Source organism: Eubalaena glacialis, unplaced genomic scaffold (assembly GCF_028564815.1).
Source record: "Eubalaena glacialis isolate mEubGla1 unplaced genomic scaffold, mEubGla1.1.hap2.+ XY H_2, whole genome shotgun sequence".
In the NCBI taxonomy this organism is placed as follows: Eukaryota; Metazoa; Chordata; class Mammalia; order Artiodactyla; family Balaenidae; genus Eubalaena; species Eubalaena glacialis.
In genome coordinates, this window is record NW_026871156.1 from 2,155,879 (window position 1) to 2,227,967 (window position 72,089).

A 72,089-nucleotide genomic window follows, 5' to 3' on the forward strand; every position below is an offset into this window, starting at 1 on the left:
GTTATAATCCTCAGTTTGGCACAAATAAAATTCTCTTTTTTTTCCTTAACTTGATTGTTAGTTGAATTTTCATTGACAGCAAGACATTTTATTCTTTTTGATGCAATTGTAAATTGGATTGTTTTCTTAATTTCTCCTTCTGGTAATTCATTGTCAGTGTATAGAAATGCAACAGATTTATATTAATTTTGTATTCTGCAAATTGATCCAATTTATTGATGAGTTCTAGTGTTTTTTTTGTAGTGTCTTTAAGATTTTCTATGTATAATATTGTCATCTACAAACAGTTTTGTTCTGCCTTTTCTATTTGGATTCCTTTTATTTCCTTTTCTTCTCTGATTGCTGTGGCTAGGACTGCCAAAACTGTGAGTAAAAGTGGTGAGATTCGGTATCAGTGCCTTGCTCCTGATCTTAGAGGAAATGGTTTCAACATTTCACCATTGAGTATCTTGTTAACTGTGTGCTTGTCATATATGGCCTATGTTATGTTGAGATATGTTCCTTCTGTACCCACTTTGTTAGGAGTTGTTTTTTTTTTTTATCCTGAATGGATGTGGAATTTTGTCAAAGGCTTTTCTGCATCTATTGAGATGATCATGTGGTTTTTATTTTTAAATTTGATTTGTTAATATGGTGTATTACATTGGTTGATTGGCAGACATTGAACCATCCTTGCATCTCTTGGATTAATCCCATTTGTTCATGGTGTATAATCCTTTTAATATATTGTTGGATTCAGCTTCCTTATGTTTTGTTGAGAATTTTTGCCTCGATGTTCATCAGTAATTGTCTTTTTGGGGGATATCTTTGTCTGGCTTTAGTATTAGGGTTATCTTGGCCTCAGAGAATGAGTTTGGAAGTGTCCCTTGGTCTGCAATATTTTGGAATACTTTCAGAATGATAGGCATTAAGTCTTCTCTAAATGTTTGATAGAATTCACCTTGAAACCATCTTGTCCTTTTGTTTTTTGGGAGTTTATATACTGATTGAATTTCATTTTATCACTTATCAATTTATCACTCAGATAAATGAGAAATCATGTATCAGTGTGTTTTTTTAAGTGAAGTTCTCTTATTATGAGTGAACTTCCATGACCTTTTCCTATATCATGAATAATGTTAAGGGCCATGTATATATAATGTGCATGCGATGTGCTCTGTTATTATGCTTTCAAATGGCAATTGAGTTATCTCAGTATTATTATTAAAATGTCCATTTTTTATACTGAAATATTTAAAATTTTCACATGTATTTGGGTGGAATTTGTGTTTTTAATTCTGTGCCACTGCTAAGGTTTTATATTATTTCATTTTCTTTTTGTCTATTCATGTGTAACAGCCAAGTGTTCAATTATACAAGCTTTGGATTGGGCTTGAGAAGTAGTAGGACTAATTTCTTTCATCTCCCCACATTTTGTTTGGAGCTTTCCTTTTCCATTTATTTTGTTGTTACTCTTACATGTTTACCTTCTGGTCTCCTCAGAATGCTCTTCAGTGAGGTTTATTTTTTCCTTAGTTGTGTTAGAATATACGTAAGATAAAATTGTCTGTTTCAATCCTTTTTTTTTCTCCTTTTCTCTCTTTTTTTGTTTTTCATGTGATACTTAACAATGATATTATTATTTAGCCATTTTTAAGTGGCAGTAAGAACATTGACAATGTTGTGCAACCATCACCACCACCCATCTCCAAAAATCTTTCATCATCCTAAACAGAAGCCCCGTCCCATGAAATGAGCACACCATGTTACCACCTACTTCCAGCCCATGGTAACCTCTATTGTACTTTCTGTCCGTATGGTTGTTGTAGTTAGGTTATTGAAAGAGTTCTGCACTAAGATATTGCAGAAGTTGTGGTTATTCCTGGCAATTTACTGCAGAGATTGCAGTAAGGCTCCTGTTAACCCAGAATTCCAAGAACAGAGATGTGGTTGAGAAAAAAACAAACAAACAAACAAAAATAAAGATAAAAAACTCCACCTTTTATTTAAGATTTGTACGACCTCAGCCCGAAAAATACAGATTCAAGAAGCACTTTGATTCTATTCTGCCAGACTAAAAAATGGAGGAAAGTCACAGGGGCAAGAAGTTACATAAATTGTTTGTCAAGTATTGTAACTAGAGAAAGCAAGAAGTAAGGGTGTTTGTTAAGCAAATATTTGTTGCGGGTGTGAAATGTTTGCATAATTACAAGGGGGAATCTTGTTACCATCAACTTGCAACTGGCATATGTTATTCCAAATATGGCTGGTGGTGTTCTTGGGGTTATACAGTTCATAGAATGTTCACCTTCTTAGTGGTACAGGAACATAACTGAGGACAGACGCTCAATGGCTGCCCGATTCCATTTGTTATGTCGGAACTGTAATTACTCCATTATGATTTCAATCTTTCATTACTGTGTTGACCAGTTTCTGCAAGGGTTGTGTTTTAACTTCCTTGTCCAATTTCTGCAAATATTGAAATTTTGCTTCTTAGGTAGTTACTGCAGCAGTTGTTTAGTTTACCTCTCTATTCACTACAGAGGCTGTGTTTGTTTCTTGGGCTGATTGTTTCAGAACTGTGTCTTAGACTTCCTGGGCCAATTGCTGCAAAGGTTGTGTTTATCTCTCTAGCTGTTGCTGCAGAGGTTATGGCTTGGCTCTTGTCTACCTGAAGAAGAATTTGTGGTTAGCTTTCCTAAAGATCACTGTAGAGTTTTGTGGGTCAGTTTCTGCAGAGGCTGTGGTTAAACCTTCAAAGTTGGTGGTCAAAGTGATTGTGGTTAGGCTTTCTGGGCTAGTTGCTTCAGAGGTAGTGGCTGGTTTCCTGTGTCAGTTGCTGCAGAGTTGTGGTTATTTTTCCTGGGTGGATTGCCATACATTTGGTTTGCTTTCTTAGGTAGATTGCTATAGAGATTTGGTTAAACTTCTCAGCTTGAAGTTCATGTTCATGTTCAATGGACACAAGCTACAGAAGTTGCAGTTAGACTTCCTATGTGCTTTTTACATCTAGGTTTTAGTATTCAGGTGTGGTTTGGCAAACAGTTCAGGAAACAACTGTCACTGAGGAGATAATGTATTACAATTCCAACGTACTGAAACCATACCATGTTATGGGGAGGAGCCATGCTGGTAAACAGCAGTGTCAGTCAAGAGACAGAAGGAGCAAGTAAAAATGCGTAGAAGAGCCTTTATTGTGCTTTCTGCATGAAGAGTAAGACAAGACAGAGTAAGCAGCCTTAGCATTGACTGGAGTATAGTGGTTTCCTAGAGTTGTCTTAGCCCTGGGATGATTAGGACAGGTGGATAGTGGCCTGAGTATTAGAAACAGATAAAGTGGGTGGTTGGCATATGGGCTTCAAATTGGTTGGTTTGCATTTGGAAGATGTGCCCTGGGCATGCTTTTTGTTATCTCTAGGCAGTAGCTAACTTTGGGAAGGGCAATCCCTTCCAGTGTCAGAAAGACCCCAAGATGTCAAAGCATAAAAGCATAAAAAGAAGTGCTTACAATTATTGGCCCTGTGATAGTCCGCTGTCATATTAAGAACTTTTGGGGTGTTGATGTCATGTTCAATGGTAAGGTCCTGGGCTGGAGGTGATATTGATTATTGTCTGAGGTGATGTCATCTGCAATGATGAGTTCCTGAGCAAAGGTGATGTTGTCTGGGATGAGGGAGTGCATTATCATTGTTAAGTGGATGCCCACTTGAGTTGATATGTCTCTCATATTTCTTTCTCTGTAGTATTATAAAAAGGCTGAGTTTGTTGGAGCCCTGCATAAGTCTGTAGGTAGACACCCTAGATTTGCTCAGTTACTATGGGCCATTTCCTTACTTATTAGTTTGGTGATGAGCAAGCCAGTGAGGTAGTTGGGTCGTACAGCTTATATTACCCAAGTTCAACGGCCTGTGGGTCTAAGCATTAGAGCCCCAGTATTGATTAAGTCCATGGAGTTTTATGGACTTAAAACTTTAAGCAAATTTTCATTTAAGCAAATGTTACAGTATTATTAATTTAGAACCTATGCTACAGAGGCGCAAAATTGCCCTTTTGTTTTCTTATATGAATTACTTTAGTATATAAGAAATTTTTAATATACTTATATATAATTTGTTATATACGTATTTTACTATATAAATTTTGTTATGTAAATTTGGATTTCCAATTTTGTCAAATTATGGATCTTTCTTTTAGTTTAGTTATTGTAACTTAGTGTACATTTATATTATTATATAAGATATATTATATACATGTCAGCATATAATTTATTTATTTACCTTTTTTTTTCTTTAGGGTTGCATCAGGGTTGTTTTGTATCTAGAGTTTGTTTTTCCCTTTTTAAAATATTTATTTTAGGCTTTTAGCCACCTGAAGCCAAGATTTTGAAGTTTTTCTGTCTATGGCTGATTAAAGGAAAAAGGGGATAGGAAAAATTCTGTTTGCCTGTCTCTAGACAGCAGTCTCTCCCTGGAATGGCACAGCCAGCTCCCTGATCTCAATATTAGCAACATCTGCATGAAGCACAATGCTTCCCAGGCTGCCACTGCTGTGTGGCGGAACCAGTTTGTAAGATAAACAGTCTAGTGGCATATCATTTCAATCTGAAACCAAACCACCCTGCTTGCTGCACCAATTGTTTTAATGTGGGTTTTATTATTGTTGAGGCCACAGGTCAGGAGATGAAATCAGTTGAAAAGAGCGTCTTCTCATAGTTACCAGGAGGATGGGCACACCATGCCATGGTGGGCCACATAGAGAGGTAGCAGGGTTCATCAGGAGACAGAAGGAGTGAGGAGAAAACAGGGGGAGATCTTTTATTGAATGGAAATTCCTTTTAAGAAGTGGGTGAGGCAGGGAAAGAAGGCTTAGGATTGGCTAGCTTTAATAATTTCAGTTCACTGTGCTAATTTCTACAGGTGCCTCTGTAGTTAGCAACCTTCTTGTGGTTCACTCAGAGATTGCAGTTTGGCCTCCTAGGCTGCTTGATACATAGGTTTTGGTTAGGTTCCCTGGATTGATGCTGCACAGTATGTGGTTTGCTCGGATGGTTGATCTGGAGGTTTTTTAGGCTCTTTGGGCAGATTTCTGCAGAGGCTTTGGTTAGGCTCCCTTGGATAGTTGACATAACGTTATAGTTTGACTTCTGGATTTGTTGCTGCATAGGCTGTGGTTAGGTTTTGGGGACTAAATGCTGTTTACTGCTATTACACCATTCCCTAAAACAGAGTCTGACACTCTAGTAGATGCTTATAATCAAATCTGAAAAGGATAAAAGAACATAGCATAACTACGTTATGAGTATTCTCTTTTAAAAATTCCTGAAAAGGGGCTAGTTTATAAAATGTATTGGTAAAAAACTCCAAAAAGGCACTAATAATATAAGCAATTCAATTGGACAAAGAACATGATTTGTATTTACAAAAGAAGGAAAACATTCGTGGTCTTTAAATGTAGGGAGATGTCCAACTTCACTCTTCATAGGAAAAATGCAAAATAACACTACTTTAAGATAATAATTTTCGTTTATCAAATTGGCAAAAACTAAAAGCTTAACTATTGACAAGGCTGTCACAAACAGGAATGTACCCTGATGGCACTCCTATAGAGGACAAATTGGCAATATATAGCAAAATTACCTACCTTAGATTTTAAGTGAGAGTAAAGATTTTAAAAATAATAATCACTTCAAATTATTTCTAAAAATATTCACGTTTACTGACACTAATTTTGCTTCTCTATCACTATGTCTTGCACCATCTCTTCCCTCCAGCAGAAATGGCTTCCCACAGAATTACGTTTTTTGAGAGTTCCAAATTGTTCCCTCACATCACTCATACCTTTTCTGTTTCTTCCATGGTTAGTGTGTGCATACACACACAAAAACTTAAATATATGTTAACATTAATACATAAATAACAAATATGAACATACATAATTTTTAAACATAAAAATACATGTAAATAGAAATACATATAAATTTATGTTGTATACAAAAAGTGTATGCTATATATTGTAATAATGTATACATAGGTTTTCCTGCTTAACATTTAATGAAAAAATAATTTATATTTTAATTATGTTTTATTTATTTGTTTTGCTTGTCACCTCATTTAGAATATGGCTACATGAAACAGGGACATTTTTAATTAAAGGCACTGTTGTGATATAATGCGATTGAGAAATCTTTATGCCTGTTTCCCTCTTCACATCTCCTAGGCTCTCCTCTCTTCCAAAACACTTTGAATCCCCCGTCAGATACTTCAGGAGGAGTGTAATACCCAGAAGGGACCACGGCCTATGAAAATGGGTAGGTCTGAAGGGGAACCCAGGTTGAGGTCCCTTTTTGGTGGTAGGCATTATGAGACAATTCAGCCACTGAGGTCCTCTTTGGCTTCATGTTTAGAACTTGGCTGAAACCAAATCCATGTTTTAGAGGGTGACAGCATTAGCTGCTGCTCAGGTGCTCTGTCTTATCACCAACAGAAAGTTCACCTTCTGCTCAGTTCAGGGAGTCAGCAGGAGTTCAGGGTCTCTAAAAGCCTACACATCATTTGTAGAAGGGATCTAAACTTCAGGTATCCCCTGAGGTATGCCTTTGGGTCTATGGACAAGGCGCCATTTAGGGGATGTCTATTTTGGAGGGGACCTAAAGGAGGTAGTGTATAGGGACTGAGGGGAGGGATTTGGAAGTCTCTTTGGGGGCATACCCTTTTGCAATAGGGCTCAGGAATATTTGGGGGGTGGTCTTTGGTGTCCATGTTTCGATAGCACACGGTATTTGCAGTGTTCTCCAAAGGGAGGTGGATTTGGGTAAAATTTGAGATTTCTAATCAAGGCAGGATTTGAGGAAGATTGTTTAAGTAAGGGTCCTAGTAAAAGTGTTGGGAGCTTGCCAAAATGGCCTTTGTGACCCAGGTTCCATTATAGGGTCCTTCAAGCATTTGGGGACCTGGGTCAATAAGATTGGATGCATCGGCGCTCACTTTTTTTGCAAGGATATTCTTCAACTTAGGCTAAGAAGGGATACTGGAGCCTAGTCAACTAGGATCTTGCTGAGAAACAGGGTACCATTAGGACTTCATTTGCTATAGCTTTATTCACCATTCATGAAGATATGGGGCCCTTCTTATCAGGAAAGGAGAAAGGACAATTGTGCTGAAGGGACACAGATATAATCGTACCTAACTATATGAATTGGTTATTCATGAGGGAGAGTATAGTCCCAATATAGAGAGCCTTTTTTTAGGACAGTTGTACATGTGTCATGAAGAGTATGGTCTTTGCTCATTCATGTACATAAACCACGTATAGATTCCCCTAACAGGTTATAGAGTTTGGAGCCTTGCATCTAGTGAAGGAGTAGATACTTCTGTATATGAGGAGGGAAAAGCCTTCCGGTCCAGTATGTCAGTTACCTGCAAAGGTTCTAAATTAAAAATCCAGCATTGTTCTTTGCCAGCTGTGTGATCACAGGCAATATTTTTGCAGCATCCATTGGTGGTATGAAGGTGAGGCTAAGAAGAACAGCAAATACTTACATGAACTTTACAGTGTGGGGAATGTAAGTCTTTATCAGGTGTCATAATACACCAAGCAATTTAATAGTACTCCAACTACTAATGTTAATTAGGTAGTACTTACCGTGTGTCACACTCTTTTTTAAGCACTTTATTCATATTTAGTCATTTAAACTCTACCACTGGGGTAAGTTACAATTATTATCCTCATTTTATAGATGGCCCAGAGAGGTGAGGTGCCTGTCTTCAGGTCACACAGCTAGTAATCATGGAAAGAATTACTGTGAGGGTCCAACACTTCTCTTGGCTCACCTTTGAGCTGAAACACAAAAAAACCTTTGTTTCTTCCTAAGGAAGGACAGCTAATGAGTTATGTCAGAAAATGATAGAGTAAGGCCCTCCAAAAATTCTCTCCATTACAAAACTACAAAGTTGTGACTCAACTTTTTCAGAACTCTGGAAACTGACAAATTTTTAGAGGAACTAGGGGAGTATTTATGTGTTTAAAAATGACTGAATCTTGGTAAGGTCAGCAAACTCTAGACTGAATCTTGGTAAGATCAGCAAGCTCTAGAGACTAAATTGTCCCAATCCCATCCTGCTTTTTCCAACTTAATAATGGTACACTTTGAAATAGCATGCATTCCTTTTGCATCCCAGTAGCCACCAGAAGGAGTAGAACAAAGTGAGAATTCTTTCAGAACCTCACCTCCAAAGATTTGTCGTTATCTGATGTGTCTGAGGTGTTCCTTGGAAGACTCCATTTGCAAGACTGTCTGTATTTGACATAATTTCGAGCTCACCCAGTGCAAATTAACTTTACCCTGGGGAGTTGCCAAAATAATTATAGGAGCAGAAAGAAAATTTGAAGAAGTAATGCCAAGAAACATCCCGAATTTGATGCAAAACATCCACATACAGATTCAACCAGCTAGACAAACTCAAAGCAGGATAAACTCAAAGAGATCCATACCAAGACATATTATAATCAAACTACTGAAAGCCAAAAACCAAGAGAGAATTGTGAAAGCACTGTGAAGCAACCCATCACATGTAAGAGATCCTCAATTAGACCAAAAACAAAGATTTCTCATCAGAAACCATGCAGGGCAGAGGACACTTGGATGACATTCATAGTGCTAAAAGAAAAAAACAAAAACAAAAACTGTCAACCAAGAATTTTATATCCAGCAAAACCATCTTTTGAAAATGAGGACAAAACAAAAAACGGAGAGGATTTATTGCTATCTGCCGTACAAGATGAGATAATTCCTGGAGGGAGTCCAAACTAAAATGAAAGACCCTTTGATGTTAACTCAAATCCAGAGAAAGAAAGAACAACAGTAAAAGTAATTATATAGGTATATACAGAGGATAATTTAAACGAATTTTTTATTTGTATGATTGTAGTCTGAATAATAGTCCCAAAATATGCCCACATGTTAATCCCCAGGACATGTATGTTATTTTATGCAGAAAAGCTTTGCATATATGATTAAATTAGAGTCTTCAGATGGGAAATTGTCTTGGGTTATCTTGGGTGGATCTAATCAAAATGTTTCTTATAAGAGGAATGCAGGAGATGTCAGAGTCAGAGGAGAAGCCAGTGTGATGACAGAAGTAGATAATGAAGTGATGTATTTGAAGATAGTAGAAGGGGTTACTAGCCTAGGAATACTGGCAACCACTAAGCAAAAAAGGGCAAGGAAATGTATTATCCCAGTAGAGCCTCCAGAAGGACCCCGTCCTGCCAACATGTTGACTTTAGCCCAGTAAAACGGATTTGGGACTTCTAACATTTAGGATTGCAAGAGAACAATTTGTAATGTTTTAAACCACTGAATTTCTGGAAATGTGTTACAGCAACAATAGTAAACTAATGCAGTTACTTTTTTTCTCTTACCAGATTTAAAACACAACTCCATAGGAAAAAAAATTATTAATTGGTGCTGATGTATAAAGTGTATAAAGATGTAATTTATGATAAAAACAACACATGAAAAAGGGGGATAAACTACATAAAAGCAAAAATTCTTATTTTGAAATTAAGTTGGTATTAATCTGAGCTAGATTGTTAGAAACTGTCAGTTTAATTTATAACAACCTAACTCCAGAGCAACCACTAATAAAATGACTCTAAAATGTATATAGTAAAAGCAATAACAAATAACCATAAAAATGGTACACTAGAAGATGTCCAATTAAAAAGCAGAATGGCAGTATGGATTTTTTAAAAGCATGACCAACTACATGTTGTCAAAGAGACAAATCTTAGAGTGAAACAAATAGATTTTAAGTAAAAAGTTGCAAAGAAAAGTTTCATGCAAACAATAACCAAAAAAGAGCTATAGTGACTATACTAATGGCAGACAAAACAGATTTTAAATAAAAAATTTTATGAGACAAATGACAGTATATATTACTATATTATTGTATTAGATTAATAATATATTATTGATAAAGGGGTAAATCTGTTGAAATACGTAAGAATTATAAACATATGCTCACCTAACAAAACAGTTCCAGATACCTGAATCAAAAACTGACAGAATTTGAGAGAGAAATAAATAGGTTCAACAGTATATCCAAATAAATGACAGAACATAAGATCACCAAGGGAAGAGAAGGCCTAAACAACACTATAATATAAACCAAGTGGACTTAACAGACATGTACAGAAAATTCCTCCCAAGGACAGAAGAATACACTCTCCTTTCAAGTGAACTAGGAATGTTCTCCAGGATAGACTTTACGTTAGGCCATAAAACAAGTGTCAATAATTTAAATCACACCAAATATGCTCTCTGACCACAAAGGAATGAATAATGGGAAATCAATAATGGGAGGAAATTGTGAAAACTTGTAAATATGTGGAAACTAAACAGCACATTCCTAAGTAATCAATGAGTCAAAGAGTGTCCAAGGGATATTGGAAAATACTCTGAAGTGAATGAAAATGAAAACACAACATACCAAAACATGGGATACGGCAAAAGCAGAACCCAGAGGAATATATGTGTGTGTGTGTGTGTATATGTATATATACACATATATACATATACACACACACACATATATGCAAGCCTACATAAAAAGGAAGAAAGGGTTCAGAAACTGGAAAAAAAATCTAACCCCAAAGCAAAGCGAAAGAGGAAAATAATAAAGGTTAGTATGAAAATAAATAAAATAATATAAATAGAAAAAGAGTAAAGAAAATCAACAAAAACCAAAAGTTGGTTCTTTGACAAGATTATTAAAACTGAAAAACCTTAGGTTGACTGAAAAAACAAAGAGAGAGAGAGAGAGAGATGACTCAATTACCGAAACCTGAATGAATAAGATAAAATTGCTATGAAACCATACAGAAATAAAGAGAATTGTTAGGAATTCGCTTGGACATTACTTTTGACTATATGAAATAGTCAAATTACTAGAAAAACAGAGTGACTAAAACTAAGTAAAAAACTAGAAAATCTGAATAGACCTGTAACAAAGAGGTTGGATTAGTAATCAAAATTTCCACAAATAAAAGCATGGGACCAGATCTTTTTACAGTGTACTCTACCAGATGTTTTTCTGAGCATGCCAGTGGCGGAATGTCAGAGACACAGGTGTACTGTATATTAGCAAACAGTTAATGTCATATCTTATCATTATTCCATAGAAATGCATTGGGTGCTTATTGTGTATCAGGAGGTTTGTTAAATGGTGGTGCCTATGATGACTTGGTACTGTGTTTTTCTTATTTCATGGGCACTGGTAACATTAGCATTATGCTTTCAGGATCACTCTGGAAGGGTGTTTCAAGGCCTCATTATGAAATCATGTCCCCAAATGGAGGTTTCTCTGGTGCCTGGGTATATCCTCACCCATAATCAATTTCATATTAATAGGAAAAACATGTATTAACATATAAATTTTACGTTAATATTTAAACTTAACATTTAGTGTTTAGGGCATAGACAGCATTGCTGTAAACTTTTTACGCAATAGTGATTATTCATTTAATCTTATTTCCATGTACGTAACATTTCAAATTTCATAACATATCGACCATATCAGGTGGCTGCTGTTATCACAGTTGTATAGAAGAGGACAGTGAGGCATTGGTCCCTAGTCACTTATTAAGTTCAAGAGTGGTAATGGAAATCAGAGCGCTCAGGTGGCAGGGTAGAAATTTTAAATGCTTAAAATATGTGCTGTTAAAAAGAACCATAAGCAGTTCCGGGAAACTTTAGCACCCGTTTGGTTTCATATGCCTCTGTTGCAAGTCTCTTTCGGCACGGACTTCCACTCAGGCCGTTAACACCTAGAGTCTTGTATAATTCGAGACCAAAAGTCTTGACTTCTCTAGCTTGCTGTCTTCCCTCAGAGGGATTCAGTGATGTAACTATGCGTGTTTCAGTTTATACCCATTTTACTGAATGCAGCCACTAGATGGAGCTGTTTTCCTTCTGCCGGCAGCACACGTAATGAGTCACACAAGGGCTGCTGACGTCACCAGTGATTCACTACCGGTGCGACGGCGAGTAGGACCAAACTTTTTGTTTGGGCTTCCGGCTCAGCGGCCGCCGCTTTATCTCGGCGGTTGAGGTAAAGGAGACGTGGTCAGTGGAAGAGGGTAAGGCTGCGGCGGCTGCAGCTCTCCTCCAGCCAGTCGGCGGGGGAGGAGGAGTAAAAAGAGGGCGGTGGCCGGGCTTGGCTTCGGCTCCACTTGGAGTTGGCGGCGGAGCGACCCTGGGAACGGGCATTTGTAACAAACGGCCTTTCTCGGCACCTCTCCCCGGGCAGGGTTTTCGGGAGGGTCTTGGAGGTGGCTAACTGGGCTGAAGAGACGGCATAGGGGCGGATGCTGGGGCGGGGCCGACGTTACTCTTTCTTCCTTGTGTTCTGGAATCTGACCTCAGGGCTCCAGAGGCCCAGTTCCTACCTGTAGAGTCTCGGGTCCAACATATCTAGCCAAGAACCTTATTCCCTCACAGATCTAGCATGTTATAGCACCAGATTCAATATTCCCAGTCAATGTATTACATGGAAGACCTTAAACCAAAATTACTATCCTCACAGCTTCCAAGGGGAACCGGAGCCCTGTCAAGGTCTGTTTCCGTCTCATTTCCCTAAAAGAGACCTTTCTCTAACATCTTTACTCACACTTCACTCCCTTTTTTCCTCCTCCTAATCACCTTTCAGAGCTAAAAAAGTACACCACTATGGAATACCACAGACCCTGACTCGTTCTCAGAGACCCCTTCCTCACATCTCACCCTGGTAGCCGCATCTGTCAGAGATCACTCTGTACGCAGCATTTCTACTTAAAAAAAATTTTTTTAGCATTTCCCTTTAAAGACCTTTATTACCTGCCGTTAAAGACCTTCCTTTCTATGGCATCTTCAAGAAATGTCCCTACACCCAGAATTTCTACTTAGTCGTCGACCTTCCCAAACTCCATTTTAGCATTTGCCATCAAAAACACCTCCGAATCCAACTTTGTCCTTCACTAAAATGCTTTACTACTAACCCAATATCTGCTGTTAGAAAATACCCCCCTTTTTCATCGTCTCAGAATTCTTTCCAGATAATCCCAAGTAACTTCCCTCAGAAGCTCCCAAGGGACCAGATACCAGGTAGGAATTCTTCAGATACATAATCTGCCAGACATCGCTTCCCAGTCCCCCGTCACTGCACCAGGTTTTGATAGACCCTTTCAGATTTTGGCTCTAACCACCCTAATCAGAGACTCACCTTCACAGTCTTGCCCAGGGCTCTACCTGTGCATTCAAAAGCAAACAGGTTTTCCTACCTTCTTTTAAGATCCTGTTACTCCACATCTTGCCTTATAGTCTCCCCTAGGGCCTTTCAAGTTGCCAATATCTTCATTCAGAAGCCCTCAACGTCTGCTTTCAGCCTCATAGGCCCCTATATCATTATTATACAACCCCTCCCCCAGCACGCTTCCATCATACTAGATCCCCTTCTCAGCATCTGTTCAGCCTGCATGGTGCTCTGCATCATTAGTCACAGAAGCCCAGCCAGACTCACAATCTAGCCAGTGTCTGCTCACTCAGTCTTTTAGCCTGTTATCTTCCTGAAACTTTTTATCCTCCATTCCTAGGGAATATCAGCTGTCTGAGCTCAGCCTCCTCTTTCCTCCCTCTCAGAGTAGCTCTAGTACCTAGCATGTCTTCATGTTTCTGTTCTTGAAATGAGGATGCTAGTACTTAAGTCCTTCTCTCCACCAGCGTTACCACTAACAAAACAGAAAAGCCTCCCCGTATCTGGCTCACCTCTGACCCTTTTTCTAAAGATGTCCACTTTGCCACGATCGAAGAAACGTTGTATGTCTGGACCTGATCCAAAACCAAGTTCTAATTGCCCTTCTGCATGTTCTGTAATGTTCAAAGTGCCACCAGAACCAACCAACATGAGTGTCTTTTCCCTAAATCTTGGAGGTGGGATGGTATTGTGGTTGGTGGGAAAGTACCTCTTATTTAAGCGTTTTTTTGCTGTCTTGCTGAAGCTTTTTTCCCCTCCATTCCTAGGGAATGCCAAAAACAGGCAGTGCAACGGACGTAGATGAGGGTCTTTACTCCCGGCAGCTGTGAGTTTGGCTGAGCCTGGGAGTGTGAAGGAGGAGAGGGGCACAGAGAGGATAGAGTTGGGTGGGCCAAGCCCTGACCCAGAGTCTCCTTCAAATCTGGCAGGTATGTCCTGGGCCATGAGGCTATGAAGCATCTCCAGACAGCCAGTGTGCTGGTGTCGGGCCTTCGGGGCCTAGGGGTGGAGATTGCGAAGAATATCATCCTTGGTGGGGTCAAAGCTGCCACCCTCCATGACCAGGGCACTGCCCAGTGGGCTGACCTCTCATCCCAGGTACCTCTTCCTGGATCCCTTCCCCTTGCCCAAGCACCAAACCCCCTGGTGTCTGCATTCACTTCACTTCTTTCCTTCTTGTACCTTCTTGTAGTTCTACCTAAGGGAGGAGGACATCGGTAAGAACCGGGCTGAGGCATCACAGCCCCGCCTTGCTGAACTCAACAGCTATGTGCCCGTCACCACCTACACTGGGGCCCTTGTTGATGACGTCCTTAGTGGTTTCCAGGTACTTTGCAGCATCACCCTGCCTCCTGACTTACACTCTTAGATCCTTTTCCTGGTTGGTTTGTTCAGTATTTATTTAATGGACCACCCTGTGGGTGCTTGCGCTGGGGTTTCCCAGAGAACTTGGGCACTGGAACTCCTGATGCAGCAGTAGGAACTTATCCTGGTGAATAAGGAAGGGAATTCAAAGATGCCCTACAAATCATCGCCGAGCAGGCTTTGCTTTGTTCTTTTGTTCTTTTGTTTTATTTGAGAATTGAAGCAAATGAGTGTAGGATTTGGGGATAAACCCAAACTTTAACTGGGAACAGACTGTGACTCATTGTTTGACTCCCAGGACATGCAGGGTTGTAGGCAGGCAGGAATGGGTGTTTTTCAAATAAGTGAATTAGTTGTCTTCAAATTCTGTCCTCCTAATACTGCTTTACTTTTCTTGTCATAGTCTGGGGTTTCATATTGCTCTTCATTGAGTTTTACCCTCACTGAGTATGACACACATACTTTGTAAATATTTGTAGAAAAGGTCTGAACCAGTAAGCGTTAGTCCTGACATTCTGCCAACCCCTGGCCTGCCTTTCTCCTTTATTTTCTTATTTCCCTTCACCCCAGTGCCAGTCCCTTTGCATGAGCTTCCTTCTTGTTACCGGTGGTGGTCCTTACCAACTCTCCTTTGGAGGACCAGCTGCGGGTGGGTGAGTTTTGTCACAGCCATGGAATCAAGCTGGTGGTGGCAGACACTCGGGGTCTGTTTGGGTGAGTGCCTGCTTCTTCCTTTATCCCCAGCTCCTTCCAAGCCCAGGCTAAGACCCCCTGGCTCCCAGTGCCGTAATGCTACTCTCAGCCCACCAGGTTTTCCATTCTCCATGTTCACCTCTCCCCAGTTGGCATGAGCACTGATTGCCAGCAGTGATGGCTAAGCTTTCTTAGGAAGTATTCGCTGTGTCTAAGGGTCTCAGGCAGCATTCCTGTTGTCTCCTTTTACAGGCAGTTGTTCTGTGACTTTGGAGAGGAGATGATCCTGACGGACTCCAATGGGGAACAGCCTCTCAGTGCTATGATTTCTATGGTTACCAAGGTAAGGAGATTGGCCCCAGGGGTTCTGGCAGGCATGTGGGTAGCCATAGTCCTCCTTTATGCTCCTGGTACCCTGATCCTACCTCTGAGGCTTTCTTTACTTCTCTTCCAACCGGGACAACCCTGGTGTTGTAAGCTGCCTGGATGAGGCCCGACACGGGTCTGAGAGCGGTGACTTCGTCTCCTTCACAGAAGTTCAGGGCATGAATGAACTCAATGGCATCAGTCCCCTAGAGATCAAAGTCCTGGGTATGCCAAGACTGGGGGGCAAGAAATGGTTGCCCAGATCAAACAGAGAATTGTCCCTGTGGTGTGGGCTGACCCACAGCCCAAGAGGTGACACATATCTGTAGTCTTGACTTGTACCAAAGTCCAAGAGGAGATGCCTCTCTGAAATCTGACTTGAGACTTAGAAGAGGTGTGTCCAGGTAGCCTTAATAAAGACATGTGAACTGAGCTACAGGCAGAAAAGGTTTATACCACTAGTATTTGATTCCATTATTATTTTTTGGCCCATTGACTATATCTCTTTTTTTTTTTTTTTAAACTGTTTTAGAGTGTATAGTATAACAATCTCTAAGTAATACTTCATCACCGCACATATTAAAGAAAAACTTACAACAAAATATTTCCACTTTCTGGTTCACCATTTGCTGTCATTGTATATTTTATGTCATAAACTTCTCAATACATTATTTTTGACTTCACAGTTATACTGTTGAAAAGATTTAAGAAAGTTTATTTTTACCCACATATCACCATTTCCAGTATACTTTTCTGTGGCTCTAGATTTGCATCTGATGCCATTTTTCTTCTGCCAAAGAAAACCTTTAACATATGTTGTGGATTGGGGTCTGCTGGTGGTGATTCTTTTAGCGTTTTAATGCTTGAAATTTCATTTTGCCTGTGTTTTTGAAAGATGTTTTTACAGAGTGTAGCATTTTAGATTTCATTGCTTTAAAGATATTGCTCTATTGTCTTTCCTGCCTTGTTTTCCACAGGAAGTCTGCTATTCTTATCCTTGTTTTTCTGTATTTAATGTGCTTGTCTCTATCACTGATCTTAATCAATGGAATTATGATACACATTAGTATAGTTTTCTCCGTGTCTCTTTTGCAGTTTATTAAATTTATATTAACTATGGGTTTATAGTTTTATCAAATTGGGAAAATTTCTGGCCATAGTTTTTTTCAAAATATTACTTTCGCAGCTCACTGCCACCCCATTATCTCTTTCCAGAACTCCAATTACATGTATATTAGGCCACTGGACTTTTTTGTCTTTTTCCCCGCCTCTTTGTTGTATTTCGGGTAGTTTCTTCTACTTTGTTAAATCTCCTAATTTTTTCTTGTGTGTTAATTTGTTAATCACATCTGTTATGTAAAATCACTGGTCAAGAACATTAAAACAACTATTATACATATATTTCACATGTCAAAGAAATTCCCAACAAAGGTGTGGGCTGAAAGAGTTTTTGAAGAAATAATGGCCAAAAATTTACAAATTTGATGAAAACTAAAGCCACAGATCCATGTTCTGGTAAGTTTTGATGGATGGAAGGTAATTGTGAATGTTAGCTTTTTGGAGTTGCGTTTTGTGTTCCTTTAACATTTTTGAGTTTGTTCTAGAGAAATTATGTAGTTGCCATTGGATCGTCTCAGGGCTTACTTTTTCTCTAGAGTGGCATTTAGGCATAGCATACCTGTGCTGTCTGAAGAAATCAGCATTGTGTTTTTGTTGGTTTTTTTTTATGATGCACTATACCTTATTTTTATTTCTTAATTGAAGGATAGTTGATTTAATGTTTAATGTTGTGCTACTCTTTGCTTTACAGCAAAGTGACTCAGTTATCTATATACACATTCTTTTTCATATTCTTTTCCATGATGGTTTATCTCAGGATACTGAATAGAGTTCTGCGTGCTCTACAGTAGGACCTTGTTGTTTATCCATTCTATATATAATAGTTTACATCTGTTAACTCCAAACTCCCACTGTATGGGGGAGGGGGTTGGGGGAGGAAGAGAGTGGGAGGTTTTCCCATTCTTGTTTTGATAGTGCTGTTGATCTTGGGAGGGAATGAATTGACAGATAACCCTTCATTCTTTTCATCCCCCAGGTCCCTACGCCTTTAGTATCTGTGATAGCTCCAATTTCTGTGACTATATCTGTGGAGGCGTTGTCAGTCAGGTCAAAGTAACTAAGAAGATAAGCTTTGTGAGTATGAGCAGGAGGGTGTGCTGTAGGGTTCCAGGCATCTCTACGTGTTTTACTTTTTTTGGTTCTGATATCTTGCTCTCCACAGAAATCCTTGCCCACTTCACTGGCAGTGCCAGACTTTGTGATAACAGATTTTGCCTAGTATTCTCGCCCTCCACAGCTGCACATTGGCTTCCAGGCCCTGCACCAGTTCTGTGCTCAGCATGGCCAGCCCCCTCGGCCCCACAATGAGGTAGATGGGTGGGCAAGCCAGCCAGGTCCTTGAACCAAAGCTCCACTATGCCTCTTCATCTATTTAGTTTTTCTACCTCTCCCTCTCCCCACAGTGGTGTGATTGTTCTTTTTCTCCTTCCAGGAGGATGCAACAGAACTGGTGACCCTAGCACAGGCTGTGAATGCTCAAGCTCTGCCAGCAGTGCAGCAAAGCAGTCTGGATGAAGACCTCATCCGGAAGCTGGCTTATGTGGCTGCTGGGGATCTGGCACCCATAAATTCCTTCACTGGGGGCGTGGCTGCCCAGGAGGTTATGAAGGTCAGTGCGAGTGGAGAAGGACAGTGCTGGGAGTGGGCCAGGTTCCTTCCTGGCTCTGCTACTTGCTGTCCAGCTCTGATTAACCAGTGATCATTTCCTCTTTCTTACCCCCTCCTCAGGCCTGCTCTGGAAAGTTTATGCCTGTTATGCAGTGGCTGTACTTTGATGCCGTTTAGTGTCTCCCTGAGGACAAAGAGGCCTTTACAGAGGACAAGTGCCTTCCAGTATGTGATTGGGGGCCCATGGAGAAGGCATTGTTGTGGTTCTTTTTAAGGTTCCTTTTCTCTAACCCTCTCTTCCCTTCACGTGACTCAGTGCCGGAACCGTTACGATGGGCAGGTGGCTGTATTTGGCTCCGGCCTGCAAGAGAAGCTGGGCAAGCAGAGATACTTCTTGGTGAGAGATCCTTTTGGTCAAAAGCTACCTTTATGTCCCCTAGCCTCTGGCCACCTCTTCTGGAGTCTCCTCTTGGCTTACAAGGGAGGGTGTTTGGTTGTACCCTCATCTCATCCCTTTTGCATTTTCTTCATACCAGGTCCTTTATTCCCTGGTCTTGTGCCTCTTTCCTTAGATGACCATGGATTTTTTTGGCCCTGGGACTTAAATATGCAGTAGTAGATCCTCTTACCCTCTCTTGCCGTCTCCAGGGGGAGTGAGGACTGATGAGTGGCTTTGTTACCCCAGTGACTCTAACCATCTTCTGTCTCTCTTCTTGGCCACCTCCCAGGTGGGTGCAGGGGCCATTGGCTGTGAGCTGCTCAAGAACTTTGCCATGATAGGGCTAGGCTGCGGGGAGGGCGGGGCAATCACCATTACAGACATGGACACCATAGAAAAATCCAATCTGAATCGACAGTTTCTGTTCCGGCCTTGGGATGTCAAGGTGAGTGGAATGGACATGGTAAGTGGTTGAGCTTTGTTTCTCACTTTTCTCCTGTCTTTTTCTTGTTATCTGTCTTACTGCCTTAGGACTTTTTTGTTTCTCTCTTTCCTTCAGTTCTTCCCGTATTTCTCTTTCTCTACCATTCAGTCTTTCTTCCAGCAGATATTTATTGAGAACTTATTACATCTTTCATTTGTGAGTTTACACGTGTCCCCACCCATTTTTTTTCCTTTGCTTTTTGGTTACGGCTAATGTGGAACTACAGAAGCTAGGTTATGGAGGGATCTATCTGGGAAGTCTTCTGTAAAGCTCAGTGTTACTTTTGCCTGCTCACTGTTTATCTTTCCTTTCATTTTATGATGCAAATACTAGGTAATACTTAAGTAGTTAGAATATATAAGATAGCAAAAGAAAGGTTTCTGCCTTTGTCTAGTGAGAAGACATAGTAAATGAGAGATTCTCAAATGCGGTGGAGGTTGACAGCACTCTTTCCTCAAGTCCAAAAGATCACAACTGTTTTAAGAATACTAAGACATTATGTCCTTTTTATCCTCATTTTATCAGGTGAAAGGGTAATTTTCCACTCTACTTTAGGAGGCTGTCCCTAACCCAAAGACACAGTATTTTCCAAATGACCAGACCAATTCATGATGGTACAGAATTGTGCATGAAGTAAAGAACCATTCAAAATACAGAGAAAGCCAGTGGGTATTGATGTGGATTCAGAATTTCACCTTGCAACTAAACTTTAAAGTACTATCACTTGTCAAGTTTTGATGTATTTTTTAAAAAATATCAACATTCATCTGAAAATGTTATTGAAACATTTTTCTGTAAGGCTGGATGTCCCTTACATCTTTCAAGCAAAACATGTAATAGATTAAATGCAGTAGATAATGAAAATTCAGCTATCTTCTAAGATATTATATAACTTAAAACAAATTTGCAAAACTGTAAATACAGTTTGACTCCTGTCATTAAAGTTTTGTATTGGAGTTTTTTTTCATAATGTTTGTACTATATAATGGAATTATTCCCATTTTTAAATGGAGTAATAATATTTTAAAATTTTCTGAGTTTAAATGTCTAATGTAGGAAATCTTGATAGCTGTGCATCACATAAAAAAAAAAAAAAACCTCTTTTTAAGATCGTTATTTTGGACAACTGCTACAGCAAATAATAAATACAACAGCACAGTATGTGGTTAGAACATTAGAAGGTGAAAAACACTGTGTAGGGGCAAGAATGAAAAACAAGATAAAGAATTGGAAGTGCCATGAGAGGGTGGTTTGCAGTGTGGTAAAGGAAATCCTCATTGGAAAGGTGGTATTTCCACAGAGAATTAAAGATGATATACGAGAAGAGGAAGAAATCTCAGGGAAGAGTATGTCAGGTGAAGGTAACAGTGTGAGCAAAACCCTGAGGTTGGAATATGCCTGCTGTGTTTAAGGAATAGAGACAGAGACAGACCATGGTAAGAGAGAAGGTTGTAAAAGTAATAGGGACCAGCTCATTTTACCCTTAGTGAAAGTGGGAATCAGGAGAGGGTTTTGAGAAGGAAAGGAATGTGATCTGACTTGGACTTTCAGAGGATCCTTTTTGTTTTTGTAAGTTCAGAGGACCTTGGTTTTCTTTGGGTGAATGCACTCCAACTCTGAGTGCTAGTAACTAAAAAAAACAATGGATGTTCGGTAGACAAAAGAGCAGATATTCAACCCATTGTCTCCTATTGTATCACTGTTTTCCTTTTTTATTCACCCCATTCCCCATTTGTCCCAGCCCAAGCTGTGTGGCATTTGTCATAGACCACAGAGCCTCCTGACCTCAGAGCCTAGGTCTTGTGCATCATTACATAAATCAATTTTCAGAACAGCTCTGTAAAGTTTTGTTGGGTGATTATATGAATGGCCGTTCTGTTTCTCCATCCCCACCCAGAAATTGAAGTCTGATACAGCTGCTGCAGCTGTGAGCCAGGTAAATCCACACATCATGGGTGATGAGCCATCAGAACTGTGTGGGCCCTGACACAGAGCATGTGTATGATGATAACTTCTTCCAAAACCTGGATGGTGTGGCCAATGCCCTGGACAATGTGGATGCCCGTGAGTTTTGGGGGTGGGTGAGGATGAGGGGAGAGTAATGTGTGTGTTTTAGGGAGTGTGTGTCACCGTGTCCTATCCTGATGTTATTTTCCCCACCCTCGCCTGCTGCAGCTTTCTCACAGACACGTATGTGGACTGCTGCTGTGTGTACTGCCGTAAGCCACTTCTGGAGTCAGGCACACTGGGTACCAAGGGTAATGTGCAAGTGGTTATCCCCTTCCTGACAGAGTCATACAGCTCCAGCCAGGACCCTCCTGAGAAGTCCATCCCCATCTGCACACTGAAGAACTTCCCGAATGCCATCGAGCACACTTTGCAGGTGATCAGCCTTGCAGGGAGAAAGGTGGAACAGATAGGTACCTGGACAGTGTCTCAGATACCAAACTCCTGTTATTCAGATGATGAAGCCTCAGTGTATGTAACATCTGCCCTCTCTTTAACTATCCTTCACTCACTTTAAACCTAGCAGCCTAAGCTTTTCAAAATGACGTTTTTTTAACTTGAAATTTTTATTTTGGAAACATACAGGGAAGTATTATTTATACCATGTAAAATACTTTATGTAAGAAGTGTATATCTAAAAAGTGAGGATATGTTTCTTTGTATAGAGGATACTATTTTCTTGTTGAACAAAATTAACTTAATATCATCTCTGCTAGTTATTTAAATATCTCTAATAGTAAGTCCATATTTAGGACTAATTTTCTAATTGTTTCCCAAAATATGTTTGATAGCTTGTCAGCATAGTTGTGTTTATATGGTACACATACATACAAAACAGCATACCCATCATGTAGATTGACAAAGTAAAAGCACCCCATTAACTGGCCCTCAGAACTTAGCCCTAGTTACAGTCCCCTTTCAAACCACAAATAACCATCATTTTATCAAAATGATTCTTAATGCAGTCTTTGAGGCTATGTTTAGGAAGTATGGGCATAGGAAGAAAATGAGCAGTAACAGTTCAGTCTGTCACTTTTCCTTCCAGAATGGATGAGTTTATACTTGTGGACTCAGTTCAGTATGTGTCTTTCTCCCTGTCCATACATCCCATGTTGGTGTGTGGGGGTGTGTGTGGGTGTGTGTGCGTATGTGTGTGTGTGTGTGTGTGTGTGTAGATACAGAGAGATGGAGAGAGAGATGTGTTTGTGTGTGTGTGTTCATTTCTATATATATAAAACCTCTACTAGGTTATGGTTCTATTACTGTGTTTCTCTGTACCCAGCATGCAGAAAGGCCAATAAAAAGGCTTTTAAAACAAATACACTACGTGCCCTTGGACTTAACCTCTTCATGCTTCAGATTCCTTATCTGTAAAATTGGAATGACAGTAGTAACTCTCACAGGACTTCTGTAAAGCATTTACACTTAATATGTCCTTGTGACTTTCAAACTAAGCTTTAAATATACACGTGTGTACTTATTTCATATTAACTCCATGAGGTGTAGTTTTACTGTTACAGTGTATGTTTTTGAAATGAGGATACACGAGTAAAGATATACCTCATGGTCACAAAACTGTGGCAGAGCTGGCATTTGAACCTGGATTTCCAGCATCAAGATGCTCCAGATCACTTCACCAGTGACTATTTATCGACCTCCTAATTCTCAGGGGGCAAACCTCTATCTTACTTTCTGCCCAGTCCCCAGAACCTGCATAGAGATCATTCATGTTTTATACTTGGTGTGAACTTTTTCTTTTATTGAGGCATGACATACCTAGGGTAAGGTGTGCATCTTAATAAATTCTGCATGGATGTACACTTGCGTATTTTTTTTTTAATATTTTTAAATTTTATTTATTTATTTTTCGCTGTGTCAGGTCTTAGTTGCGACATGCTGGATCTTCGTTGTGGGTTCTTTTGTTGTAGCACACGGGCATAGTTGCCCCGCAGCATGTGGGATCTTAGTTCCCCAACCAGGGATCGAACCCATGTCCCCTCATTGGAAGGCAGATTCTTTACCACTGGACCACCAGGGAAGTCCCTACACTTGTGTATTAACCTCTGCCCAGATTAAGATCATTGGTTTTTAAATTGAAGTGGTGGGGGCTTGACAAGTTTGAGGAGTCACATTGGGAGGGCTTCTTTCCTCTGTTCTCCCATAGCAGCCATGCTCTTCCTATTTGCTGTATTTCCTGATGGTCTTCCTAATGCCTACAGAAACTTATTTGTTTCCCATAATCCACGTAGTGTTTATTTGCTCTGTCTGCATTGGGCTCGGGATGAGTTTGAAGGTCTCTTCAAGCAGACAGCAGAAAACGTCAACCAGTACCTAATGTGAGTAATTCTGTCCAAATCCTCAGTCACCCTGTCTCCTGCCTGTCAGTCCAAGCATTGTGTAACCAGTGTAACACTTAGGACCTGGCCTACTTTTCGAATAAACTGATGATTCCTTGGGCCTTATAACTTTGGGAGTCAGGACTGACTTTTCATGGAGTTAAGCTCACTCTGGGATCACTGTGTAATTCGGAGTTTGTGTCCCCTCTAATTCTTGATAGAGATTCAACGTTTGTGGAGAGAACACTGCACCTGGCAGGCACCCAACCCCTGGAGGTGCTGGAGGCTGTGCAGCGCAGCCTGGTGCTTCAGCGGCCATATACATGGGCTGACTGTGTGACCTGGGCTTACTACCACTGGCACACCCAGTACTCCCAACAACATCAGACAGCTGCTGCACAACTTTCCCTCGAGCCTGGTATTACACTCTTGTGGGGTCCATTTGTCAGAATAGGCTTACTGGAAACGGCTTGCTACACGCTTTTGACATGATTCATTGCAGTTAATCCAGTTGTGGCAAGCCCACCAAGTCCCAGAGATCTCATAAAATGATTAAGCGAGTGATTTTTGAAGTCTAAGACCTATTCCTCCCGACCCCTGTCCTCTACCTGCCCGTCCCTAGTCTCTCAAGCAAGATACTTGGTACCTAGTTCCCTTAGATATGAGTTGAGTCATTCCAGATTCCCAGTCAGGGCTATAGAGATTGTAGAAGAGAAATTTTGGTGTTAAGAGCACAGGACCGAGGTGGGTTCAAGTCTCAACTGCATTTGATATTGGGACTAATAATCATGTATTCCCTATCTGTACCTCAGTATCCTCATGTAGGAAGTAGGAATAATGGTGACCTAATAGCATGAGAGTTTTATGAGGGCTAATTGATATTTATTAAGTTAATAAATATTATGTTAGTACATGCCTGGCAATCCATAAAAGTTTCATAAATAGCTCTGCGTCTGGCACAAAGTGAGTGCCCAGCGATACTAAGTTGGGACTTCCGGGCTTGAAAATGAGGAGTCACAATTATCAGAAAGACCTCTCCTCTCAGGTCCCACTGCCCCCAATCTTTCTGTTTTCCTAGCTTACGAGCTCAGGAGCCCCTTTCTGGTCTGGGCCTAAACGCTGCCCACACCCGCTCATCTTTGATGTCAGCAATGTAAGTCTCCTCCCTCGGGTCCCCTACAGTCGGGTAAAATGTGGGTACGTGGATGGGAAGGAGGCTGCGGCTCCTTAGGTGAGTACTGATAGGCTTACCCCTCCATACCTTGCCTTCTCTTAGCCCCTGCATCTGGACTACGTGAGAGCTGCTGCCAACCTGTTTGCCCAGACCTGTGGGCTGAGGGGCTCTCAGGACCGAGCTGCTGTGACCATACTCATTCGGTCTGTGCAGGTCCCTGAGTTCACCCCGAAGTCTGGTGTCAAGATGCATGTTTCTGACCAGGAGCTGCAGACCCCTTCCTGTGTTGGTGAGGGTGTTTAACTAGTTGGCCTAGAGCTAGCATCCTACTTATCACCTATCTATGCAAGCCTCCTCTGTACTTGTGTTTTGCCACTGGCTCTGCTCTGAGATCTCAGGCCTGAGATTTATCCACACTGTCCTTTGGTCCTTGCTTCTTCCAATTTAAAATAAGGTTGGTTGGTTGAGGCAAATTCTCTGATGCGCTACTACTTTGTTCTTCCCACCCTTTCTCTCTCAGGTGCACCAGTTGTCCGTCTCTTTTCTGTGTGTGTGTGTTTGCTTTGTTTTGTTCTTTCCTCTGTTTCTTTTTGTGGTTGTGTGCAGGGACAAATGGATATGATCTTTACCAGTAGTCTCTCTGCCTTGATTTCTTCCCTGGTTCATTTCATTATAGATCTCCTCATCCACCTCCCCACCTTCCTTTGGTATGCATCTTTACCCTGTTTTTAACCTCCATATATCTTTCCTCATCTCCCTCTCAAGATAGCCCTCCTCATCTCTCCATCTATAACTACCCACCAACTCAAATTTCCCTCCCTCTCCCCTATCCTGTCTCATGCTCTGTAAGTCTTCCAGTACGTTTTATCTTCTTTGTATATATCCTTCAATTTCTTCATCTGTATATCTCTCCCCTCCTCATATATCTCCCGCATTTCCCTTCCCAAATACCTACTCTCTCATGTTCCTCTTTGTATATTTTCTTTATATATCTCCCTACCTGTCTCCCTTTCAGGTATTTTGTACTTTCTCATTCTCTGTACATTCTCTTAATCTTCACCTTTATTCCCCTTGGTCTCCCTCTTCAAATTTTCTCAGGTTTATCCCATTTCATATTACTCTCTTCTTTCCTGTCTGTGCATTTTCCCCCAATGCCCCTTTCTGTATCTTTTATCCCTCTGTCTCCTGTTTTCCCTTATATCTTCCTTCATGTCTCCCCTTCTCTCGCTATGTCTTTCTTTTTCAGTATGTTCTCATTGACATCCTTTTTTTAAAAATTGTGGTAAGAAACACAAAAGATTTACCATCTTAACCATCTTTAAATATAGTAGACTTCCATTTTGGAAGGCTTAATATTTCATTGAATGGATTTTAAGGCTTAATATTTTAAGGCTTAATATTTCATTGGATGGATAGATCACGTTTTTCTATCCACTCATTCATCAGTGAACAACTTCTGTTGCTTTCACCGCCTATCTGTTATGATTAGTGCTGCTGTCTACATCCTTTCTTAGTGGCTTTATCTCTTTCCCTCAGTGGCTCTAGATATATCTCCATGTCCCACACACCTGTCTGCCTTTTTCTTTTCTGAGGTGTTTTCTGCCCCATCTTTCCCCCTTCCTTTTACTCTTTCCCACGATGTGTCTCCTTTTCAAATCCTTTATCTGCCTGAACATCTCTGCCCCACCCTGGACTCCTGCTTTCACCTCAGACCCTGGCCTGGGATCTAACATGTATCTAAGGACTAACATGTACTGCCTCCCTTTCTGCAGATGATAACCGCCTGCAGGAGCTCAAGGCCATGCTGCCCAGCCCAGAGAGCCTCCCTGGGTTCAAGATGTACCCCATCAACTTTGAGAAGGTGCTGTGATGGGGAGCTTCTACAGTGTAGGAGGATGGGCTGAGCCATCCTAAGCTTTTGTGGGGATTACAGGCCTGCCACATGGCCCAATTATCTTTTGTGGTCTGGGCCAGTATTTGGCTGGTCTGGCAGGTAATTGAGGTGAATATACCCCAGTCCCCAGTATCCAGGAAACCTTTTGTTCCTTTAACTCTGTCTCTCCTGTTCTTCCTCTGTCTCCACTCACAATAGGATGATGACAGCAACTTTCATATGGATTTCATTGTGGCTGCATCCAATCTCCGGGCGGAGAACTATAACATTCCCCCTGCAGACCGGCATAAGGCAACAATAGACCTAACCTTGCACCCCTTTCCAACTTTGAGTCTGCCACATTTGACCTCTTCTGTAGACCTTGAACGTCTCTAACAACTACCTCTGCTCATCACCTTCTGTGTTACAGAGCAAGTTGATTGCAGGGAAGATCATTCCAGCCATTGCCACAACCACAGCAGCTATGGTTGGCCTTGCATGTCTGGAGCGGTACAAGGTGGTGCAGGGACACCAACAGCTTGAGTCCTATAAGAACAGCTTCATCAGCTTGGCCCTGCCCTTTTTCAGCTTCTCTGAGCCCCTTGCCCCACACCATCACCAGGTAAGGGCTTGCTTTTATAGAAACCTTTGGTGTTACCCATCAGTGAGTGACGCTGTGTGTGGGGGCGGGGTAGAGGTTGTGTGCATCTTATCTCCGTAGAACTGGCTCTAGTTTTCGTCATACCAGGTGAGAGGCTTTCTTTAATTTTGTGTATCCTTTGTTCATTGTTTGAACCTGTGCACAGTAGGAATGGAACTGGCACGTTCGTGAAAGAAAGAGGAGCATGTGATCTGGGCTTGCCCCCTTTTCACTCTTTGTGATTTACTCTGTGCTTTGTCCCACAGTACTATAACCAGCAGTGGACATTGTGGGATCACTTTGAGTTACAGGGGCTGAAGCCTAATGGTGAAGAGATGACCCTCAAGCAGTTCCTTGACTACTTTAAGGTAAGGCCCCTTCACTCACTGCACCTGTGGTGGTGGTTGCCCAGGTTACTGGTACTGTCCATCCCAGTGACACTGTTGCCCCTCCTCCTTCCCACCCTCTGCAGACAGAGCACAAGTTAGAGATCACCATGCTGTCCCAAGGTGTATCCATGCTCTACTCCTTTTTCATGACAGCAAGCAAGCTCAAGGAACGGTTGAATCAGCCGTGAGTTGGGCCAGTGGGCAAGCAGAAACAGGTCCTGCCTGGGGTGGGAAGCATCAGCTAGCTATGCAACTCATGTTCACTGTTCTCCTTACTTTATTTGTCTCCGTAAGTCCTTTCCTCACTTTCTACTTCCCTGACCCTCTTTTTCCTCACCCCAGGGTGACAGCAATAGTGAGACGAGTATCAAAGCGACAGCTGGGACACCACGTTCAAGCACTGGTGCTTGAGCTGTGCTGCAAGGATGAGAGCGGCGAGGATGTGGAGGTCCCCTATGTACGATACACCGTTCGCTGATCCCTCTACACCCATCTACCTCATTCTCAGTCAAGTCAATCTATTTCCGTTTCTCTTAGAGTTGTGGCAAAAGCTGAGCCTTAAGTTCTTTTGAGAACTTTTTGTTGTTGTTGTTGCTGCTATCTACTGTTTGGAGTTGGAATTCTTAATAAAGAGTTATTAATCCAAGTGTGTCATATCCTTCTTTTGTCAAAGGCCCGCACCCTGTTGTCTGCGGGAAAGACCAGCCTTTCTTTAGCTCTGTAGGTTCAGGTGATAATACAAAAGGCTCAGCCCCTCCGCACCAGCATGGAATTTGCCTCACCTCCAAGCTTATGAGAAAAGATTAAATCCAACTGTTCTGGTAAATCATGGGTTTGCTATTTTTTCCTTTGTCCTCTCTGTTTAAAAAGAAATAGAAGTGAGAGAGTGGCATAGACATATATACACTACCAAGTGTACAATGGATGGCTAGTGGGAAGCAGCCGCGTAGCACAGGGCGATCAGCAACTTTTTCTTCCAAAAGAGGACACGTTGGGTATTGCTAGATAGCTCCATGGGTCATTTCTCAACTCCCCCTCACCCACAGCTACTTTTATATTTGTAGTGGTGGAATCCCACTGTAAAAGGAAGTCATCCATAGGTATGTGTTTTTCACCTATATTCCTGCCCTGTCCATCTGCCTTCTTGCCCGCTAACCAGATTCTCCCTGCTTTCCCCTGTAGCTAGACCAGCTTTCTGCACATTGGACGCTGATTTTCTAAGACACGTCCAGAACTCAAAAGGAGATGCTACACCCCTTGCAACGTAGTGGAACTTTGACTCAGTGGAGACTACTGACCACCTGTCCATTTGCATTCCTGCATCATTCTTGTCAGGGAGCCCTTTTCAAGTTTCATTTACTATTACCAAGTTTATTATTTTCAGATCCTATTTTTAAATACTGTGCCTTTTTGTCAAGACTGACCGGACTCCATCCTTCACCTGTGAAGCTCCATCAAAGTTTTACATGCAGTTAAGTACCATCCCAGCTATAAAACCGTCCGCGGCAAGAACATAAATTCTTATATAAAAAGTCCTGACCATCCTCAGACTTAGGGCGTCAGCTGGGAGAAACCACACCTTAATTACCCATCTTCTCCCTTTTTGACTACTGCTCATAGCTGTGTGAATATCCTTGATGGAAAACCTCAGCATCACCTCCGGTTCTCCCTGGGAGAAGGATGGGACAGATAGAAGTGCGGCATTAGGTGTGGTGAGGTTGACAGTCCAGTGGCCAAGTCTTCTCTCTAAAGCAAACTTCAACAAAGCCCTCTTACCCATTCCTTGCTTGGTACTGCTAAGTAAGAGGGCTGGGGACAGACTGAGTTGAGAAGACATAGTACATATATATATGAGTAGGAATGGGTCCTTCCACTATACCTTGTTCTGGAGATGACTCAGCAATACCTGAGCTGAGTGAAAAGGTAAGGTTGTGGTTGGCACCACATAGTGCAGATAGTTGGGACAATTTTAAATCACAATATGAAATAAAATCATAAGAGAAAAGCTTATTGCCGCAAATCCCTTCTGGGGAGAAAATGTCTCTAGCTGGGATAACTATTAGGAACTTGGAGAATTCAACCTGGTCCCTGTTATTGAGGAGAGCACTGGAAGTTAGCCATGGATACTTCATAACTAGCTCAAAGGGCACACATCAAGCTGAGTTAGATAGGCTGAAGAGAAGCTGGTAAAAATTCTGATAAGGTAAAAAAAAAAAAAAAAAATTCTGATAAGGTAAAACTCAAGGAGTCAGATTTACTGAGGAATATGAGGAAGCCAGATCAAGGAAGAAGTTTGGAAAGACTGCTCATTTGAAAGACACTTGGAAGGCCCAATAGAACCAGACACTCAGGTGTTTGGTTGAAGTGTGATGCACGGAGGTTCAGCGAAGATACCAAATATAAGACCAAGGTCTGGAGTGGCAACAGGAGATGATGTAAAGATTGGGAACACTGAGTTGAGAGGTATCCTTTAATATTTGGTTCTGGAATTCAAGAATGGAGCCAAAGATGGAGCTGAAAGTTGATATCCATGTGGTAATCAAGCCACAGAATAAATGAGATTACATGGGAAAGAGTATAACTGATTAGGGAAGGCACGTAGCCTAATGCATCACAATTGTGTTCTTGGCTGAATGCGGGAGCAGTTTTTAAACTCTTTTTCTTGCACATTCTAACCATTCCACCCTATTCTTTTGCTCCGTGTGGTATGACTTGCCTACCTAATTCTGGATGAAATCTAGGAAATTTCTCCTCAGGGAGAAAAGACAGGTGGTTCTGTTAGACAACATACTATGAGGAAAACTGAATAGCATTGCTTTGAGCCATCAAGATGTTTAATGCATAACTGCAAAAGCAAGGACTCTTGTGCTCCATTCAATGGTCCAAGGAGGTATTTCCATAGCTCTGTCGTGCCCCCTTAGTGTTTTGGTGATGTTTTCCTAGTGTATTGATGCAGACTACCCAAATGGCTGCTGAGTCTTCAGAGGAATCAGAATACACCCCCTGACTGTTTCAAGAAAGCAAAGCTTCCAGAATTCTGTCAATTGACTTCCTCTAATATTGCGTTGGCTTGACTACTTCTGATAATAATGAAGGCTGGTGAGAATATAGCCCTTGCCACTGGGACTGTGGATTGTCACTGAAATTTACCTCTCTAATCTGGGTGCTTGATAAATGTGAACAAACGCAATGCCCTTTAATTGCTGGAGATACTCAGCAGACCTTGAGATGAAATGGCCATTGGATGCACATGTTTTTTTTAATTAATTTATTTCATTTATTTATTTTTGGCTGCGTTGGGTCTATGTTGCTGTGCACGGGCTTTCTCTTGTTGCGGTGAGCGGGAGCTACTCTTCACTGCAGTGAAGAGGCTTCTTCACAGGCTTCTCATTACAGTGGCTTCTCTTGTGGAGCACACGCTCTAGGCACATGAGCTTCAGTAGTTGTGGCACATGGGCTCAGTAGTTGTGGTGCACGGGCTTAGTTGCTCCACGGCATGTGGGATCTTCCCAGACCAGGGCTCGAACCTGTGTCCCCTACATTGGCAGGCAGATTCTTAACCACTGTGCCACCAGGGAAGGCCCAAGAGGCTTGTTTCTGCCTCCAGGAACTCAGTGGATATAGTGAAGGAAGTAACTGAAATAGAATGAGAATCATAAGCTTGTCTTGGGAAATTTGTGGCATGCCCAGGTAGGAATGAGATATGATAGAGGAACATAGGAATCTAGAGGAAAACATTCAAGTTGTCATCAGGTAGTGAGAGGTTTGTGAGCAGGTAAAGTTACCCAAAAATCTTAGAGGGCCAAGAAGGCAACAAAGAACAAGGAGGCACAGTATAAAGGTTACAAGTTCTGGAATTAGAGCACGTTAGTCCTATAATATATTAGCTTGAAAAATAATATTTCTGATCCTTTGATCCACTATCTGTAACTGGGGCAAAAAAGACAACAAATAAAGCACCGAAAATAAAACCTTACAACATAAAAAGCACGATTCAAGTATATTATTATTCGTAATGTTATTGTTGAGATTACTTAGAGCAGGGGTCCCCAAATTTTTGGCACCAGGGACCAGTTTCATGCAAGACAATTTTTCCACAGATTGGGGGGTCTATTTCAGGCTGTAATGAGAGCGATGGGGAGCGGCAGATGAAGCTTCGTTAGCTCGCCTGCCGCTCACCTCCTGCTGTGCCACCGGTTCCTAACAGGCCACGGACTGGTACTGGTCCCTGGCCAGGAGTTGGGGACCCCTGACTTAGACCATTGTATACTATGAGGGACTTCAGGCAGAATTTTCCTCTACACACAACTGTCAAATTAATAAATAGGTCTGTTTCAAGGAAGGAAGCAATAATCTTCAGGCCAGTTTTGTCAATCACTCACAGATGAGAGTGCTTTCGTGGAAGTCCGGGGTACAACAGAGAAGTTCCACAGCACACTGCTGGAGAAAAAAAAAAAAATCTAAGGTTAGACACATTGAAGAAAGTAAGGGGAACAGTTTGACTTTATCCAAGTCACCCCTCCCCAAATGTGGCATAGCTCAATGCCAAGGGAGCCCTACTTGGCTCAAGAAAGTGAGATAATGTGAATTTTCCCAGATAGTGGTGAGAGACTACGTGGATAGCAGCAGGCTTGAAACAATTATCATAGGGACATTATACTAGCTGCATCATGAATTCAGTCAAGAGAGCTGTGCATTAACCACTGTGGATTACCCAGCTGGCACATGGACACTCCTGAAATTCTTCCTGCCTCTCCCCAGCCCCTCATTGTACCCTGTGTCTGGCTCCCTGTGTGCTCCCGATGGCAGCATGAATGAAGTTTTGCAGACAGCTTGTGAACATTTGCAGAAAGCTCATCCTAATTTTCAGGCCTGTAATAAACCATAAATTTGAGCATTCAGCTGTGTGCTAGGAAACGCAAAAGGGAGGCTGTCCATATTGATCTAGCTTTGAAGGTTTCACAGAAGGCATACAAGCTTAAGTTCTGCCACAACACGGAATAACAAGTGTGCAGTATGTGTACCCATATAAAAGGCCCGAGAAAGCCTCAGAATCTGTAGCAGAGCTGACAGAAGGTATTTATTTCCCAAAATCAGTCAGTAAAGACTGGAGGAGGTGAAACCTTCTTCAAATGTGAACACAGCAATTAAAGACTTTAAAGAACACAAGAAATCGAGGAAATATGACACCATTAAAGGAACAGTAGCCAACACCAAAGAAATGGAGATATGTGATTCACATGGTAATAAAAAATATATATAGCTGTTTTAAGGAAGCTTAGTCAGCTACACAGAAAGAAAATTCAATAAAATCAGGAAAACAATAAACACACACACACACACACACACACACACACACACACAATTAGAAGCTTAACAGAGAGATTAAAACATAAAAAAGAACAAAACATAAACTTGGGAGCTGAAAATCTGAGTCAAATGGAAAAAATGCAATAGAGAGCATCAAAAACAGGCTCAATCAAGACCTTTGAAATAATCCAGTCATAGGAAAACAAAGAAAAAAGAATAAAGAAGAGTGAGGAAAGCCTATGTGAACTATGGAATAGCACTAAGAGAAAGAGTCTACAAATCATTCTTCTTTTGGGAGAAGCCCTGAGAGAGAAAAGGGGACAGAAAGCTTACTTAGAGAAATAATGGCTGAAAATTTCCCAAATTTGGGGAGAGAGTTGGACAAACAACTTAATAAAACGAATAGGTTATCTCAAAATTTCCATCCAAAATTAGCATCTCCAAGATACACTATAATAAAACTGTATAAAATGGAATACAGAGCAAATTTTTAAAGCAATAAAAGAAAAAGCTTTTTTAATAAAGAAAATCCCAAGAAGTTTTCAGTGGATTTTGCAGCAGAAACTTTGTAGGCCAGGGACAATGGGATAATATATTCAAACTGCTGAAAGTAAACAACAGCCAAACAAGAACACTTTACCAATGTAATCCCTATCAAACTACCAATGGCTTTTTTCACAGAACTAGAACCAAAAATTTCACTATTTGTATGGACACTCAAAAGACCCCAACTAGCCAAAGCAATATTGAGGGAAAAAAATGGAGCTGGAGGAATCAGGCTCCTGGACTTCAGACTATACTACAAACTTACAGTAATGAAGACAGAATGGTACTAGCACAAACACAGAAATATAGATCAATGGAATGGGATAGAAAGCCCAGAGATAAACCCATGCACATATGGTCACCTTATTTTTGGTAAACGACACAAGAATATACAATAGAGAAAAGACAGCATCTTCAATAAGTGGTGCAGGGAAAACTGGACAGCTACAGGTAAAAGAATGAAATTAGAACACTCCCTAACACCATACACAAAAAATAAACTCAAAATGGATTAAAGACCTAAATGTAAGGCCAGACACTATCAAACTCTTAGAGGAAAACATAAGCAGAACACTCTATGACATAAATCACAGCAAGATCCTTTTTGACCCAGCTCCTAGAGAAATGGAAATAAAAACAAAAATAAACAAATGGGACCTAATGAAACTTAAAAGCTTTGGCACAGCCAGGGAAACCATAAACAAGACGAAAAGACCACGCTTAGAATGGGAGAACATATTTGCAAATGAAGCAACTGACAAAGGATTCATCTCCCAAATTTACAAGCAGCTCAATATCAAAAAAACAAAGAACCCAATCAAAAAATGGGCAGAAGACCTAAATAGACATTTCTGCCAAGAAGATATACAGCTTACCAACAAACACATGAAAGAATGCTCAACATCGCTAATCATTCGAGAAATGTAAAGCAAAACTACACTGAGGTATCACTTCAGACCAGTCAGAATGGCCATCATCAAAAAATCTACAAATAATAAATTTTGGAGATGGTGTGGAGAAAAGGGAACCCTCTTGCACTGTCGGTGGGAATGTAAATTGATACAGCCACTATGGAGAAGAGTATGGAGGTTACTTAGAAAACTAAAAATTGAACTACCACACGACCCAGCAGTCCCACTACTGGGCATATTCCCTGAGAAAACCATAATTCAAAAAGAGTCATGTACTACAATGATCATTGCAGCTCTATTTACAATAGCCAGGACACGGAAGCAATGTAAGTGTCCATCGACAGATGAATGGATAAAGGAGATGTGGCACATATATACAATGGAATATTACTGCACCATAGAAAGAAATGAAATTGAGTTATTTGTAGTGAGGTGGATGGACCTAGGGTCTGTCACACAGAGTGAAGTAAGTCAGAAAGAGAAAAACAAAAACAGTTTGCTAACACATATATATGGAATCTAAAAAAAAAAAAAAAAAAAAAGGTTCTGAAGTACTTAGAGGCAGGACAGGAATAAAGATGCAGATGTAGAGAATGGACTTGAGGACACGGGGAGGGGGAAGGGTAAGCTGGGACGAAGTGAGAGAGCGGTATGGACTTATATATACACTACCAAACGTAAAACAGATAGCTAGAGGGAAGCAGCCGCATAGCACAGGGTGATCAGCTCGATGCTTTGTGATGACCTACAGAGGTGGCTTAGGGAGGGAGGGAGGGAGATGCAAGAGGGAGGACATATGGGGATAGATGTATGTGTATAGCTGATTCACTTTGTTATAAAGCAGAAACTAACACACCATTGTAATACAATTATACTCCAATAAAGATGCTAAAAAAAAAAAAGAACACTTTACCTAGGGCAAAGTTGTACTTCAGAATGAGGTGAGATAAACACATTCCAGACAACCAAAAGCTAGGGGAGTTCATCCCACTAGCTCTGCCTTACAAAAAATACCAAAAGGAGTTCTTCAAGCTGAAATAGAAGGAGCTAATTAGTTACATGGAAAAACAGAACACACAGGTTGAGGTAAGTATACAGTAAGATTGAGAATACTGTAATACTTTAATATGGTGGTGTGTTAACCATCTAACTCTTGTATAAAAGTAAGAGGGAAAATGTACTGAAATTAACTACAGGTACAATAATACGTTGGTGAATACATAATATAAAAAGACATAAATTGTGACATCAAAAACATAAAATGGAGGAAGTAAAAGTGTAACATTTTTGTATGTAATTGAAGTTAAGTTGTTATCATAGCCTGTCATATTTCTCAGATGTGGCAAGAAAAAAAGTGAGCCCTACAGTAGATAAACAAAAGATAAAAGAAAATCAAAGAGTACCACCACAGAACATCATCAATTCAAAAAGGAAGACAGCAGGAGATGAAGAAAGGAACCAGGGAACTAAAAAAGAGTCAAACAAGAGTAAGATGGCATTAGTACTTACTTACCTTTCAATAATTATTTTTTTAACATCTTTATTGGAGTATAATTGCTTTATAATGGTGTGTTAGTTTCTGCTTTATAACAAAGTGAATCAGTTATACATATACATATGTTCCCATATCTCTTCCCTCTTGCATCTCCCTCCCTCCCACCCTCCCTATCTCACCCCTCTAGGTGGTCACAAAGCACAGAGCTGATCTCCCTGTGCTATGCGGTTGCTTCCCAGTAGCTATCTGTTTTACGTTTGGTAGTGTATATATGTCCATGCTACTCTCTCACTTTGTCACAGCTTACCCGTCCCCCTCCCCATATCCTCAAGTCCATTCACTAGTAGGTCTGTGTCTTTATTCCCATCTTGCCACGAGGTTCTTCATGACTTTTTTTTTTTTTCCCCTTAGATTCCAAATATATGTGTTAGCATACAGTATTTGTTTTTCTCTTTTGGACTTCACTCTGTATGACAGACTCTAAGTCCATCCACCTCACTACAAATAACTCAATTTCGTTTCTTTCTATGGCTGAGTAATATTCCATTGTATATATGTGCCACATCTTCTATATCCATTCAGCTGTCAATGGAAACTTAGGTTGCTTCCATGTCCTGGCTATTGTAAATAGAGCTGCAATGAACATTTTGGTACATGACCCTTTTTGAATTATGGTTTTCTCAGGGTATATGCCCAGTAGTGGGATTGCTGGGTCGTATGGTAGTTCTATTTTTAGTGTTTTAAGGAATCTCCATACTGTTCTCCACAGTGGCCGTATCAATTTACATTCCCACCAACAGTGCAAGAGTGTTCCCTTTTCTCCACACCCTCTCCAGCATTTATTGTTTCTAGATTTTTTAATGATGGCCATTCTGACTGCTGTGAGATGATATCTCATTGTAGTTTTGATTTGCATTTCTCTAATGATTAATGAAGTTGAGCATTCTTTCATGTGTTTGTTGGCAATTTGTATATCTTCTTTGGAGAAATGTCTATTTAGGTCTTCTGTCCATTTTTGGATTGGGTTGTTTGTTTTTTTGTTATTGAGCTGCTTGTAAATTTTTCAGATTAATCCTTTTTCAGCTGCTTCATTTGCAAATATTTTCTCCCATTCTGAGCATTGTCTTTTGGTCTTGTTTATGGTTTCCTTTGCTGTGCAAAAGCTTTTAAGTTTCATTAGGTCCCATTTGTTTATTTGTGTTTTTATTTCCATTTCTCTAGGAGCTGGGTCAAAAAGGATCTTGCTGTGATTTATGTCATAGAGTGTTCTGCCTATGTTTTCCTCTAAGACTTTGATAGTGTCTGGCCTTACATTTAGGTCTTCAATCCATTTTGAGTTTATTTTTGTGTATGGTGTTAGGGAGTGTTGTAATTTCATACTTTTACATGTACCTCTCTAGTTTTCCCAGCACCAGTTATTGAAGAGGCTGTCTTTTCTCCACTGTATATGCTTGCCTCCTTTATCAAAGATAAGGTGACCATATTTGCGTGGACTTATCTCTGGGCTTTCTATGATGTTCCATTGATCTATATTTCTGTTTTTGTGCCAGTACTACACTGTCTTGATTACTGTAACTTTGTAGTATAGTCTGAAGTCAGGGAGCCTGATTCCTCCAGCTCCATTTTTCGTTCTCAAGATTTCTTTGGCTATTCGGGATCTTTTGTGTTTCCATACAAATTGTGAAATTTTTTGTTCTAGTTCTGTGAAAAATGCCAGTGGTAGTTTTCTCGGGATTGCATTGAATATGTAGATTGCTTTGGGTAGTAGAGTCATTTTCACAATGTTGATTCTTCCAGTCCAAGAACATGGTATATCTCTCCATCTACCTGTATCATCCTTAGTTTCTTTCATCAGTGTCTTATAATTTTCTGCATACAGGTCTTTTGTCTACTTAGGTAGGTTTCTTCCTAGATATTTTATTCTTTTTATTGCAATGGTAAACGGGAGTGTTTTCTTAATTTCACTTTCAGATTTTTCATCATTAGTGTATAGGAATGCAAGAGATTTCTGTGCATTAATTTTGTATCCTGCTACTTTACCAAATTCATTGATTAACTCTAGTAGTTTTCCGGTAGCATCTTTCGGATTCTCTATGTATAGTATCTTGTCATCTGCAAACAGTGACAGCTTTACTTCTTCTTTTCCGATTTGGATTCCTTTTATTTCTTTTTCTTCTCTGATTGCTGTGGCTAAAATTTCCAAAACTATGTTGAATAATAGTGGTGAGAGTGGGAAATGTAAATGGCTAAGTTTCACTCATCAAAATTCATACAATAGCTGAATGAATTAAAGGTAGGTAAATGCCTCTGGATGATCTGTCTGCCTGATCCTTCCTGCCCGTATGTAAGTTACCTACAAAAAACTTTATAATTGCAGTTTATGTAGTTGCTTTTTTAGTTTCAAAGTTTCTTTTCAGGTCCAAGGATATTATTCAATATCTAAACATCCCAACAGGTAGAAAGGAAATTTTAACAACATTAACTCCTTTGACTCATGAACACAAGATACTTCAGACTGAGTTGCATTCTTCAACTTCTGTCATAAATGTCTTATAGTTTATGGTGTACAGGCTTTCATTTCCCTCGTTCAATTTATTCCTAAGCATTTTGATGTTTTGGTGATATTGTAGATGAAATTATTTTATTTATTTCACTTTCAGATTACTCATTGATAGCTTAAAGAAATATAACTTATTTTTGTATATTTGTTATCCATCCTGAAACTTTACTGATTTCTATTAGTTTTATTAGTTCTGTGTGTATGTGTGTGTGTAGTGCTAAGATTTTTCTTATATACGAGATCATGTCAACAGAACAGAAACATAATTTTACTTCTTTCTTTCCAATTTGGATGATGTTTATACCTGTTTTTTTTCTAGGTTAATTACCCTTTCTAAGATTTCCAGTACTTCATTCAATTGGAGTGTTGAGAATGAGCACACTTGTCTTATTCCTGAACTTAGAGGGAAAGCTTTCAGTCTTTCACCACTGACTATGATGTTGGCTGTGGACTTGTCATATATGGCCTTTATTGTCTTGCGATGTTTCTTGTATAGCCAATTTGTTCAGAGTTTTTATCATAAAGTGATGCTGAAGTTTTTCAAATGAATTTTCTGCACCTATTGAGATAATCGTTTGTTTTCATTTTATTAATGGGATGTATCACATATATTGATTTGCATAAATGGAACCATCTTTGCATCCAGGGATAAATCCCAGTTGATTATGTAGTATGAGCTTTATAGTATGCTGTGGAATTAAGTTTGCTAGGGTTTTGTTGAGAATTTTTGCTTCCATATTCAGGGATATTGGTATGAATATCTAGTTTTTTTTTCTTTTTTTTTCTTTTTTTATGGTATTCTTATCTTCCCTTGGCATAATGTGATGCTGGCTGCAAAAATGATTTAGGGAGTTTTCCCTCCTCTTCCATTTTTGGGAAGAATTTGAGAAAGATTTGGTGTTAATTTTTTAGAAATGTTTGGTATAATTTACTCATGAAGTCATCTGGTCTTGGTCTTTGAGAGGGTTTTTTTGTTATTGATTCCATCTCCTTATTATTGATTGTCAATTTTCTATTTTTCATGAGTCAGACTATGTAGGTTGTAAGTCTAGGAATAAACATATTTCCTTTAGATTATCTACTTGTAGTCATGTAATTGTTCATTGTAGACTCTTATGATTCATGGTATTTCAGTTATACCATTTGTGTGTGTCCTCTTTCTTTTATAATTTTATTGTTTAGTCCTTTGTCTTTTTCCTTGTTAAGACTAGCTAAAATGTTGTCAGTTTTGTTTATCTATTTATACAAACCAACTCTTCCATCTGAAGGGAGGCCAAAAAGGTCTAGAAATGATTTGTGAATTATTGACAATAAGGAACAACTGTATCCAGGTAATGATGCAAGGGAACACCAAAGTATTTTCAAAAGGAAAGCATCAAAATTTAATGAGGCCAGACGGAAGAGAAGACTGAAACTAATGTTGTAAATAACGTCACCTTTACTTACCTCTTTGAAGCCAAATGTGATAGAGCTATACTTGTGAATATTAATAGTCACCACTTGGTTTGCAGAATCTTCAAAACGCTTGCATGTTTTTCATGAGGCCATTGCTTTGTCACCTTTTTAAGATTTGCATTCAGCTTTTAGCAAGAGTTTTTTCATAAATTAGGTATGACCTTTTAAAATTGTTGGTTTTTTAATGTAAAAATATAAAGATCTAAACATTCTTTGTATGAAATAAAATATCTAAGTCTAAAAAAAAGTAAGTTTTATTGATCTTTTATTTTTTTGGTCTATTCTCCATTTCATTGATTTGTGCTTTGATCTTGTTATCGTCTTCCTCTCATAATCTGTGGATTAGTTCTTCCCTTTGTATTTCTTTGAGGTGTAAGGTCAAGTTATGTATTTGAGGTCTTTCTTTTTTTCATCATCTAGTCTTTTATCACTACAAACTTTTTTCTTAGCACAGCTCTTGTTGCATCCCATGAGTGTTGGTATGTTGTGTATTCACTTTCATTTGTTTCAAGATATTTTTAATTTCTCTTTTGATTTTTTTGACCCATTGGTTGTTCAGGAGTGTGTTGTTTAATTTCCACAAATTTGTGCATTTTCCAGTTCATCCTATGTTTAACTTCTAGTTTCCTATGCCTTTGGTCTAAAAAGATTCTTGCTATAATTTCAGGCTTTAAAATATTTTCTGAGACTTTCTTTGTGACCTAATATATGATCTATCCTGGAGAAAGTTTCATATGCACTGGGGAAGAATGTGTATTCTGTCACTACTGGATAGAATGTTCTCTATGTCTGTTAGTTCCACTTGACCTAATGTATAGTTTAAGTCCAATGATTGATTCCTTATTGATTTTCTGTCAGATGATTTATCCATTATTGAAAGTGGGGTATTTAAGTTCCCTATAGTAAGTGTATCCTTGTCTACTTATCCCTTCAGATCTGTTAATATTTACTTGTATATTTCAGTGCTTGGATGTTGGGTGCATATACATATATATGTTGTGAAATAAAGGTTTATATCTCTAGTTTGTTGCAAAGAAAAGTAAAAAAAAAGTGTGAAAACTATTTTCAGTAACTTACCTTTATTTTTGTTTAATGAAGTATAGTTGATTTACAATATTGTGTTAGTTTCATGTGTACAGTATAGTGATTCAGTATTTTTTTTCAGATTAAATTCCATTATATATAATAGTATTTAATTGTTATCTTAAAATAGACTGTAATAGCCAGAGGGTAAACACAAAACAAACCATAGTAAATACACACAATATAAATATAAAAGAATTAAAGTGTATCATTATAGAAAATTAATAATCCACAAAGGAAGAGAGCAAGATACATATATATATAAATATATATGTATATATACACATTCATATATATTTACAGTTTCTATATCCTCGATGAATTGACCACTTTATCATTGTATAACCTTCTTTTTCTCTTGTTATAGATTTTGGGTTAGTCTTTTTTTTTTTTTTTTTTTTTTTGGTCTGGTATAATCTCTGCTCCCTGTTGTTTTTTTTTTTTTATAAAGATGCCTTTTGTTAAGTCAAAGAGATGACTTTTATTTTATTTTATTTTTTATTTGTCTAAAATTTATTTATTTATTTATTTATTTTTGGCTGTGTTGGGTCTTCGTTTCTGTGCGAGGGCTTTCTCTAGTTGTGGCAAGCGGGGGCCACTCTTCATCGCGGTGCACGGGCCTCTCACTATCGCGGCTTCTCTTGTTGCGGAGCATAGGCTCCAGACGCACAGGCTCAGTAGTTGTGGCTCACGGGGCCAGTTGCTCTGCGGCATGTGGGATCTTCCCAGACCAGGGTTTGAACCCGTGTCCCCTGCATTGGCAGGAGGATTCTCAACCACTGCACCACCAGGGAAGCCCCCTGATCCCTTTTGATTTCCATTTGCATGAAATATCTTTTTTTCCTCTCTTCACTTTAAGCCTATATGTGTCTCTACAGCTGAAGTGAGTCTCTTGTAGATAGCATATTACTGGTTTTAAATTTTTATTCATTCTGTCACTCTGTGCCTTTGGGTTAGAGAGTTAAATACATTTGATTTTAAATTAGCTATTGAAAGAAATGAACTTGTTACCTCAATAATTGTTTTCTAGCTGTTTTGTAGTTGCTTTGTGATTGACTCTTGCTCTTGCTTCCTCTCTTGCTCTCTTCCTTCGTGAATTAATAATAATTAATTTTTAGTAATTTATTAATTTTCTGTAGTGACATACTTTAATTCCCTTATATTTTTATTGGTATTTTCCATATTCTATCACTGGGAGAATGGGCTAACAGGAGTTCATTTTCTACAAAAGGGATTCCCATGAACCCTTAAAAAATATGGCTTTCCTTTCACACTTCCCTTTTCCAAGGTGACTGAAGCAGCTGATGCCAGTGCTGCTTTGAGGAACTATTTGTTTCTGGTCCACGTGGTAGGAAATATAAATGTCAGGTCACTTCCTGTCTTTGGCTCAGTAGCTATGAGACATTTAAGGGGACTGAAATGGTGTTAGTTGAGGCCACTACTGAGGAGGTGGAAGCAGAGGACTGACTGGTAGCGGAAAGGGTATCAGCTTTGCAAAGTCAGCGGCGGCAGGTCAAGGACTGTGAAAGCAGTAGAAAGTGGTACTAGTCCTGGAGGGAGCTATTAAGCCAAGACACCTCGTTAGTCTGTGGGCATATTCAAGTCATGAGGGCGTGGAGGGGACTGGGATTTTAACGCCGTGGAGTCGAACTGGGCATAGGAGGAAGGATTTATTAGGGAGCTACCTTGGTGGTGGGGCAGGTCGTGTGGCCTTAGATTACAGCAGGAGAAGAGTGGCTGTGGGGAGCAAAAGGGTGCCTTCTAAGGCGCTACGTTTCCTGGGAACCTACAGACCCTTGGACTCACCTTCAAAGCAATTGAAATTTATGTGTTAACAGAGAGGAACTTGTTTTCCTTTGTAGAATTTAATTCCTAGTGACTATTGGCAGTTTGTTAGGTAATGGTGAGTGGTATTGGGTGGGAGAAGATCGCTTTTGATGAGTGAATCTTTGAGATATGTATCTATATCTATATCTATCTATATCTATCTATCTATATGTTTTAGCATCCCTTTCAGATGGCATAAGGTCCAGAGTCTGGGTCTAGAACATAAAAGGAGATTCTGGACATGGGGCTTTAGTGAGAAATTGGACACCTGGAATGGTGTAGGCTTTTGGGGAGGGAGACCTGTAATTCTGGGACCAGGATTTGTTGTAACCCTTGACTTCAGGAGGTGGTTTTGCACAGGGGTCAGCAGCATCTTTTAGAAGTTTGTTACTTTCTATTTCCTATGCATGCTGAAATGCTCATCATTTTCCTAATGGTAATATGAAGTACATTGATTTTCTAATAGCAGGACTCTTTTTGATTTGAGGTTTAATCCAATTTTAATATATTATAGAATTTATTTTGTAATAGTTTGCTTAAGACCTTTACATGTGTATTCATGAGGAAGACTTGTCATTAATTGTCTTATAAACTTTTGGTAGCAAGTATATAATTGTTACATGGAATGAGTGACTGAATGTTCTTGTGATTTTAGTCATATGTAAAATTTTAATCATATTTTTCTTAAAAGTTTGGCTGCACTTACTTGCCTTTAAAGCATTTATAACAAGATAGCATAACTTTCTTTATTTCTAATTTTTTGTAGATTCCCTTGAATTATCTATTGTAGACTCAAAAAACCTACAGGTGAAAATTTTTTCTTCTTGTACAGTATTCTTTTTTTCCTTTCTTTGTGCTAGCTAGAGCTTTTGATGACAGATTGAAATAATAATGGTGTAATCATTGTTCAGGTGTACAGAATGGAGCCAGGCAGCCATTGAGGATCTAGTCTCAGATGCATCCCTGTACTACTAAGAACTTTAATTTTTGTGAACTATTGCAAACTCAAAGACACCATCCATTTTTAAAACAACATTTGCCAATTGCAGCCTTGTGCAATTGGTACAAGGAAAAAGAGGGCTTTCCCCCCTGTAACTATGCAGCCATTTGCTTAACAAACACCCTTACTTCTTGCTAGCTCCAGTTATAATTCTTGACACACTACTCACGTAAGTAACTGTGACTTTATGGTTTTCGCCTTTATAAGCTTTCTCCATTTTGTTTGGTGGAACATAATTCAAGTACTTCTTGAAGCCCTGTCACCTGGGTTTCAGTCCTAACAAACCTCAAATAAATGCCTCTGTATTTCAGTCAGGTCTCCCTTTCTGAAGTTTTGGCTAACATAGTCAGTGTAGAATAATAAGACTAACATGGTCCTGTGTATCTGTTTCTGATTTTAATGGAACTGTTTTAAGTTATACCTAACTGTATTATTTCTTGTCTGTTTCTAATAAACCCATTACCAGGTAAGGAAATTCACTTATATTCTTAGTTTATTAATAGGGTATTTAAAGTTTTTAATTGTAAGCCCAATTGTCTTAAATTTTATACATTAAATATTCTACAATTTATTGAGATAAGCATGAACTTTTTAAAAAATTGGGATATAGTTGCTTTACAATGGTGTGTTAGTTTCTGCTGTACAATGAAATGAATCAGTTATCTGTATACATATATCACCTCCCTCTTGGACCCCCCCCAACCATGAACTTTTTATTGCTTGATTTGCTAAAAAGTTTAATTGTGAAAAAATTTTAAGTTTGTAATTATTTTGAAACATAGGGGAAAAAATGGGAGAAAGTTATAAAGTTCAATTAACAAACATTCTGTATTTCCAAAAAATAAGTGTGAACTTTTTTCATATTTGCTTCAAGTCTTTTTGTAAAATACAGACTTTGTAAATGAAGTCTTATGAATGTGCCAAAGTTGATTTGTGCAGTTTGTCTTCTATTTATGTCTTAAAGGGGGTTGTTGTTTCTCTTAGAACCTGTAGAATCCAAATGTGATGTCCAAAGTATGTTTACAAAGCAATTCAAATAATGCTTCCTTGAATAGTCTCGTACATGTTTTTTTTTTTTCCCCCCACACACTTGCATTTCTGTTGGCTCTCTATCTAGGAGTAGGATTTCAAGGTCATAAGGTATTTTATGTTTAATACATAGTATTATTAATAATGTGTTAATAATATACTTAATTAATAATGGCACTAATAGTATATTAATAATAGTAAAGTCTTCCAGAAAGCTTTTCTGTTGCCAGGAACACTCTTATTGAAAGTTAATCTTTTATGCAGCAACTTGCTGAATTCTTTGTTTGCCAGTCCTAATTTATAAAACCACCTGTGGTCTTTATGTTTAGTGATATCTTTTGCCTCAATAATATTTACAAGTACTCTGGTCTCACTTTCTTGTTTACATTTTGGTTATTTTATGTATGAGCTCTGAGATATTGGCAAATTCCTGTACCTCTCTGTGCCTCTGGCATTAGTATAAAGGTGATTATGATTGTATCTACCTCATAAGGTTCTTACAAGCACATTAGCATCTAGAAAGTTTTGAATAGCACACCAAAATCATAAGTAATTCGTATCTATTGAGTCATCATGATTTTTTTGTTTATAGTAATTTGTGAGTAGTTTTCTCATTCTACTGGTTCTCCAGTGTAAAGTAGATTAGGAGTGATAGGCATTCTTGATTAATTTCTGACATCAGTGAGACTGCTTCTGAGGTATTTTTGTTAAATATGTTTCCTGATATATTTGTTACTGATTAATTAAGTTTGCAGTAGATTTGCTTGGTCTTAAGTTGATGAATATCATTACAAAATCAGCCCAGAGAAACATAGTTTCATAAGCGGGGAGAGTGGAATTAATGACATGGTGATTGGTGGGCACTGACTTTATGGGTTCTTGTATTTTTCTTGCTTGGGTGTTATTTGCCCAACTGCAGTTACTAACTATACGTTGTCATATAATTAACCCCCAGATCACTAGAAACCTTTGTTATATATCTGGTGTCGAGGTTCCCTGTGGAGCAGCACTGGTATAAATATATTGAGGTGTAAATAAAAAAGGAGTCAAGACTTCAGTACCTTCCCTAGCCATATCAACAATGCTGAGCTCTTTGAAGGTATCTGTGCTTCCTTGCATCAACCTGCACAAATTCTGGACTTGTTGGTTTCTCCATCCATACAAATGATCACAAGCAGTCCTCTAGACTGTTGGTGGGTAGGTGTAGTTCCTGGAATTGCCTCTGAGTCTCCTACCTTATTTTTTTTTCCTGTGGTCCTCACACATCAGGTGATCTGACACCTCAAGGAGTGGCTGGTAGAAAGTGAGGAGTGTGTGTTTCTCCAAACAGCTACTTTACATCAGCTACTGAACTGGTATGATTTGGAGTATGACCAGACACCCATTGAAAACAAGGTGCAGTGAGTGGAGAGGGTTTTGGGATCCTGTGGAAGGTGCAGGAAGAGGTACACCTAGGACAGGGAGAATCTGTGTGGGTATGTCTCTGTAAATGCTATGTTTATCATCCTCTACCTTCACAGATTTTTGTGGTTATATCTGTGTATATTTGCCTTATGGTTACATCCATGGGCATATCTCTCTACTCTTACAGGTGTGGAACATCCCAGCATCCAGAAGGTTGAGGTTTACCCATTAGAGCTGTTACTTGTCCAGCAAGCAAGATGAACATCCTTCAGTTTAGCCACATAGACATAATTGATAAGTCCTGGGGATGGGCCTTGGCCACTGATGACCTGGTTTGAGGAACCCAGAGAGGTATAAATCATAGAAGGTAGCTTAGTAATGCACTGGTTGGTCTCTAGTGGCCTGAAAGGGTATTAGCCAGATTTTAGAGAAGTAAGAAGACAATAGTCACAGTTGATTTTGGTGGTGGTGGATAACTGAGGAAGTACAGGCCATTGTATTAGTTTCCTAGGTTTGCAGTAACAAAGTACCACAAAGTTAAAAAAATAGAAATTTATAAGTCTTAAGGCTAGAAGTTAGCAATCCTGCCCTCCACTCCTGGTCCCCAACCAGTTCATGTCTTTCTTACATGAAAAATACATTGACTGCATGTCAACATTCCCAAAAGCCTTAACCCATTCCAGCATCAACTCTAGGTCCAAAATATAAATATCAGCTCAAAAAAATACCAGATGTCTTTGAAGTAATCTAGGTAAGGTAGGGTTGAAGTTCTGCATATGACCCATCTGAGAGAAAAAAATTCCCCTCCATTTCTAGATCAGTGAAACTAGAAAACAAGAAATCTGCTTCCAGATAGATAATGGTATCTTCAATGTAGATAAATAGCGGCATAGGAAAGACATTTCCATTTTGAAAGGGAGAAAATGGAAGTAATAAAGGGATCATTTGTCCCAAGCATGTTTGGAATACAGCCAGGCAAATTCTATTGGGTTTCAAAGCCCAACAGTAATCATCTGTGGCTCATTGCTCTGCCCTCTGGGCCCATAGAGACCTCACTAGCCCTGGTCTCTGGGTCATGACTCCTCTTTCTCTGGTGTGAGCATTTGTGACTCAGACCTTGGAGTCATTTTTTGTACATTTTGCCTCATCTCTGATTGATCCCTCAAAATCAGGCTTTCAGTGTTGTGCTGGTATAGAAATCTCAGAATATATGTTGGTCTGTTGATGTTAGGAGGATCCATGCTATCAGAAAAGACGTTTCTCCACAAATCTTTCTTGGAGAAACAAGGCCATACCTTCTACAGTTTACTTGGAAATCAACTCAGCTAAAATCCAGATTCATGAATTCCCCCCACCTGGGCAGTAGGACAGGAACCCTCCACATGGTTCCAGCTTTTCTTGGGAGGCTGTCAGCCCCACCCACCCACCTCTCAACTCCCATGCTGTTGGCTGCACAGCTTCCAGGTGTCCACTCCTCTGATGAGACAGGGCCAGGAGACACTCTCCTCAGCTCCTTGCCTGGGTGGACAAGTCAGGCCCTAGGGCTGGAAGAAATCCTCATTTGAGGGTCCCACCGAGTTCCCCGGTCAGAGTGCTGTAGCTGAGTGGAGTGGTTGCTTGGGACTACTGCTCGGGAACTGCAGAAAGCCTTCTTGGAATGTGACATGTTATCACTTTGGGACCGTTGGCCAGCTGCTCCTGACTTGGCCACATGAAAGCTGACTTCCAGTCTCTGAACTGAAGAGAACAAACACTATTAGCATGTCTCACCACCATGAATGCAAGGTATTTCGATAAAGAGTATCAGGAGAACATCTACAAATCCCAGACTGGAGTGTGCAAGTTCTGAGAAATGGTGGAATAACACAATGTATCTGGGTGACCTTTGGAGACAGCTGAGACAGAGCTACAGTAGGGCAGTGGCTGACACCTAACTCATAGCCCATCTTCCCCAGCCATGTGGCTGACAGGCTCTTGGTGTTCTGGCCAGGTGACAGGCCTGAGCCTCTGTGAGGGGAGAGGCAAATTCAAGACATTGGTCCACCAGAGACCTCCCGGCCCCATGTAATATCAATCAGCGAGAGCTCTCCAAGAGATCTCCATCTCAGAGCTAAGACCCAGCTCCACTAGATGACCAGCAAGCGACAGTGCTGAACACCCTATGCCAAACAACTAGCAAGACAGGAACTCAACCCACCCATTACCAGAGAGGCTGCCTAAAATGATACTAAGCTCACAGACACCCGAAAACACACCACCAGACACAGTCTTGACCACCAAGAAGACAAGATCCAGCCTCACCCACCAGAACACAGGTACCAATCTCCTCCACCAAGAAGCCTATACAATCCACTGACCCAAACTTACCCTCTGGGGTGAGACACCAGAAACAATGAGAACTACGAACCTGCAGCTTGTGAAAAGGAGACTCCAAAAACGGTAAGTCAAGCAAAATGAGAAGACAGAGAAATACACAGCAGATGAAGAAACAAGGTAAAACCCACCAGACCAAACAAATGAAGGGTAAATAGGTAGTCTACCTGAAAAATAATTAAGAGTAATGATAGTAATGATGATCCAAAATTTTGGAAATAGAATGGAGAAAATACAAGAAACATTTGACAAGGACTTAGAAGAACTAAAGAGCAAACAAACAATGATGAACAACACCATAAATGAAATTAAAAATTCTCTAAAAAGAATCAGTAACAGAATAATTGAGGCAGAAGAACGCATAAGTGACCAGGAAGATAAAATAGTGGAAATAACTACCTCAGAGCAGAATAAAGAAAAAAGAATGAAAAGAATTGAGGACAGTCTCACAGACCTCTGGGAAAACATTAAACATACCAACATTCAAATTATAGGGGTCCGAGAAGAAGAAGAGAAAAAGAAAGGGTCTGAGAAAATATTTGAAGCGCTTATAGTTGAAAACTTCCACTAATATGGGAAAGGAAATAGTCAATCAAGTCCAGGAAGCACAGAGAATCCCATACAGGATAAATCCAAGGAGAAGCATGCCAAGACACGTATTAATCAAATTATCAAAAATTAAATACAAAGAAAAATTATTAAAAGCAGCAAGAGAAAAGCAACACATAACATTAAAGGGAATCCCCGTAAGGTTAACAGCTGATCTTTCAGCAGAAATTTTGCAAGCCAGAATAGAGTGGCAGGACATATTTAAAGTGATGAAAGGGAAAAACCTACAACCAAGATTACTCTACCCAGCAAGGATCTCATTCAGATTTGACGGAGAAGCTACAACATTTACAGACAAGCGAAAGCTAAGAGAATTCAGCAACACCAAACGTGCTTTACAACAAATGCAATAGGAATTTCTCTAGGCAGGAAACACAAGAGAAAGAAAAGACCTACAATAACAAACCCAAAACAATTAAGAAAGTGGTATTAGGAACATACATATCGATAATTACATTAAATGTAAATGGATTAAATGCTCCAACCAAAAGACATAGACTGCCTGAATGGATACAAAAACAAGACCCGTATATATGCCATCTACAAGAGACCCACTTCAGACGTAGAAACATATACAGACTGAAAGTGAGGGGATGAAAAAAGCCATTCCCTGCAAATGGAAATCAAAAGAAAGCTGGAATAGCAGTTCTCATATCAGACAAACTAGACTTTAAAACAAAGACTATACAGTGGAGAAAAGACAGCCTCTTCAATAAGTGGTGCTGGGAAAATTGGACAGGTACATGTAAAAGTATGAAATTAGAACACTCCCTGACACCATACACAAAAATAAACTCAAAATGGATTAAAGACTTAAGTGTAAGGCCAGACACTATCAAACTCTTAGAGGAAAACATAGGCAGAACACTCTATGACATAAATCACAGCAAGATCCTTTTTGACCCAGCTCCTAGAGAAATGGAAATAAAAACACAAATAAACAAATGGGACCTAATGAAACTTAAAAGCTTTTGCACAGCAAAGGAAACCATAAACAAGACCAAAAGACAACCCTCAGAATGGGAGAAAATATTTGCAAATGAAGCAACTGACAAAGGATTAATCTCCAAGATTTACAAGCAGCTCATGCAGCTCAATAACAAAAAAACGAACAACCCAATCCAAAAATGGGCAGAAGACCTAAATAGACATTTCTCCAAAGAAGATATACAGATTGCCAACAGACACATGAAAGAATGCTCAACATCATTAATCATTAGAGAAATGCAAATCAAAACTACAATGAGGTATCATCTCACACCGGTCAGAATGGCCATCATCAAAAAATCTAGAAACAATAAATGCTGGAGAGGGTGTGGTGAAAAAGGAACCCTCTTGCACTGTTGGTGGGAATGTAAATTGATACAGCCACTATGGAGAACAGTATGGAGGTTCCTTAAAAAACTAAAAATAGAACTACCATACGACCCAGCAATCCCACTACTGGGCATATACCCTGAGAAAACCATAATTCAGAAAGAGTCATGTACCAAAATATTCATTGCAGCTCTGTTTACAATAGCCAGGACATGGAAGCAACCTAGGTGTCCATCATTGGATGAATGGATAAAGAAGATGTGGCACATATATACAATGAAATATTACTCAGCCATAAAAAGAAATGAAATGGAGGTATTTGTAATGAGGTGGATGGAGTTAGAGTCTGTCATACAGAGTGAAGTAAGTCAGAAAGAGAAAAAGAAATACAGTATGCTAACACATATATATGGAATCTAAGGGGGAAAAAAAAAAAGGTCATGAAGAACCTAGTGGCAAGACGGGAATAAAGACACAGACCTACAAGAGAATGGACTTAAGGATATGGGGAGGGGGAGGGGTGAGATGTGACAGGGTGAGAGAGTGTCATGGACATATATACACTACCAAACGTAAAATAGATAGCTAGTGGGAAGCAGCCGCATGGCATAGGGAGATCAGCTCTGTGCTTTGTGACAACCTAGAGGGGTGGGATAGGGAGGGTGGGAGGGAGGGAGATGCAAGAGGGAAGAGATATGGGAACATATGTATATGTATAACTGATTCACTTTGTTATAAAGCAGAAACTAACACACCATTGTAAAGCAATTATACTTCAATAAAGCTGTTTAAAAAAAAACAAACAAAGACTATTACAAGAGACAGAGAAGGACAGTACATAATGATCAAGGGATCAATCCAAGAAGAATATATAACAATTGAAAATATTTATACACCCAACATAGGAGCACCTCAGTACATAAGGCAAATGTTAACAGCCCAAAATGGGGAAATTGACAGTAACACAATCATAGTAGGGGACATTAACACCCCACTTTCACCAATGGACAGAACATCTAAAATGAAAATAAATAAGGAAACACAAGCTTTAAATGACATATTAAAAAAGATGGACTTAATTTATATTTATACAACATTTCATCCAAAAATAGCACAGTACACTTTCTTCTCAAGTGCTCATGGAACACTCTCCAGGATCAATGATATCTTGGGTTACAAAACAGGCCTTGGTAAATTTAAGAAAATTGAAATCGTATCAAGTATCTTTTCTGACCACAGCGCTATAAGACTAGGTATCAATTACAGGGAAAAAATGTAAAAAATAGAAACACATGGAGGCTAAACAATACACTACTAAATAACCAAGAGATCACTGAATAAATCAAAGCAGAAATCAAAAAATACCTAGAAACAAATGACAATGAAAACAAGATGACCCAAACCCTATGGGATGCAGCAAAAGCAGTTCTAAGAGAGAATTTTATAGCAATATAATCCTACCTCAAGAAACAAGAAAAATCTCAAATAAAAAACCTAACCTTACACCTAAAGCAATTAGAGAAAGAAGAACAAAAAACCTCCAAAGTTAGCAGAAGGAAAGAAATCATGCAAATCAGATCAGAAATAAATGAAAAAGAAATGAAGGAAACAACAGCAAAGATCAATAAAACTAAAAGCTGGTTCTTTGAGAACATATACAAAATTGATGAACCATTAGCTAGGTTCATCAAGAAAAAAAGGGAGAAGACTCAAATCAATAGACTTGGAAATGAAAAAGGAGAAGTAACAACTGACACTGCAGAAATACAAAGGATCACAAGAGATTACTACAAGCAACTCTATGCCAATAAAATGGACAACCTGGGTAAAATGCACAAATTCTTAGAAAAGCCCAACATTCTGACCCTGAACAGGAAGAAATAGAAAATATAAACAGACCCATCACAAGCACTGGAATTGAGACTGTGGTTAAAAATCTTCCAACAAACAAAAGCGCAGGACCCGATGGCTTCACAGGCAAATTCTATTAAACGTTTAGAGAAGAGCTAACACCTATCCTTCTCAAACTCTTCCAAAATATAGCAGAGGGAGGAACATTCCCAAACTCATTCTACAAGGCCACCATCACCCTGATACCAAAATCAGACAAAGATGTCACAGAAAAAGAAAACTACAGACCAATATGACTGATGAACATAGATGCAAAAATCCTCAACAAAATACTAGCAAACAGAATCCAACAGCACATTAAAAGGATCATACACCCTGATCAAGTGGGGTTTATCCCAGGAATGCAAGGATTCTTCTATATATGCAAATCAATAAATATGATAAACCATATTAACAAACTGAAGGAGAAAAACTACATGATCATCTCAACAAATGCAGAAATAGCTTTCGACAACATTCAACACCGATTTATGATAAAAACCGTCCAGAAAATAGGCATAGAGGGAACTTACCTCAACATAATAAAGCCCAGATATGAAAAACCCACAGCGAACATTGTTCTCAATGGTGAAAAACTGAAACCATTTCCACTAAGATCAGGGACAAGACAATGTTGTCCACTCTTGCCACTATTATTCAACGTAGTTTTGGAAGTTTTAGCCACAGCAACCAGAGAAGAAAAAGAAATAAAAGGATCCAAATTGGAATAGAAGAAGTAAAACCGTCACTGTTTGAAGATGACATGATACTATACATAGAAAATCTTAAAGCTTCTACCAGAAAACTACTAGAGCTAATCATTGAATTTGGTAAAGTAGCAGGATACAAAATTAATGCACAGAAATCTCTTGCATTCTTATACACTAATGATGAAAAATCTGAAAGAGGAATTAAGGAATCACTCCCATTTACCATTGCGGCAAAAAGAATAAAATACCTAGGAATAAACCTACCTAAGGAGACAAAAGACCTGTATGCAGAAAACTATAAGACACTGATGAAAGAAAGTAAAGATGATACAAACAGATGGAGAGATATACCATGTATTTGGGTTGGAAGAATCAACATTGTGAAAATGACTATACTACCCAAAGCACTCTACAGATTCATTGCAATCCCTAGCAAACTATCAATAGCATTTTGGACAGAACTAGAATAAGTAATTTCACAATTTGTATGGAAGCACAAAAGACCCTGAATAGTCAAAGCAATCTTGAGAAAGAAAAACGGAACTGGAGGAATCAGGTTCCCTGACTTCAGACTATACTATAAAACTTCAGTAATCAAGACAGTTTAGTACTGGCAGAAAAACAGAAATATAGAGCAATGGATCAGGATAGAAAGCTGAGAGATAAACCCACACACATATGGTCACCTTATTTTTGATAAAGGAGGCAAGAATATACAATGGAGAAAAGATAACCTCTTCAATAAGTGGTGTTGGGAAAAGTGGACAGCTACATGTAAAAGAATGAAATTAGAACACTTCCTAACACCATACAAAAAAGTAAACTCAAAATGGATTAAAGACCTATGTACGGCCAGACAGTATAAAACTCTTAGAGGAAAACATAGGCAGAACACTCTATGACATAAATCACAGCAAGATCCTTTTGACCCTCCTCCTAGAGAAAGGGAAATAAAAATAAAAATAAACAAATGCAACCGAATGAAATTTAAAACCTTTTGCACAGCGTAAGAAACCACAAACAAGACGACAAGACAACCCTCAGAATGGGAGAAAATATTTGCAAATGAAGCAACTGAAAAAGGATTAATCTCCAAAATATACAAGCAGTTCATGCAGCTCAATATGATAAAAACAAACAACATTATCCAAAAATGGGCAGAAGACCTAAATAGACATTTCTCCAAAGAAGATATACAGCTTGCCAACAAACACCTGAAAGGATACTCAACATCACTAATCATTAGAGAAATGCAAATCAGAATTACAATGCGGTATCACCTCATACCGGTCAGAATGACCATCACCAAAAGGTCTACAAACAATATATGCTAAAAGGGTTTGGAGAAAAGGGAACCCTCTTGCATTGGAGGGAATGTAAATTGATACAGCCTCTATGGAGAACAGTATGGAGGTTCCTTAAAAAACTAAAAATAGAACTACCATACGATCCAGCAATCCCACTACTGGGCATATACCCTGAGAAAACCATAATTCAAAAAGAGTCACGTATCAAAATGTTCATGGCAGCTCTATTTACAATAGCCAGGACATGGAAGCAACCTAAGTGTCCATGATCGGATGAATGAATAAAGAAGATGTGGCACATATATACAATGGAATATTACTCAGCCATAAAAAGAAATGAAATTGAGTTATTTGTAGTGAGGTGGATGGACCTAGAGTCTGTCATACAGAGTGAAGTAAGTCAGAAAGAGAAAAGCAAATCCCATATGCTAACACATATATATGGAATCTAAAAAAAAAAAAAAAAAAGTTCTGAAGAACCTAGGGGCAGCACAGGAATAAAGATACAGATGTAGAGAATAGACTTGAGGACACAGGGAAGGGGAAGTGTAAGCTGGCACAAAGAGAGAGTGGTATCAATATATATACACTACCAAATGTAAAATGGATGGCTGGTGGGAAACACCTGAATAGCACAGGGAGATCAGCTCAGTTCTCTGTGACCCGTTAGAGGGGTGGGATAGGGAGGGTGGGAGGGAGACACAAGAGGGAAGGGATATTGGGATATGTGTATACTTCTGGCTGATTTGGTTTGTTATACAGCAGGAGCTAACACACCATTGTAGAGCAATTATACTCCAATAAAGATGTTGAAAAAAAAATCCAGATTCATCACTTAAGAAATGCTAATTTCCACACAGCATAACATAATTAAGCCACGCTTTCTGCCACTTTATAATAAGTATTATATTTTATCCAGGGTTCAATAGCATGTTCATCATTTTGTCTTAAGATTACCTAAAGCACCTTCCATGTTCATATTTCTACAAACAGTCTGTTTATAATGTATTCTCTAAAATGATAGGATCTTTCTTTACTGTGCTGCTGAATTCCACCTGAGCACTCACCCAAGTTACCTTTAGTATTCTTATTTCTAGTCTCTTCAAGGCAATCTAGGCTTTCTTTGTTATGCACCTGGGAACTCTTCCAGCTTTTGCCCATTACTCAGTACCACATCCAGTTCTACAGTTGTAGTTATTTGTTACAGCAGCACCCTACTATCTGTATTATCTGTTCCAAAACCAGTATTAGTTTTGTAGGGCTCCTGTAACTTAATACTACAAACTGAGTGGCTTAATACACCAGAATTTCTTCTCTCACTGTTCTAGAGGCTGGGAGTCTGAAATCAAGGCAATGCTTTCTTTGAATCTTCTGAGGAAGTATTTTTCTTTGCCTTTTCCTAGTTTCTGGTGGTTTCAGCAATTCTTGATGTTCGTTGGTTTATAAATATAGTACGGCAATCTCTGCCTCTGTCTTCACATGGCATTGTCCCTGTATGAATTTCTGTGTCTCTCTGCATAGCCTTCTTATAAAGATACCATCACTGGATTAGGGCCCCTAATCCAGTATTATCTCACCTAAACCTGATTACGTCTGCACAGGCTGTATTTTCAAATAGGGTCACATTTAGATACCAGAGATTAAGACTTCACATATGTTTTTTTTTTTTGTGGACATAATTCAACCCATAAAAGCTACGTTCCAGAGTCCGAAGGGCATGTAAACTGCATACTGGTGGTTAAATTGTTTCACAGGACTATGGAGATCCAAGTGGCCTCAACTTCTAAATATAGATTAGTCAGTTGAAGATTGATTGGGGACACAATAACCTAATTTAGATATTGAACAAGTATGTAAGGTAGTGGGGAAGAGTTAGGAGTCTGTTGCTGAGATAGGTCAATTATTCTGGGTCCCAGGAAGACCTTGAATGAGCTCTGTCACTCTCCACAGACCTGTTTCACACTGCTCAGAAGCAGTCCCTAGTGAATTAGGGCTGGTTTGGCACCCAGCGGCTGGAGTGTTCTTCAAAGAGCTGGAGTTTTAGGGACAGAGCTAGGGTACTAGGTGGACTGCTAGGATCCCACAATTCTGAAATGACCTGCCCACATTTCTTCTTTACCCATCACTCCATCCACCTGAAATATCAATACTCTCTCCCACTGCTCATCATCTGTTTTTCCTTCTCTTCTCTCCTTTGCTACCACATTCTTCCTTCTTCTGAAATATTAATATCTTCTCTCCTTCATCTCTTACCCCTTTTCTTCTTTTGTTCTCCCTACTTACTTAGCATGTCCCATCATGTCACCTTTACTCTCCTCTTATCTGCCTTATTCACCTGGCGCTTGCCTCCTGCAGTTCATCACCAGTGTGTCACAGCTTACTGACTACTTCATCAACCACTACCTGGAGGAGCTCCACTTCTGCCACCTACTGGGTATGAAGGGTGAGATTGCAGAGGTCTATGCAGAGCTGGTGAAGCAGGCATGTTCTGGGCACCATCATTCTATTCTGTCCTGCATATTCAAGGTATGACTTTACCTTGAACACTTCCCTCTTGTCATGCATACATTTCTCTTGGCTCTCCTAACTCCCTCTCCCTTTGTGATATGCTATCCCTCTTCCTAGACCAATGTCTCCCACATTGTATCTCAGTTTCCAGGCTACCAGCAACATGACTTGCAGGAGCTGCTGTAGTTCATCCTTGATTTGTGCGTGAGGATCTCAGTCGGGTGAAGAAGATAGAACATGTAATGCTGTGTGATGCCATTCAGGGTAGTTTGCTCCTGAAAGACCCTCAGTTCTGAGAGCCTCATTAAAGCCACTGGACATCTGTTTCAGGGTTTCTTTGGTCTCCCTGGGATCCAACAAATGCACTATTTTCTGTTAATGTTCTCTCCACCGTGACCTAAAATTCAACCTCAGTCTCAACGTTAGCTCTAACACCATATTTGCCCCCATTTCTAGCCCAGAGTTAACCCCAGCCCAGTGTTCTGCCCAAAGTAATCTCCAACCTCGACAGTGAACACAGTCTACAGATACCCAAGTAACTCTACCTTTTGACTTTATTGGCATCTCTAACCACATGTGCATCCATACTTGCCCCAGAAAACAACTTCACCTTCCTATATCTCCCTAGCATGATTGTGAACAAGAGGTTGCTCAGGAGACCTGGCAGAACCACAAGGAGCAGAATGATTCTGTGATTGTGGCACTTTCCAGGGTGTCTTCAGATCTACACTAGTGTGCTCTGATTGGAGCCACATATCTGTAACCTTCAACACCTTCTGCTACTTCAGTGTCCCACTACCGATCAGCCATGAGAGGGTGACGGAGGTCTTCTTGGTCTCCATGGATCCCCACAGCAAACCAGAGCAGGTATGGGAGGAATGAGAATGTGGGACATATAGTCAGAGTATGATTACTCTGCCATACCTCAAGGTTCCCTGCATTAATTTAGCACTTGCCTTTCTGATCTTTTCTGGATGTAATTTCTTTCTAAGCCCTGGCTCATGGTCCCCAAGGAAGGAAAAATCTTTAATCTGTGTGACTTTGTCCACACACACAGGTGTTGTGCCAGACAGGGTGAGGCTTTGTGACGGAGAAAGAGTAGGACTCAGGGTAAGGGAGACAGAAGGACATGGGGAGACATTGCAGATTGATCCACTTGCTACATGCATCTCCTCCCCAGATGACGATTGCCTATGTCTTCTGACATCACTTTTACAAGATATATAGGAGAGGGGCTCTACACTGAGGAGACATATTCTTGTGAGCAATGGACCAAAAGACCTCCTCTGCCTCTTTTTACCTGACCCCCAGCTAGGCCATCTTTTCTTTTTCCTTACCCCAGCTATTCACCTGGCACTTTCCAGTACAGTATTCCTCAACAAGGCAGGGAACTTAGTGCCACTAATTCAGTGAGATAGAGGATGACAGAACTTTACACTGAGTGTCCTTGATGTTTTCTTCTTGTTGTGAGAGTGAAATTGCTGGTTTTTATATATTTTATTTAGCACCTACTAACTGTCTCCTGTACCAGATGTTAACCTGACCTTCTTATTTATTTATAATCATCAAAAATAGAAGGTATTTTTAAAAATGGAAAACACTAAGTCAAAAATCACTGGGAATTATAAAAATTTCAGAAAAGAAGAGTTTTCAGAAAAAGAAATTTGAGGGTAAGCAAAAGTTCAAATAGAAAGTTATTTGTAAATTGTGCATTTTCAAAAATAAATTACAATTTTCTCCAGCAGTTTGGTCATGCCAAAATACTGTTTAGGAAGATCAGGTAAAAACTAAAGTGCTGTATAAGTTATCCAGCACTTGGTAAGGCAGAAAACACTTGGTGAATTTTCAGGCCCTTTAAAAATACTTTCAAGCTCTAAGGAGTGAGAGTGTGAAATAGTTATGGCAGGACCACAGAATTTTTCTTTGGATGCCCTGATCAGACCTGACCTGATATCCCTTCTCCTTTCCCCCCACAGACATAACGTATCAAGTAGGGTTAGGACAATCAGAGCACAGGAGAGGGCATTGTACTTCCTCTCTAACTGTGGGAACTTACCCCAGCCCAGGACCATACTTTTACAATGATCTAATGCTCTTTGGGCAACTACTCCTGGTGTAAGTGCCCCGACAGCAGCTCACCTGAGATGCGTTGTATTACATCCTGCTACATCAGCTCTCATGATTGTGTCCTTCTTGAGGGGAAGGGAGAAATGAGATCTGAATTCAATCCTGGGTATATAACTGTTTATTTGATACTTTTCAACATCCAAAAGACAACTCAAACAACATAGCCATAAGGGATCTTTTAGTTTTTTTCTTCCTCAAAACCTCTGGCTGCACAACTGCCCCACTTAGGTGGTGGTGATGCAGAGGTGAACAAAACAGACAAAATACAGAAATTTTCATCTTGTGCTTAGTTGTCTTGTCCTTGGATAGGCATGATTATTTGTGTTTTCACCAATAGACTTTCATAACACTTAAAATCTAAAGTCTTTTTCGTGGCTAACAAAGCAGTACATTTTCTGGCTACTAAGTATACATTAAACTGTCGTGCCTCATTCTGTACTTAAATGTACTGAGAAGTTTACGGATGTTTGTTTACCATTAGCTTCTTATCATACTTAAAATCTAAATTCTTGTGGCACACAAGATCCTACACTATCCAGTCACTGGATAGTGAGCAGTCATGCTCACCTACCATATATTTATGTCACCTCCTCAGACTTTCTCCTAATTAAGAACTGATTATGCGTGGTGTCACCAGTGGCTTTCCATTAAAAAGTAAAATCATGGGCTCTGCCTTTCACTGCCTTGTGTTCCTGCCTCAGATATCTCCTCTTCTCCACTGATGGGTACTACGTGATCAGACCCAACTTAGATGAGAAAGGTAAAGTAGAGGAGGGAGAGAGGACACACAAAGATGAGGGCCTGTACGTATAGTATCATGGTCTGAATGACAGTGAGGAGCAGAGGGGCAGGTAGGTCAGGAATTGAGGGTATGGGGAACGTCTAATCAACATAGGATTCCTCAGATATACATTTCAGCTCAGCCCATTAAGGCTTGCATCATTCTTTCTGTCTTTGAAATTCTACCCTGTCCCAGGAGACACAGAGGATAAAGACAACATCTCTATGGCAGGGAAAGCAGATGAAAGTAGTCCCCAAGAACATGGGCAAGAACAAAGACCAATCCAGGGTGTTAGGTGGGAGCCACACTCTCTCAGACAGCTCACTAGGCTCAGCTCACAGAGGAACAACAGGGCAAGCTTCTATTCACCCTAAAGACAGTGAATTCCAGTGGGACTAGCAACTAGTCAGCCTTCAGCAAGGATATCCATAGTGTCTCCTTCACGTATGAGCCACCAGGATAGGGAACCTGGGTAGGAGGCTTTCTTGGGAGCAGAAAAGATTGACCATCTATGCTTGTCCCTGCCCAGCTGTACATTGCCATCAACTGGGAGCCAGAGATGAAGGAGAGTTTCTATGACACGATGGAGGCTGAGGTAAACAAGATTCTAGTAATTTGGGGGTATATGTTCACATTATGCTCCCCCAACTCTTCTTATGCTTGGCTCCCTTAACTACTCCAGCTGTGAATAGGGAGAGATAGAGTCCAGGTTCAGTACAGCCTTGAAACCTGATTACCCATTTGAGAATTCTCAGGGCTGCAGTTTTTTATGTATCTTTTGCAGGAAAGATGGAGTGTCTCTTGTGACTATATGTTGGAAGAGAGTGGGAGGGACGGTTAGGAAGTTTTCCCTCGAAATTTGGAGACTTTTCTCTTTATCTTATTGTAATGTTCAGTATATCTATAGGACGGAGTAGTAGCAGCAGCAGCAGCAGCAATAACAGAAGCAATAACAATGCTACATTGTATATATATATATATATATATATTTTAACATCTATATTGGAGTATAATTGCTTTACAATGGTGTGTTAGTTTCTGCTTTATAACAAAGTGAATCAGCTATACACATACATATGTTCCCATATCTCTTCCCTCTTGCATCTCCCTCCCTCCCGCCCTCCCTATCCCACCCCTCTAGGTGGTCACAAAGCACAGAGCTGATCTCCCTGTGCTATGTGGTTGCTTCCCACTAGCTATCTATTTTACGTTTGGTAGTGTATATATGTCCATGCCATTCTCTCACTTTGTCCCAGCTTACCCTTCCGCCTCCCCATATCCTCAAGTCCATTCTCTAGTAGGTCTGTGTCTTTATTCCGGTCTTGCCACTAGGTTCTTCATGACTTTTTTTTTTCTCCTTAGATTCCATATATATGTGTTAGCATACTGTATTTGTTTTTCTCTTTCTGACTTACTTCGCTCTGTATGACAGACTCTAACTCCATCCACCTCACTACAAATAACTCCATTTCATTTCTTTTTATGACTGAGTAATATTCCATTGTATGTATGTGCCACATCTTCTTTATCCATTCATTCGATGATGGACACTTAGGTTTCATCCATGTCCTGGCTATTGTAAATAGAGCTGCAATGAACATTTTGGTACATGACCCTTTTTGAATTATGGTTTTCTCAGGGTATATGCCCAGTAGTGGGATTGCTGGATCGTATGGTAGTTCTATTTTTAGTTTTTTAAGGAACCTCCATACTGCTCTCCATAGTGGCTGTATCAATTTACATTCTCACCAACAGTGCAAGAGTGTTCCCTTTTCTCCATGCCCTCTCCAACATTTATTGTTTGTAGATTTTTTGATAATGGCCATTCTGACCGGTGTGAGATGATATCTGATTGTAATTTTGATTTGCATTTCTCTAATGGTTAATGATGTTGACCATGTTTTCATGTGTTTGTGAGCAATCTGTATATCTTCTTTAGAGAGATGTCTATTTAGGTCTTCTGCCCATTTTAGGATTGGGTTGTTTGTTTTTTTGTTATTGAGCTGCATGAGTTGCTTGTAAATTTTGGAGATGAATCCTTTGTCAGTTGCTTCATTTGCAAATATTTTCTCCCATTCTGAGCGTTGTCTTTTGGCCTTGTTTATGGTTTCCTTTGGTGTGCAAAAGCTTTAGGTTTCATTAGGTCCCATTTGTTTATTTTTGTTTTTATATCCATTTCTCTAGGAGGTGGGTCAAAAAGGATCTTGCTGTGATTTATGTCATAGAGTGTTCTGCCTGTGTTTTCCTCTAAGAGTTTGATAGTGTCTGGCCTTACATTTAGGTCTTTAATCCATTTTGAGTTTATTTTTGTGTATGGTGTTAGGGAGTGTTCTAATTTCCTACTTTTACATGTACCTGTCCAGTTTTCCCAGCACCACTTATTGAGGACACTGTCTTTTCTCCACTGTATATCCTTGCCTCCTTTATCACAGATAAGGTGACCATATGTACGTGGGTTTATCTCTGGGCTTTCTATCCTGTTCCATTGATCTATGTTTCTGTTTTCGTGCCAGTACCATACTGTCTTGATTACTGTAGCTTTGTCGTATAGTCTGAAGTCAGGGAGCCTGATTCCTCCAGCTCCATTTTTCGTTCTCAAGATTGCTTTGGCTATTTGGGGTCTTTTGTGTTTCCATACAAATTGTGAAATTTTTTGGTCTAGTTCTGTGAAAAAGACCAGTGGTAGTTTTCTCGGGATTGCATTGAATCTGTAGATTGCTTTGGGTAGTAGAGTCATTTTCACAATGTTGATTCTTCCAATGCAAGAACATGGTATATCTCTCCATCTACCTGTATCATCCTTAGTTTCTTTCATCAGTGTATTACAATTTTCTGCATACAGGTCTTTTGTCTCCTTAGGTAGGTTAATTCCTAGATATTTTATTCTTTTTGTTGCAATGGTAAACGGGAGTGTTTTCTTAATTTCACTTTCAGATTTTTCGTCATTAGTGTATAGAAATGCAAGAGATTTCTGTGCATTAATTTTGTATCCTGTTACTTTACCAAATTCATTGATTAGCTCTAGTAGTGTTCTGGTAGCATCTTTAGGATTCTCTATGTATAGTATCATGTCATCTGCAAAGAGTGACAGCTTTACTTCTCCTTTTCGGATTTGGATTCCTTTAATTTCTTTTTCTTCTCTGATTGCTGTGGCTAACACTTCCAAAACTATGTTGAATAATAGTGGTGAGAGTGGGCAACCTTGTCTTGTTCCTGATCTTAGTGGAAATGGTTTCAGTTTTTCACCATTGAGGACAATGTTGGCTGTGGGTTTGTCATATACGGCCTTTATTATGTTGAGGAAAGTTCCCTCTATGCCTACTTTCTGCAGGACTTTTATCATAAATGGGTGTTGAATTTTGTCGAAAGCTTTCTCTGCATCTATTGAGATGATCATATGGTTTTTCTCCTTCAATTTGTTAATATGGTGTATCACGTTAATTGATTTGTGTATATTGAAGAATCCTTGCATTCCTGGAATAAACCCCACTTGATCATGGTGTATAATCCTTTTAATGTGCTGTTGGATTCTGTTTGCTAGTACTTTGTTGAGGATTTTTGCATCTATGTTCATCAGTGATATTGGACTGTAGTTTTCTTTCTTTGTGACATCTTTGTCTGGTTTTGGTATCAGGGTGATGGTGGCCTCGTAGAATGATTTGGGGAGTGTTCCTCCCTCTGCAACATTTTGGAAGAATTTGAGAAGGATAGGTGTTAGCTCTTCTCTAAATATTTGATAGAATTCGCCTGTGAAGCCATCTGGTCCTGGGCTTTTGTGTGTTGGAAGATTTTTAATCACAGTTTCAATTTCAGTGCTTGTGATTGGTCTGTTCATATTTTCTATTTCTTCCTGGTTCAGTCTCGGCAGGTTGTATATTTCTTAGAATCTGTCCATTTCTTCCAGGTGGTCCATTTTATTGGCATAGAGTTGCTTGTAGTAATCTCTCATGATCGTTTGTATTTCTGCAGTGTCAGTGGTTACTTCTCCTTTTTCATTTCTAATTCTATTGATTTGAGTCTTCTCCCTTTTTCTCTTGATGAGTCTGGCTAATGGTTTATCAATTTTGTTTATCTTCTCAAAGAACCAGCTTTTAGTTTCATTGATTTTTGCTATTGTTTTCTTCATTTCTTTTTCATTTATTTCTGATCTGATCTTTATGATTTCTTTCCTTCTGCTAGCTTTGGGGGTTTTTTGTTCTTCTTTCTCTAATTGCTTTAGGTGCAAGGTTAGGTTGTTTATTCGAGATGTTTCCTGTTTCTTGATGTAGGCTTGTATTGCTATAAACTTCCCTCTTAGAACTGCTTTTGCTGCATCCCATAGGTTTTGGGTCATCGTGTCTCCATTGTCATTTGTTTCTAGGTATTTTTTGATTTCCCCTTTGATTTCTTCAGTGATCACTTCGTTATTAAGTAGTGTATTGTGTAGCCTCCATGTGTTTGTATTTTTTACGGATTTTTCCTGTAATTGATATCTAGTTTCATAGCGCTGTGGTCAGAAAAGATACTTGATACGATTTCAATTTTTTAAAATTTACCAAGGCTTGATTTGTGACCCAAGATATGATTTCTCCTAGAGAATGTTCCATGAGCACTTGAGAAAAATGTGTATTCTGTTGTTTTTGGGTGGAATGTCCCATAAATATCAATTAAGTCCATCTTGTTTAATGTAGCATTTAAAGCTTGTGTTTCCTTATTTATTTTCATTTTGGATGATCTGTCCATTGGTGAAAGTGGGGTGTTAAAGTCCCCTACTATGATTGTGTTACTGTCGATTTCCCTTTTTATGGCTGTTAGTATTTGCCTTATGTATTGAGGTGCTCCTATGTTGAGTGCATAAAGATTTACAATTGTTATACCTTCCTCTTGGATCGATCCCTTGATCATTATATAGTGTCCTTCTTTGTCTCTTGTAAAAGTCTTTATTTTAAAGTGTATTTTGTCTGATATGAGAATTGCTTCTCCAGCTTTCTTTTGATTTTCATTTGCATGGAATATCTTTTTCCATCCCCTCACTTTCAGTCTGTATGTGTCTCTAGGTCTGAAGTGGGTCTCTTGTAGACAGCACATATATGGGTCTTGTTTTTGTATCCATTCAGCCAGTCTGTGTCTTTTGGTGGGAGCATTTAATCCATTTACATTTAAGGTAATTATCGATATGTATGTTCCTATTCCCATTTTCTTAAATGTTTTGGGTTTGTTATTGTAGATGTTTTCCTTCTCTTGTTTCTTGCCTAGAGAAGTTCCTTTAGCATTTGTTGTAAAGCTGGTTTGGTGGTGCTGAACTCTCTCAGCTTTTGCTTGTCTGTAAAGGTTTTAATTTCTCCATCAAATCTGATTGAGATCCTTGCTGGGTAGAGTAACCTTGGTTGTAGGTTTTTCTCCTTCATCACTTTAAGTATATCCTGTCACTTCCTTCTGGCTTGCAGAGTTTCTGCTGAAAGATCAGCTGTTAACCTTATGGGGATTCCCTTGTGTGTTATTTGTTGTTTTTCCCTTGCTGCTTTTAATATGTTTTCTTTATATTTAATTTTTGATAGTTTGATTAATATGTGTCTTGGTGTGTTTCTCCTTGGATTTATCCTGTATGGGACTCTCTGTGCTTCCAGGACTTGATTAACTATTTCCTTTCCCATATTAGGGAAGTTTTCAACTATAATCTCTTCAAATATTTTCTCAGTCCCTTTCTTTTTCTCTTCTTCTTCTGGGACCCCTATGATTCGAATGTTGGTGCGTTTAATGTTGTCCCAGAGGTCTCTGAGACTGTCCTCAGTTCTTTTCATTCTTTTTTCTTTATTCTGGTCTGCAGTAGTTATTTCCACTATTTTATCTTCCAGGTCACTTATCCATTCTTCTGCCTCAGTTCTTCTGCTAATGATCCCGTCTAGAGTATTTTTAATTTCATTTATTGTGTTTTTCATCGTTGCTTGGTTCCTCTTTAATTCTTCCACGTCCTTGTTAAATGTTTCTTGCATTTTGTCTATTCTATTTCCAAGATTTTGGATCATCTTTACTATCATTATTCTGAATTCTTTTTCAGGTAGACTGCCTATTTCCTCTTCATTTGTTAGGTCTGGTGTGTTTTGACCCTGCTCCTTTACCTGCTGTGTGTTTTTTTGTCTTCTCATTTTGCTTATCTTACTGTGTTTGGGGTCTCCTTTTCACAGGCTGCAGGTTCGTAGTTCCCGTTGTTTTTGGTATCTGTCCCCAGTGGCTAAGGTTGGTTCAGTGGGTTGTGTAGGCTTCCTGGTGGAGGGGACTAGTGCCTGTGTTCTGGTGGATGAGGCTGGATCTTGTCTTTCTGGTGGGCATGTCCACATCTGGTGGTGTGTTTTGGGGTGTCTGTGGCCTTATTATGATTTTTAGCAGCCTCTCTGGTAATGGATGCGGCTGTGTTCCTGTCTTGCTAGTTGTTTGGCATAGGGTGTCCAGCACTGTCGCTTGCTGGTCATTGAGTAAAGCTGGGTCTTGATGTTGAGATGGAGATCTCTGAGAGATTTTCGCCATTTGGTATTCTGTGGAGCTGGGAGGTCTGTTGTGGACCAGTGTCCTGAAGTTGGCTCTCCCACCTCAGAGGCACAGCCCTGATGCCTGGCTGGAGCACCAAGAGCCTTTCATCCACATGGCTCAGAATAAAAGGGAGAAAAAATAGAAAGAAAGAAAGAAAGAGGATAAAATAAAATAAAATAAAGCTATTATAAAAAAATAAGAAATTATTAAGAATAAATTTATTAAGAAAAAAATTTTTTTAATTTTTAAAAATAGATTTATTTATTTTTTTATAATAAAAAGTAAGAAAAAAATTATTAAGAAAAATATTTATTAAGAAAGAAAAATTTTAATTTTTTAAAATAAAAAATGTGAAAAAGTTATTAAAAATTTTTTTTAAATTTTTTAAAAATAGAAAATAAGGAAAAAATTATTAAGAGAACATTTATTAGGGAAAAAAATTTTTTAAGTAAAAAAAAAAAAAAAAAAACAAACGGACCGACCTAACCCTAGGACTAACGATGAAAACAAAACTATACAGACAAAATCTCACCCAGAAGCATACACATATAAACTCACAAAAAAAGGAAAAGGGGAAAAATTAATATATCCTGTTCCCAAAGTCCACCTCCTAAATTTGGGATGATTCGTTGTCTATTCAGGTATTCAACAGATGCAGGCACATCAAGTTGTTTGTGGAGCTTTAATCCGCTGCTTCTGAGGCTGCTGGGAGAGATTTCCCTTTCTCTTCTTTGTTCGTACAGCTCCCGGTGTTCAGGTTTGGATTTGGCCCCGCCTCTGCATGTAGGTCGCCTGAGGGCGTCTGTTCCCCGCCCAGACAGAACGGGGTTAAAGGAGCAGCTGATTCGGGGGCTCTGGCTCAGTCAGGCCGGGGGGAGGGAGCGGTACGGAGGAGGCGGGGCGAGCCTGCTGCTGCAAAAGCTGGAGTGACGTTGCAGCAGCCTGAGGCGCGCAGTGCGCGCCCCGTGCGTTCTCCCGGGGAAGTTGTCCCTGGATCACGGGACCCTGGCCGTGGCGGGCTGCACTGGCTCCCGGGAAGGGTGGTGTGGAGAGTGACCTGTGCTCACACACAGGCTTTTCGGTGGCAGCAGCAGCAGCCTGAGCATCTCATGCCCGTCTCTGGGGACCGCGCTGATAGCCGCGGCTCGCGCCCATCTCTGGAGTTCGTTTAAGCAGCGCTCTGAATCCCCTCTCCTTGCGCGCCGCGAAACAAAGAGGCAAGAAAAAGTCTCTTGCCTCTTTGGCAGCTGCAGACTTTTTCTCGGGCACCCTCCCGGCTAGCCGTGGTGCGCTAACCCCTTCAGGCTGTGTTCACACCGCCAACCCCAGTCCTCTCCCTGGGATCCGACCAAAGCCCGAGCCTCAGCTCCCAGCCCCCGGCCACCCTGGCGGGTGAGCAGACAAGCCTCTTGGGCTGGTGAGTGCTGCTCGGCGCCGAGCCTCTGTGTGGGAATCTCTCCGTTTTTCCCGCTGCGCCCCTGTTGCTGTGGGATCCACGCTGATAGCCGCGGCTTGCGCCCATCTCTGGAGCTCGTTTAGGTGGCGCTCTGAATCCCCTCTCCTGCGCGCCGTGAAACAAAGAGGCAAGAAAAAGTCTCTTGCCTCTTCGGCAGCTGCAGTCTTTTTCCCGGACTCCCTCCCGGCTAGCACCGAAGCCCGAGTCTCAGCTCCCAGCCCCGCCCGCCCCAGTGGCTGAGCAGACAAGCCTCTCGGGCTGGTGACTGCTGCTCGGCGCCGATCCTCTGTGCGGGAATCTCTCCGCTTTGCCCTCCGCACCACTGTGGCTGTGCTCTCCTCCGTGGCTCTGAAGCTTCCCCCCTCTGCTACCCGCAGTCTCTGCCCATGAAGGGGCTTCCTAGTGTGTGGAAACCTTTCCTCCTTCACGGCTCCCTCCCATTGGTGCAGGTCCCATCCCTATTCTTTTGTCTCTGTTATTTCTTTTTTCTTTTGCCCTACCCAAGTACGTGGGGATTTTCTTGCCTTTTGGGAGGTCTGACGTCTTCTGTCAGCGTTCAGTGGGTGTTCTGTAGGAGCAGTTCCACGTGTAGATGTATTTCTACTCTATCTGTGGGAAGGAAGGTGATCTCTGCGCCTTACTCTTCCGCCATCTTGCCCCAGTGTATTATTTTTAATCACTGGGTTTTTTAATAATTATTATCTCTCTAGTTACATTGCACATCTGTCTAGCATGCTTTATACTTTATCCTTTAGAGACCTAGGCCTAGTAGTCATAGTTGTTTTACATTTTCATTATGATATTGCCCATATTCCAGACATGACTGACTCTGATGCTTACTCTGCCTCTTCAAATGTTTGTTCACTTTTTTAAAGTATCTAATTTTTTCTTGATAGCTGGACATAAAGAACTGGGTGAAAGGAACTGCTTTAAATTGGACTTTAGTAATATGATGGCAAGCTGTTGTGAGAGGGAAAGGCTTGTATACTTCTATGATTAAATCCTAGACTTTCAGTGAGCCTCTGCCTCTGGACTATAAACTGCATAAATGTTTTCACTTTTTCTTCTTCTTTTGTTGGGACACAATGGCTAGAGGTGACCTGAGTTTTGTATTTCCCTTTCCCTATTTCAGTTGGGTACTGATAATGCCACAGCAGATCGGGCTCTGGTTGACAAGTTTCTCCATAGGGCACACCTTATTGATAACATCACTATGATAGGGTGTATTAGAAAATGTTTATTTTCTGCTCACCCTGATGGAAGTGTTGAAGATTTTCTCTCAATATTTATTGTGGATCCTGATTGGCCTCCTTGTGGTTGATCTCAGAATATTGTAGGTGTTCCTCAATGCCTAAATATACATAGAGCTTTTAACTCTCAATGTTGTTCACACTGAGCATTCAGGAATTCATTAATTAGGTCCCCTTCTCCGGCACTATTTCCCACAGTGGTTTCTGCTTGTTACTCTCTGCCCTGGTAACATAACCCTATATTTATCTGTCTGTCTCTTCAATCACAGGAGCACTGCTTGCCCTGTGTTTTCCCCTCTCTTACAGATCCAAGAACAGTTGTTAAATTTTTAGTCTTTTCAGCTTACTACTTGATGTTAGGATGAAATATTAACAAGCTCTATATAAGAGGAAGCAGGGACTGGAAATCTTTTGGAAGGATTTTTAATCCTAATACAATCTTCCATTTTGATATTAGTCTGTTTGGGGTCTCAGTTTCTTTCTGATTCAGGCTGGTTGGCTTTGTTTCCAGGAATTTTGCCACTTCTTCTAGGTTACCTGATTTGCTGGCATAAAATTGTTTGTAACAGAAAAATATTATCCTTAACTCTGTGCCATCTATTGTGATGTCTCCTCTTTCATTTCTGATTTTATTTGTTTATTTAATTTATTTATTTGATTCTTCTATCTTTTTTCTTAATCTATTAAAACATTTGTTAATTGTGTTAACTTTTCAAAAACTTTGTATTTTTTATTGCTCTTCTATTCTCTGCTTCCCTTATTTCTGCTCTAACATTTATTTCCTTCTATCTACTAACTGTGAGATTAATTTTTTATTTTTCTAGAGCCTTAAAGTGTAAATTTATGTTGTTTTAAATTATTTTTCTTTCTCATTTTGTTGTTTAACAATGTAAACTTCGCTGTTAATATGAGATTATGGAATCCATATGTTTTGCTAAGTTGAATGTTTCTTTTCATTTGCCTAAAGTATTCCTAAATTTCATTTTGATTTGCTGTTTTAACCCAGTGTTTGCTCAAAAGTGTATTGTTTAAGTTCCATGTGTTTTTAACATTTTGGTGTTTCCTTTCTGATATATTTATAGCTCTTTCCACTATGTCGTAGACAACACTCAGTATGATTTCATTGTACTATTTTGTTAAATTTGTTTTTTGTGACTTAGCATGTAGTCTATCCTGAAAAACGTTCTGTATACATTTAAGATTGGTATCCTAGTTTTGTTGGGTAGAAAGTTCTTCCCATGTATCTGTTAGTTCCCTTTTATATGTAGCTTTGTTCAAGTAAGCCATTTCCTCTTGGTTTTCTGCCTCAGTTTTCAATACTTTATGGAAAGTGAGGTGTTAAATTGTCTTAACGTTATTTTTGCCTAGTATTATATTATTGCTTTCTATTATCCCTTTATTTTGCTAATATTTTAATATATTTAGATGGTGTGATATTGTGTGCATATATATCAATAGTTTTTATATATTTCAGTTTCATTGACATTTTTACCATTATATAATATACTCACCTTTCACTCTCTTTCTCTCTTTTTTTATCCTCTCTTAAGGGCCAATTTGTCCTACTGATTACAATTTACATAAAATAGCTTTTTTCATCCATTTACTTTCAATACATGTGTGTCTTTATATTAAAAGTGAATCACTTAAAGACAAAATATCACTGGATTTTGTTTTTTAATCCATTTAAATACTCTATGTCTTTGATTGAAAACATTAACGTATTTATTTTTCAAGTAATTTTACAAACATCAGCATCACAGAACACATGATGTCCCTCCTTTTTGTTCCCTTTAAAAAACTAATTAGGAGAAAATTAGAAACAAGAAAACTACTAAATAAAGAGTTCACTTGTACATGCAAACGTACATTAAATGTAAGAGATACCCAACTTAAAACACTCAGTATATATAAATACATGTATATATAATACATGGTTTACATACACACATGCACACACATATATACTGCTCATAGTAAATGCAAAACAAAAATCTAGAAGATATACGCACACACACAAAAAGGAATCAAAATGAAATATAAAAGATAATCGTCAAATCACAAGAGAAAAACAATAAAAAAATTAAAAGTACTTACAAAAACAAATGCAAAACAGTTAAAAAATGGCAATCAGAACATACATATCAATAACTACATTCAACACAAATGGATTAAATGTTCCAACCAAAAGACACAGAATGGCTGAATGGATGTGTAAATAAGACTATATATTCTGCCTACAAGAGTGTCTCTTCACAACCAGATACACTTCACATGTACACTAAAAGTGAGGAGATAGAAAAAGGTATTCAATATAAATGGAAATCAGAAGAAAGTCCTAATAGCAATACATATATCAGACAAAATAGGCATTAAAATAAAGCTTGTTACAAGAGACAGAGAAGGACATTACATAATGATCAAGGAATCAATCCAAGAGGAAAATACAACAATCATAATATATATGAACCCAACATAGGAGCACCTCAATATATAAGGCGAATATAAATGGACATAAAATGAGAAATTGACAGTGACACAATAATTGTAGAGGACTTTAACACCCCACTTCCATCAATGGACAGACCATCCAGACAGAAAATCAACAGGGAAACTCTGGCCTCATGTGGCACGTTAGATCTGATGGACTTAAATGATGCACAAAGATCAAACAGCAGAATACATATTCTTTCAATTGCACATGGATCATTCTCCAGAATAGATCACATGCTAGAATGCAAAAGAAGCATTGGTAAATATAAGAAAATTGAAATCATATCGAGAATCTTTTCAAACCACAACACTATGAGACTAGAAATCAACTACAAGGAAAAATCATGCAAGAAAACACAAACTCACGAAGACTAAAAAAA

The 72,089-nt window shown here is 39.5% G+C and overlaps 1 protein-coding gene across 1 annotated transcript; it reads left to right on the forward strand.

Annotated features, from left to right (window-relative positions):
- The first annotated feature begins 12,032 nt into the window (after positions 1–12,032).
- On the forward strand, positions 12,033–28,317 carry LOC133082985 (ubiquitin-like modifier-activating enzyme 1). Its single transcript, XM_061179648.1, is given in 27 exon segments — positions 12,033–12,117; positions 14,036–14,094; positions 14,198–14,366; positions 14,461–14,594; positions 15,240–15,347; positions 15,579–15,668; positions 15,784–15,917; positions 17,788–17,885; positions 17,974–18,120; positions 18,244–18,420; positions 18,540–18,644; positions 18,736–18,816; positions 19,148–19,303; positions 21,240–21,296; positions 21,298–21,406; positions 21,529–21,725; positions 23,621–23,685; positions 23,907–24,060; positions 24,062–24,103; positions 24,764–24,838; positions 24,962–25,148; positions 26,632–26,720; positions 26,952–27,044; positions 27,163–27,354; positions 27,639–27,740; positions 27,845–27,945; positions 28,104–28,317. Coding segments are annotated over 26 exon segments (3,054 nt in total). The 5' UTR covers positions 12,033–12,117; positions 14,036–14,038; the 3' UTR covers positions 28,240–28,317.
- The last annotated feature ends 43,772 nt before the right edge of the window (positions 28,318–72,089 follow it).